Below are 60380 nucleotides of genomic sequence, written 5' to 3'. Positions count from 1 at the left end.
TAACCCAGCCCTACAAGAGATCCTAAGGGTGATCCTGTGAGTGAAATGTTGCAAGGACCACCAAGTACCAGAGACATCACTACAAGTATGAAAATTACAGACATCACAATGACTCTAAACCATGTCTTTCTATAACAACACGGATATTAAATGGACAAAATGCTCCAAACAAAAGACATAGGGTATCAGAATGGGTAAAAAACAAGACCCATCTATTTGCTGTCTACAAGAGATTCATTTTAGACCTGAGGCCACCTTCAGATTGAAAGTGAGGGGATGGAGAACTATCTATCATGCTACTGGAAGTCAAAAGAAAGCTGGAGTAGCCATACTTATATCAGACAAACTAGACTTTAAATTAAAGGCTGTAACAAGATATGAAGAAGGGCATTATGTAATAATTACAGGGTCTATCCATCAGGAAGAGCTAACAATTATAAATGTCTATGTGCCGAATATGGGAGCCCCCAAATATATAAAACAAGTGATCACAAATATAAGCAACCTTATTGATAAGAATGTGGTAATTGCAGGGGACTTTAATACTCCACTACAACAATGGATAGATCATCTAGACACAGGATCAATAAAGAAACAAGGGCCCTGATTGATACATTGGATCAGATGGAGTTGACAGATCTATTTAGAACTCTGCATTCCAAAGCAGCATAATATAGTTTCTTCTCGAGTATACATGGAACATTCTCCAAGATAGATCACATACTAGGTCATAAAACAGCCCTTCATAAGTATACAAGAATTGAGATCATACCATGCATACTTTCAGACCACAATGCTATGAAGCTTGAAATCAACCACAGGAAAAAGTCTGGAAAACCTCCAAAAGCATGGAGGTTAAAGAACACCCTACTAAAGAATGAATGGGTCAACCAGGCATTAGAGAAAAAATTAAGAAATATATGGAAACAAGTGAAAATGAAAAGACAACAATCCAAACGCTTTGGGGTGCAGCGAAGGCAGTCCTAAAGGAAAATACTTTGCAATTCAGGCCTATCTCAAGAAACAAGAAAAATCCCAAATACAAAATCTAACAGCACACCTAAAGGAAATAAAAGCAGGACAGCAAAGGCACCCCAAACCCAGCAGAAGAAGAGAAATAATAAAGATCAGAGCAGAAATAAACAATATAGAATCGAAAAAAACTGTAGAGCAGATCAACGAAACCAAGAGTTGGTTTTTTGAAAAAATAAACAAAATTGATAAACCTCTAGCCAGGCTTCTCAAAAAGAAAATGGAGATGACCCAAATAGATAAAATAATGAATGAAAATGGAATTATTACAGCCAATCCCTCAGAAATACAAGCAATTTTCAGGGAATACTATGAAAAAGTATATGCCAACAAACTGGACAACCTGGAAGAAATGGACAAATTCCTAACCACCCACGCACTTCCAAAACTCAAACAGGAAGAAATAGAAAACTTGAACAGACCCATAACCAGCGAAGAAATTGAATCAGTTATCAAAAATCTCCCAACAAATAAGAGTCCAGGACCACATGGCTTCCCAGGGGAATTCTACCATACATCTAAAGCAGAGATAATACCTATCTTTCTCAAGTTGTTCCAAAAAATAGAAAGGGAAGATAAACTTCCAGACTCATTCTATGAAGCCAGTAGTACTTTGATTCCTAAACCAGACAGAGACCCTGTAAAAAAAGAGAACTACAGGCCAATATCCCTGATGAATATGGATGCAAAAATTCTCAATAAGGTACTAGCAAGTCGAATTCAACAACATATAAAAAGAATTATTCACCATGATCAAGTGGGATTCATTCCTGGGCTGCAGGCTGGTTCCACATTCTCAAATCAATCAATGTGATACATCAGATTAATAAAAGAAAAGAACCATATGATCCCATTGATCGATGCAGAAAAAGCAATTGCAAAATTCAGCATCCTTTCTTCATAAAAACCCTCGAGAAAGTCGGGATAGAAGGAACATACTTAAACATCATAAAGGCCATTTATGAAAAGCCCACAGCTAATGTCATCTTCAATGGGGAAAAACTGAGAGCTTTCTCCCTGAGATCAGGAACACGACAGGGATGTCCACTCTCACCGCTGTTGTTTCACATAGTGTTGGAAGTTCTAGCATCAGCAATCAGACATCAAAATCAAAAGGCATCAAAATTGGCAAAGATGAAGTGAAGCTTTCACTTTTTGCAGATGACATGATATTATACATGGAAAATCCGATAGACTCCACCAAAAGTCTGCTAGAACTGATACAGGAATTCAGCAAAGTTGTAGGATACAAACCAATGTACAGAAATCAGTTGCATTCTTATACACTAATAATGAAGCAACAGAAAGACAAATAAAGAAATTGATCCCATTCACAATTGCACCAAGGAGCATAAAATATCTAGGAATAAACCTAACCAAGGATGTAAAAGATCTGTATGCTGAAAACTATAGAAAGTTTATGAAGGAAATTGAAGAAGATACAAACAAATGGAAAAACATTCTGTGCTCATGGATTGGAAGAATAAATATTGTTAAAATGTCAATACTACCCAAAGGTATCTACACATTCAATGCAATCCCAATTAAAATTGCACCAGCATTCTTCTCGAAGCTAGAACAAGCAAATCCTAAAATTTGTGTGGAACCACAAAAGGCCCTGAATAGCCAAAGTAATTTTGAAGAAGAAGACCAAAGCAGGAGGCATCACAATCCCAGACTTTAGCCTCTACTACAAAGCTGTAATCACCAAGACAGCATGGTATTGGCACAAAAACAGACACATAGACTAGTGCAATAGAATAGAAACCCCAGAACTAGACCCACAAATGTATGGCCAACTAATCTTTGACAAATCAGGAAAGAATATCCAATGGAAAAAAGACAGTCTCTTTAACAAATGGTGCTGGGAGAACTGGACAACAACATGCAGAAGATTGAAACTAGACCACTTTCTTACACCATTCACAAAAATAAACTCAACATGGATAAAGGACCTGAATGTCAGACAGGAAACCATCAAAATCCTAGAGGAGAAAGCAGGAAAAAACCTCTCTGACCTCAGCTGCAGCAATTTCTTACTTGACATATCCCCAAAGGTAAGGGAATTAAAAGCAAAAATAAACTATTGGGACCTCATGAAGATAAAAAGCTTCTGCACTGCCAAAGAAATAATCAACAAAAGTAAAAGGCAACAAATGGATTGGGAAAAGATATTTGCAAATGACATATCGGACAAAGGGCTAGTATCCAAAATCTATAAAGAGCTCACCAAACTCCACACCCGAAAAACAAATAATCCAGTGAAGAAATGGGTAGAAAACATGAATAGACACTTCTCTAAAGAAGACATCCGGATGGCCAACAGGCACATGAAAAGATGCTCAACGTCGCTCCTCATCAGGGAAAAACAAATCAAAACCACATTCAGATACCACCTCACGCCAGTCAGAGTGGCTAAAATGAATGAATCAGGAGACTATACACGCTGGTGAGGATGTGGAGAAATGGAAACCCTCTTGCACTGTTGGTGGGAACGCAAACTGGTGCAGCCTCTCTGGAAAATAGTGTCAAGGTTCCTCAAAAAATTAAAAATAGATCTACCCTATGACCCAGCAGTAGCACTGCTAGGAATTTACCCAAGGGATACAGGAGTGCTGATGCAGAGGGGCACTTGGACCCCCATGTTTCTAGCAGCACTTTCAACAATAGCCAAATTATGCAAAGAGGTTAAATGTCCATCAACTGATGAATGGATAAAGAAACTGTGGTTTGTATACACAATGCAATGCTATGTGGCAATTAGAAAGAATGAAATTGGTCTTTTGTAGCAATGTGGATGGAACTGGAGAGTGTTATGCTAAGTGAATTAAGTCATAGAGAGAAAGATACCATATGTTTTCACTCTTATGTGGATCCTGAGAAACTTAACAGAAGACCCTGGGGAAGGGGAAGGGAAAAAAAAGTTAGAGAGAGAGAGAGAGCCAAAGCATAAGAGACTCTTAAAAACTGAGAACAAACTGAGGGTTGATGGGGGGTGGGAGGGAGGAGAGGGTGGTGATGGGTATTGAGGAGGGCACCTGTTGGAATGAGCACTGGGTGTTGTATGGAAACCAATTTGACAATAAATTTCATATTTAAAGAAAATAAAAAAGGAAACAATAGGCCAGTATTCTTGATGAAAATGGATGCAAAAATTCTCAATAAAATCCTAGCAAATCAAATCCAACAGTATATTACAAGAATCACTTACCACAATCAAGTGGGATTTATTCCTGGGTTGAAAGGGTGGTTCAATATTCAATCAGTCAGTCAAAATGATGCACCATATTGGGGTCCCTCAATCGGTTAAGCACCTGACTTCAGCTCAGGTCGTGATCTCACAGCTTGTGAGTTCCAGCCCTGTGTCATGCTCTGTGCTGACAGCTCCGAGCCTGGAGCCTGCTTCAGATTCTGTGTCTCCCCCTCTCTCTGCTCCTCCCCAACTCACACTCTGTCTCTCCTTCAAAAATAAACATTAGGGGCGCCTGGGTGGCACAGTCGGTTAAGCGTCCGATTTCAGCCAGGTCACGATCTCGCGGTCCGTGAGTTCGAGCCCCGCGTCAGGCTCTGGGCTGATGGCTCAGAGCCTGGAGCCTGTTTCCGATTCTGTGTCTCCCTCTCTCTCTGCCCCTCCCCTGTTCATGCTCTGTCTCTCTCTGTCCCAAAAATAAATAAACGTTGAAAAAAAAATTAAAAAAAATAAACATTAAAAAAATTTAAAAAAATGATCCATCATATTAATAAAGAAAGCATAAGAACCATATGATCTTTTCAATAGGTGCATGGAAAGCATTTGACAAAGTACAACATCCATTCATGATAAAAACCCTCAACAAAGTAGGTTTAGAGGGAACATACCTCAACATAATAGAGGCCATTTGTGAAAAACTCAGGACTAATATCATCCTCATTTGGGAAAAACTGAGAGCATTTTCCTTTATCGTCAAGAACAAGACAGGGATGTCCATTGTTACCAGTGCTATTTAACATATTACAGGAAGCCCTAGCCACAGAAATCAGACAAAAATATAAGTAAAACTTCCAAATCAGCAAGGAAGAAGTCAAGCTTTCAGTATATGCATATAATATGATACTATATGTGGAAACCCTGAAAGAGTCCACCAAAAATCTCCTAGCACTGATAAATGAATTCAGTAATATTGCAGAATACAAAATCAATGCACAAAAATCTGTTGTATTTCTATACACCAATAACGGAGCAACAGAAACAGAAATTAAGGAATCAATTCCATTTAGAATTGCACCAAGAACAATAATATAATTAGGAATAAACCTATCCAAAAAGGTGAAAGACCTGTACTCTGAAAACTATTAAATGCTGATTAAAGAAATCAAAGAGGACATAAAGAAATAGACATTCCATGATCATGGATTGCAAGAACAAATATTGTTAAAATGTCTATATTACCTAAATCAATCTACACATTCAGTGTAATCCCTATCAAAATACAAACAGCATTTTTCAGAGTTAGTACAAACAATCCTAAAATTTGTATGCAATCACAAAAGACCATGAACAGCCAAACCAATCTTGAAAAAGAAACGCAAACCTGGAGGCATCACAATTCTGGACTTCAAGTTACATTACAAAGCTGTAATAAGCAAAAGAGTGTTGTACTGGCACAAAAATATACACATGGGTCAATAGAACAGAAGTCCCAGCAATGAGCCCACAATTATATGGTGAATTAATCTTCGAAAAAGCAGGAAAGAATATCTGATGGGAAAAAGACAGTCTTTTCAACAAATGACGTTGAGAAAACTAGACAGCTACATACAAAAGAATGAAACTATACCGCTTTCTTATACCATGCATAAAAACAAACTCAAAGTGGATTAAAGACTTAAATGTGAGACCCGAAACCATAAAAATCCTAGAAGAGAACACAGGCAGTAACCTCTTTGAAATTGGTCATAGCAATGTATTTCTAGATGTCTCCTTAGGGAAACAAATGGAAAAATAAACTTTTGGGACTAAATCAAAACAAAAAAATTCTGCACAGTCAAGGAAACAATCAATAAAACTCAAGGGAAACCTATGGAATGTGAGAACATATTTGCAAATGACATAACTGATAAAGGTTTAATATCCACAATATATATAAATTACTTTTAAAACTCAACACCCAAAAAAGGAATAATCCAATGAAAAATAGGCAGAAGACATGAATAGATATTTTTCTGAAGAAGATCCAGAAAGCCAACAAACACATGAAAAGATGCTCAACATTACTCATTATAAGGGAAATGCAAATCAAAAGCACAATGAGGTATCACCTCACACCTGTCAGAATGGCTAAAAGCAACAACACAAGAAACAGCAGGTGTTGGTGAGGATTTGGGGAAAGGGCAACCCTGTTGGTGGGAATGCAAACTGGTGCAGCCACTCTGGAGAATGGTATGGAGGTTCCTAAAGAAACTAAAAATAGAACTACCCTATGATCCAGCAATCACACTACTAGGTATTTACCCCAAGAATATAAAAATACTAACTGAAATGTGTACATGCACTTTGATGTTTATAGCAGCATTATCTACACTAGCCAAATAATAGAAACAGGTGTAATGTCTATCAACTGATAAGTGCATAAAGAACATGTGGTATATATAGAAAGAATGGAATATTGCACTGCTGTAAAAAGGAATGAAATCTTGCCATTTGCAGTTATGTGGATGGAAGTAGAGAGTATCATGCTAAGTGAAATAAGTCAGTCAGAGAAACAAATACCATATGATTTCATTCATATGTGGAATTAAGAAAGAAAGAAATGGGGAAAGAGAAGAAAATTGAGAGACAAATCAAGAAACAGACTGTTAATTATACAGGACAATGGGATGGTTTCTAGAGGGGAGAAGGGTGGGGGGATAGGTTAAATAGGTGATGGGGATTAAGGAGTTCACTTGTGATGAACATTGGGTGTTGTATGGAATTGTTGAATGAATATATTGTATACCTGGAAGTAATATTACACTGTATGTTACCTAACTGGAATTCAAATACTTTAAAAAAGAAGTGTTTCTGGACTTTTCATTCTGTTGCACTGTCCTATTTGTTTATTCCTATGTTGATAGACAACTATATGAATTACTACAGAATTATACTAATGCTTGATAACTGATAGTATAATATAAACAACATTGTTCTTCAAAATTTGGTTTAATATTCTTTGCATTTACATAAAATTTTAGCAGAAGTAAAGAAGATTGAATTAAATTTAGAAACTAGAGAGGAGACATTATAATGGATGACACAGAAATACAAAGGACCAAAAGAGAAACTATGAACATTTATATTCCAAGAAATTGGATAACCTAGAATGAATAAAAAAATTTCTCAAAACATACTATCTACCAAGATTGAATCATGAAGAATTAGAAATTATGAACACACCAATAAATGAATTAAGAGGTTGAATTAGAAATCAAAAACATTCCCCAAGGAAAGCCCACGACCAGATGCTTCACTGGTGAATTCTACCAAGTATTTATTTATTAATTTTTTAAAATGTTTATTTATTTTTGAGAGAGAGAGAGAGAGAGAGAGAGAGAGAGAGAGAGAGAGAGAGAAAGAAATAAAGTGCAAGTACGGTAGGGGCAGAGAAAGAGGGAGACACAGAATCCGAAGTAGGCTCCAGGCTCTGAGCTGTCAGCACAGAGCTCAATGTGGGGCTTGAACTCATGAACTGTGAGATCATGACCTGAGCTGAAGTTGGATGCTTAGCCGACCGAGCCACCCAGGTGCCCCTATTTTACCAAATATTTAAAGAAGAATTAATGCTAATCCTTCTCAAATTCTGCCAAATATTTGAAGAAGAGGGTCCACTTCCAAACTCATTTTTTCATGGCAGAATTATCCTGTACCAAAGCCAAATAAAGACACTACATGAGAAAAAAACCCCAAACTGTAGACCAATATTTCTGATGAATATAAATGTAAAATTTCTCAACAAAATATTATCCCTCTGAATTGAACACATTAAAAGGATTATATACCATGACCAATGGAATTTATTCCTGGCATCCCAGGATGGCTCAACACACACTAATCAATTTATGTATTATTAACCAATTTATATATATTAACCAATGTAATATTGGCATTAATAGAATGAAAAATAAAAATTATGTTATTATTGTAATAGATGCAGAAGAGAATTAGAAAAATTCAACATCCTTTCACAATAAAAAGCCTTTACCACACTGGGAATAGAAGGAATATAACTCAACAATCAATAACATCAATCCAGGCCATCTACAACAGACCCACACAGCTAATATTATCCTCAACAGAGACAAGTTGAAAACTTTTCTACTAAGATCAGCAACAAGTATGCCCACTCCTACCAATGTTATTCAGTGTATTACTGGAAATCCCTGTTAGGGCAATGAAGCAAGACAAAGTAATACAAGGTATCAACATCAGAAAGGAAGAAGTAAAACTGTTGCTATTTGGAGATGATATGATTTTATATAGAGAGAACCCCAAAGACTAAAACAAACCCTGTTGTAACTAATCAATGATTTCAGTAAAGTTGCGGGATGTAAAAAAACATATAGAAATCAGTTTTATTTCTACACACTAATAATGAAACATTTGATAGGGAATAAAAGTATACCATTCAAAGTAGCATCAAAAAGAATAAAATACTGTAAAAATAAAATAAAATAAATTTAACCAAGGAGGCAAAATACTATACAGTGAAAATCATAGCACTGGTTAAGGAATTAAAAAGACTAATGTGTTGGTCTTGAATAAGATCCTATCTTCTTTTATCTTCAGTTATATCCTTAATAAAAGGGAACTAACTGAATAGATAGATATATTTTTTAACAAAAATGAGCCATTATGATTACAGCTGACCCTTGACCAGCATGGATTTGAACTGTCTGGGTCCATTTATATAGCATTTTTTTTCAATAATACTGTATTTTTAAAAAATACAGTAAATGTATTTTTTCCTCCTTATGATTTCCTTAATAACATTTTTTCTGTAGAATATTTTATTCTAAGAATATTGTATATAGTACATAAGAAAACAAAATATGTATTGACTGTTTATGTTAAAGACTGTTGATAAAGATTCTGGTCAAAAGTAGTCTATTAATAGCTAAATTTTGGTAGAGTCAAAAGTTATATTCAGATTTTTGACTATGCATGGTGTCAGTACCCCTAATCTTTGCATGGTTCAAGGGTCAATTTTATTTTGTTTTTATGCTGAGGTCAATCTGGTTATTTTAGTTTTAAATGTGAAGAACAGATGTCACCCAGCTATAGTTATAGTTATTACTATAGTTATAACCTCATATCAGCAGGATCATGTATGTAAACCCAGAGACAAGTCGATGTGTTTTACCCTGACAATGACTCTCCTTTCCTGGTTTTCCTCTTGCTTCCTGGCCACCCCACTCGATGTTTTTTCTGGGTCCTTTCCCTGTTTCCATTTTGCATTTCAACCACTTTTCTATTTATGTGTCTTTCTGCCTCATTAGTGTGATATCCCCTATAATAAGTACTGCAGGTCATTAGTCCTTTCAGTTCTAGCATCCAAATATTTCCTGAAACATGCTGGGAATCAATGTATATGTATTGAATTAGTTAACCATTTGTAATGATCCTTACGGGAAAAGCATCTCCTCCATTTGGGAGTCAATATGATAGATATTATTTTTTAGGGACCATGCATATGGCCATTTGTCTTGTGCCAGACACTGCAGAGGACCAGCTCTGCCTTGGTGCTCTGGTGACTTTGCATGTCCCCACTTAGGCTGTGTAGGCAAAGCTACAGTGCAGGCTGGTCTGATCCTTGGCAGAGCACCCTGTGATTCCTCTTGGAGGTGTTAATAGGAAGCCTGATGAGGAGCTGCCACCAGGTAGTTTCTCACCTGCCTTCATATTTAGCTGGCAGCTGACAGAAGATCAATACTCATCCATTGCTGGTTTCATTTGAGTAAAGAATGCTCCTCCCAGCTATTGACTACAGAACTGCTCACTGTGTTAGGGTACTGCTCTTGACTTCTCACTGGAAGAGACCCACCACCTGTGGTGTGTGCCCTTCAGCATCTCCAATTCATATCAAACTGTGGATTACATACGCAAGGAACTGTCACCATACTCATCTTGTTTTTGCTGGCTTTAAGTTATAAACTATTTGAAACCATTTGATCTCATTGTCCCCTGACAGGCCAAATCTATGTTAAGTGTAATAAGCAAAAAGAACACCTTCTGTAGTTAATGATATGGTCCTACTATCATTTGCAGTGTTACTTAAGGCCTGCCTGACTGCTTGACAGACAGACTCTGGTGTCGAGTTGTGCGGATTGCATGACCAGGATATTGACTTGTTTTCTTTGACATCACACACAGCAAGAAATATTCAGCACATACCATGACTTAGATCAGCCTAGACAGACCTCAGTTATTAACAAACCCAATTTATAACAGGCACCATGAATGACACCAGCTACAGTGCTATTTCATCAACCTATTTATTTTAATCAGGTAAGTTTCTAAACTCAAATCATTAAAGTTAGCTTTACATTCATACTTGAGATTCAAGATCAGTATCACTTGTTAGAGTTAAAATTGTAATAGTAAATGAAATAAAAATTACTTGAAAGATGAAATTAAAAAAGGAAAAAGTCAAATCCATTTGTAATGTAATTCCTAATTTATACTGTTATTCTTCATAGCAATCATTTAGTGTAAATATTATAATTCCTATTTTAGAAATGCAGAGGCAGTCCCAAAGGATGCAAATACATTTTCCCACCATCAGAGTCAGTGTGGGTCACAGGCAGGATTGAAACCCATGGCTATTTCATGCAATTGTCTATAAGGAGACAAAGTAGGACCCAGCTCATTTTGCTTCAGTCAGCCCCCCTTGTTCCTTTCCTGTTTTTGTTTTTAATTTTTTTTTCATGTTTATTTTTGAGAGAGAGAGAGGGAGAGAGAGAGAGCAAGCATGAGCGAGGGAGGGACAGAGAGAGAGGGAGACACAGTATTCAAGGCAGTCTCCAGGCTCTGGGCTGTCAGCACAGAGCTGGATGTGGGGGTTGAACCCATGAACTGCAAGATCATGGCCCCAGCTGAAGTCAGACGCTCAACTGATTGAGCCACACAGGCGGCCCTTCTTTCCTGTTTTTTAAAAAAATGTTTATTTTGAGAGAGAGAGAGAGAGAGAGAGAGAGAGAGAGAGAGAGAGCGCGCACGCACACTGGCAACAGAGCAGGGGAGGAGCAAAGAGGTAGAGAGAGAATCCCAAGCAGGCTCCTTGCTCTCAGCAGAGTCTGATGTGGAGCATGATCTTACAGATAGTGAGATCATGACCTGAGCTGAAATCAAGAATCAGACACTTAACTGACTAAAGCCACCTAAGTGCCTGTTCTGTTTTTTTTTTTTTAAACCTAGACCCTAATATTTTCATCTGGCTGTACACCTAGGGACTGCTCACATATTTGTGACACCTCCCTTTAGTCTCACTCTTAATTTGAACCTTAGATTTTCAGTCTTTTTGACCAGGAAGTATTTTAAATTTCCTGTAAGGGAACAAACAGTTGTTGCTTGCAATCCTCTGCCATTCCCTAGGCAGGGTAAATTCTGAGTAGGGCCCTTCATTGCAGAAGTACTTTTTGGGGTGTGAGGATGCAGATGTGATCTTAAGAGATATAATTCTTGTATAGAGTAATAGGGGTATAAGGTTAGAGCCAGGCCTCTGGAGGCACATCTGAGATGTGGTGATTGTCAGGCTGATGGAAGTGTATGTAGAGGGAAAGAGATTTGTGGTTTTTCCCTCCCTGTTTTTAAGTACATTTTGAAGAAAGGCCAGCAGCTTTGCAGATGGTGTGGCCTTTTGCCATGGGGCGTGTGACATCAGTTTCTTTTTCTTTTCCCCTACAAATTATTCCAAATGGCTTCAACTAGTTATACTTATCTGTAGCACAGTAAAATAAATATATTATTTTAAAAATATAAATGTTTATTTCTGTACCAATTATTTCATCAGGGGCACTATGTGATGTCTGTGTCACAATTTGGGAAACCTCTCCTTAAAGACAAGAACAAAGTGTTTTAGGTCAAACATTGAAAAAAATTAGTTAAGTTTTTATGAAAACATCAGATTGCCGGAATAGTCATCATGTACACTATGTTTTCCTGGATTCAACATTTTCACAAGTATGTACTTTGAGAAAAAGCAAGGGCTTCTAACTTAGACCTTGTGTCCCCAAATCTGCTGCTCACTGGAGTTAGATGTAAGTTTTGGGTACACTCTGACCCACCTTTTTTGGTGAGGATTAAATGAGGTCATAAATGTGTAGATCCTAGGACAAAAAAGTAGCTAACAGTTAGTACACACCCTACAAATATGAATTTTTATAATAACTAATTATTATTAAAGAATTCAACAAATGGAACTATTGTCATAACTACAGAGCTCTGGAATGGTCAGCCATTGATGACCATACAGTACAGATCAAATTTATCTAGACAAATTAACAGAACCATAACTTTTAATTTTCCATGTAATGAAGATTAATATCAGCAAAGAAACATGAACTGGTAGCTCTGAGAATGACAGCATCATTAATGGGATCTCACAGGGAAGATTGGTGCCTTACAAAGTTTAAAGTGATGGGAACCTGGATCTGCCTTTCTGTTACTGCCCTTTAGGTACTATCCAAAGGTACTACCCTTTAGGTAGTCTTTGTAAAAAGAGATACAACCCCCAAACAGCTGAACATGGGAAAGTCTAGCCCTACATTACTCACAGCCTTTCAGGGACTTCAGTTCCAGAGAAAAGAAGTTTTACATAACAACTAATTTTATAAAGCTAGCATAACCTTGATACCCATATTGAATAAAGAGAGTACATGAAATAAAAAGTACAGGCTAATATGGAAAGAGCCTAAATGTCCAGCAACTGATGAATGGATAAAGAAATTGTGGTTTATATACACAATGGAATACTACGTGGCAATAAGAAAGAATGAAATCTGGCCTTTTGTAGCAATGTGGATGGAACTGGAGAGTGTTATGCTAAGTGAAATAAGTCATAAAGAGAAAGACAGATACCATATTTTTTCACTGTTATGTGGATCCTGAGAAACAACAGAACACCATGGGGGAGGGGAAGGAAAAAAAATTTAGAGAGGGAGGGAGCCAAAGCATAAGAGACTGTTAAAAACTGAGAACAAACTGAGGGTTGATGGGGGGTGGGAGGGAGGGGAGGGTGGGTGATTGGTATTGAGGAGGGCACCTGCTGGGATGAGCACTGGGTGTTGTATGGAAACCAATTTGACAATAAATTTCATATTAAAAATAAAAAAATAAGGACACATAAAAATCCTAAACAAATTATTAAGAGGTAGATTATTCAGAAGGATCATATATCATGACCATTTTTTGTCTCTAGTAATGCAATGTTGGTTTAGACATAGGAACTTAACTATGTAATTCACCACATTAACAGATTAACAGAGGAAAAATCCTATAATCATCTCAATAAATGCACTACAGGTATTTAATGAAACTCAATGTATATGGAAGATATAAACACTTAGCAAACTAGAATTAGAATGGAACTACTTTACTTCACATTCAACAATGGGAAATGTGAAATATTTTCTAATTCCTATCAGGAATTTCACAAAGATGTCCATTATTACACATTCTATTCAACATTGTCCTGGGTGGGTCTGTTCAATGATGTAAAATGAGAAAAAAAGGTATAATGTTTAAAATAGCAGAAATAAACTATTAGCATTCAATGATAATAAGATTGTGTATGCTGAAATCAAAAAACATGCAGACATAAACTTTTAGAATTAAGTTCCATTTAGCAAGGTTTCTGGAAAGAATGTGAATGCACAAATATATTTGTATATACCAGCTCAATCAGAATATGAAATTTCAGGGGCACCTGAGTGGCTGAGTTGGTTATGCATCTGACCTCGGCTCAAGTCATAATCTCATGGTTTGTGGGTTTGAGCCCCATGTCAGGCTCTGTGCTGACAGCTCAGAGCCTGAAGCCTGCTTTGGATTGTGTCTTCCTCTCTCTCTGCCCCTTCCCTGCTCATGCTTTGTCTCTTTCTCAAAAATAAACACATTTTTTTTAAATAAAAAAAGAATATAAAATTTCAAAAACAGAATACAAAAAAGTGATATAATTTTTAATAGCATCAAGCACTTATAATAAGTTTAACAAAAGAATTACAAGATTTTTTGATGATATTTTAAAACTTTATTAAGAGAATCTTAATAGTCAAGTAGCTAACATAAGAACATTTTGCAGAATTTCAGCTTGTCTTTGTTTAAAACCGGATTGCCCTTCACCTGTAAGATAAAATAATAGTTGGGAACATTATTTAGCAAAATTTTATTTAATGACATTCATGGTATACAAAGGACACCGCAGTTTTTTAGAAGATAGACTTCCAAACATATTTTACCAATGTATTTTAAACACACCACTCTTTCTATTGGTATAAGGAAACAAAAGTCTGTTCATGTTCAGAACATATTAAATGAAATGAACCTATTAAAAAGGTAGTTTTGGGGCGCCTGGGTGGATCAGCTGGCTAAGCGTCTGACTCTTGATTTAGGCTTGGGTCATGATTTCAGGGTCGTGAGATCAAGCTCCATGTTGGGCTTCACATTGGGTATGGAGCCTGCTTAGGATTCTTTCCCTCTCCCTCTGCCCCTCCCCGACTCTTGGGCAAGCATGAACATGCTCTCTCTCTCTCTCAGAAAAATAAATAAAAATAAAATTTAGTTTTAAACAAAAGCAAAAATTGTGTGTACTTTTATTAAAAATCCAAACAACATACAAAACAACCTAAGAAACAAAAGAAATTTACACATCAGTATTATTTAAATAAAATAATTTGAAAAAATATTCTGAATATAAGATATTAAAACAATGTCACATTTGTTACTGCTGAAGTAAATAGAAATTCCAGTACTACAATAGTTTTTTCTCTATCATGCAGAGGTGCAAAAATGTTTCTTTGGTTTAGTTTAGTGCTAATGTGATTTCTAAAGTAGGGTGACCATTTGTCCCCATTTCCACCTGTAGTCCTAGTGTGATTATGAATAATGCCTTTTTTCACACTTGACAGGGTTGAGTTTGTATAGTAAATTAGATGGTCACACTAGTTTTGAGTCATTACCTTCCTTTCTGACATCAAAATGTGAAGCTGACATATACCATGTTTTAGAAAATGGTATCAAGAAAAAAAAAAGGAAGAAATGAATGGAGACAGGGAGGGAGAAGAAACAGGGGGTAAGATACCCAGAAAAGTCACACATTTGTTTCTAAAAGTCAGTGCTTTTTAAAAATTTTAGTAAGGAATAACTCACAAATATAACTATATATTTAAAGTGTACAACATGATGTGCTCCATGTATACTGTAATTAACACATGCATCACACACACAGTTAACTCTTTTTGTGGTGAGAACGCTGAAGATGTACTCTCATAACCTTTCAAGTATACAATACCATCTTATTTACTAAAAGTAAATACTTTTGAGGGACAACTCTGACATGTTTCATTAAGTTTTCCTATGGTATCTGCAGATAATTAGGTGCTACCGGAATATATTCATTTCTGTTTTCCTAAAAAATCAACCATTTAATCTGTATTTTGACAATAGTAGAGTTCAAGATAGTATTCACTTTCAATTACATAAAAATACTCAATGTCCGTCAGTGTCTTGTTCATTTTCAATGTTGTGTATGCTTGGGTGTATGTATTTGGGCTTTTTTTATTTTCCTCAAGATTATGTAAACTAGTGGATACTCTTCATAAGTATTTTTAAAAAGCACAATCTTTCTGATTTATTAGTTGCATTACTTTTTGTTTTACTAATGATTCATACTTTTTATTAAGTACCTCTTTCTTTTTCCCTTAGGTTTATTCTGTTGCTCTTTTTTTTTCTTATCTTTTATATTGGATGGTCATGCAATGTACTACCTACTTAAAACCATGCATTTAAAGGCTGTGTACATTCCAGCCATGTAAAATAGGCTCCCGGAAGCAGTCTGAAAACCATCTCCTAATGTAAATAGTCTAAAGGAATGCTTCAGCAGTGTAGAGCAAAAAAGGTTAGTACACTAATGTAAGGTAATTTATACCCTAAGCATCAAGTGCTTCCTTTAAATTCGGAAGCTCTTGTAATTAATGGTCAACAATTTAGAATATGCATGTAGGGGGAAGATGGCGGCTTAGGAGGACACTGGGCTCACCGCGCACCCTGCTGATCACTTAGATTCCACCTACACCTGCCTAACCCAGAAAACCACCAGAAGACTAGCAGAACGGAGTCTCCGGAGCCAAGCGCAGATGAGAGGCCCATGGAAGAGGGTAGGAAGGGCGGAGAGACGGTGCGCGCTGCACGGACTGGTGGGAGGGAGCCGGGGCGGAGGGGCAGCCTGCCGGCCAAGCAGAGCCCCCGAGTCTGGCTTGCAAAAGCGGAGGGGCCGGATGGAGTGTGTTCTGACAGCAAGCGCGACTTAGCATCTGGGAGGTCATAAGTTAACAGCTCTGCTCGGAAAGCGGGAAGGCTGGAGGACAAAGGGAGGGAGAGTTGCTGAGCCCCCGGACGACAGAGCTCAGTTTGGCGGGGAACAAAGGCGCTCGCCAGAGCCATCTCCCTCGCCCATCCCCCAGCCAAAATCCCAAAGAGAACCAGTTCCTGCCAGGGAACTTGCTTGCTCCGCGCAAACACCCAAGGCTGTGCTTCTGCGGAGCCACCCCTCCGGCAGCGGGTCTGACTCCCTCCCTAGCGGGTCTGACTCCCTCCCTAGCGGGTCTGACTCCCTCCCACTGCCACAGGGCCCCTCCTGAAGTGGATCACCTAAGAAGCAAGCTAAGCCTGCCCCTCCTGCCCCCCGTGCACCTTGCCTACCCACCCCAGCTAATAGAATATGCATGTAAAACATACTTAAGATGATTAGTCAGGAATTATTAGGGTTCTAGTCTTTGGACTTCAAATCTTGTCCATTTATGTCTCAATGCGAAAATTTGTAATATGCCATGTTTGAGATGGTTAGAGGTGATTATATCATAGCATCCATAGCTCATGAATTCTGAACGTGGAGACAAGGAGTGTGCTTAGTTAGTATAAGTATCTTATAGCTGGCTTGAGCATTAGTGACTACATGCACTCTTTTATTAAAGTTTATTTATTTATTTTTGAGAGAGATATGGGGGAGAGGCAGAGAGAGGGAGAGAGAGAGAATGGTAAGCAGAGTCCACATTGTCAGTGCAGAACCTGGTGTGGGGCTTGAACTCACAAACTGTGAGATCATGACCTGAGCTGAAATCGAGGGTCAGATGCATAACTGAGACAGCCAGGTGCTCCTACATGCACTCTCTATACTTGATCAGCCCCAGAAACTAGAAACTTGACTATCTCTTGCCATTTTATTATTCAGTTATTGAGCCTTCTATGGGGACAGAACTTAAAAATGCAATAGTTTTTTTGAAGAGCCAGAATAATCCAGAATTTGACAGAACCTAAGAACGGGTATCTAGGTCTCCATATAGAAAAACAAACAACAAACATAGCATTTATTCATTATCTTAGTGGCAATGAAATCTCATTCAGATGTTAAAATATGACTCAAGATGTTATTTATAAGAAATTAGTAATATAAAATGGAGTACTTTGTGGAGCACCTGGGTAACTAGGTTAAGCGTCTGACTTCAGCTCAGGTCATGATCTCATGGTTCTTGAGTTTGAGAGTCCCATATCTGGCTCTCTACTGTCAGCGAGGAGCTGGCTTCGGATCCTCTCTCACCCTCTCTTTGCCCCACCTTGCTTGCTCCTTCTCTCTCTCAAAACTAAAAAAAAAATTAAAAAATGGAGTGTTTTGTTATTCTTTGAACAAAACCACAGAATGAAAAAAATCAGCATTAAAAGTGGCTGTAATATATCTGATTTGAATTCACTAATTATATAACATAAAGGATGGGATTTAGAATTAAGGGGTTTTCCCAGAATCACACAAATTATGTTAAAGCTAGTACTAGAACTTACTTCAGTGCCTTAGCATATTTCATACAAATTGATATTTATTCCAAATACATTTTGTATTGGTTAAAAGGCAGAAATTATTAAAAAAACCTCTGAAAATTATTACCTGTTGGTTAAAGTACTGATACTCAAAAATAAGAAAGTGTTTTCATCTTTATAATTCAATATGGCTTTGATGCAATTTGTTTCTGTATCTGACAGTCTATAAATCAGTCAGTCATGTATATAGGGTCTAAACTATTTGTCAAAATATCTTTGTGAATTCTGTTATTAAAGTAAGTAAAATTAAACCTATATTATCAAAGATATAATATTCAACAAAACAGAAACCATGTAATTTACATTCTTAATGGATAACATATCTGCTTCTGGCATTTTAACAGGCTCTAGATCTGAAAAATTCACCTGCCTCCTAACAGGACCACCTTCCTTTTTACCCGCAGGTTGTGGCTGAGCCAGTTCCTGGATATCAGTTTTAATTTCAGGATCTTAAAAAAGAGAGGTTATCAATTAAAGAGTGAACATAAAATATAAATAAAGAAGTGATAATATTCATAATTTCAGTTATATGAAATAAAAGCCTGTAGGTTCAGGGTTTTTATATAAAAAATAGTGATGGAAAGATGGACTTCACATCTTTTTCTGTATTATGAAACCTTATTTCAAATAATAATCCAAATAATACCACAGTGTACTAAGAGTAGAGATCATCAGCTAAGAAATCCATATACCATGGATAGCATTTTAATTAAAATTAAAATGTAATTTCCTGAAGGATTAGCTGAGTACATTTATGGGCCTACGACAAATTCTATACTAGTGAGATGCATCCCCTACTGGGACAGCCTGAAGGTTATTTTGTCAAAATTAACTAGTTAGATTTAGGTGCGATATCCCTCTATGTCACTTTTGATAAATAAGTCATGTAGAGAACAAAGTAACAAAAATAACAGCAAAACGTTAGTAACTGAAAGTCAAGCTTCTGTCTTACAGTGAGAATAAAGAGAATAGGGTGGAAAGAAATTAATGGACTTTGTTGTCAGTCATGTTAGAGAAACCTCTTAACAGTGAATTCCTAAAATAATCCATGACCTGAATGATGCCAATAATTCATTACAAGTATTTGATGAAAATACTGTATTTGGAAGCTGTTAATTTCCATTTCATGATCATTTTAAGATACTTTTGATTTTCCAAATCATAAAAGCATTTGGGGCACCTGTTTGGCTCAGTTGGTTAAGCGTCTGACTCTTGATTTTGGCTTAGGTCATGATCTCACGGTTGTGGGATTGAGCCCCAAGTCAGGCTCCGTGCTGACCATGGAACCTGCTTGGGATTCTCTCTCTCTCTGTCCCTCCCCCCATCTCTCTCTCTCTCAAAATAAACATTAAAAAAGTATTTAAACACCTTTAAAGCCACTTAAAAATCATACTAACATAGTTACCTATATGCCAGTTTCCTGAATTATCCAGCTTTCCCTAAATGTACCATATCAAATGATTAATCAATGGAAACAGTGGCTATCACTCATTGAACCGTTTTCTGGAGTCTCTCTCTTGTTCCATTGAACTTCAATTATTCCTATGCCAGTACTAAGCCTCTTTAAAGTACAAATTTGAGTATTAAGCAGTTTGTACAAGACCATTCACTTTTTTGTACAACACAGATGGTAGGAAGAACAAAACTCCTTTATATGAGAGAGCAAAACTCCTGAAATCTGAGTTATGTCTCCATGTGTCAAGCAGTCTTTGGCAAGCCACAATCCCAGAACCCTAGTTTTCTTATTTATAAAATGAGGCTACCATCCCTATGCAAATCGTCTTTATTCCAGATGTTATATGGTATGTTCACTTGGCACTCTGCATGTGCTGTTAAAAATTGTTTACACTTTGTAGGAGATGAATGAAAAGGCCACACAAGAAAATTCTAAGAAAAAATTAAACTAGTAAACAGTGCATACTTTTGTAGTTAACAGTTTCCTCTGATTTAAAAAAGACTGCGTGGGATGTGAGGGCGATCTGGCTGCGACATCTGTCACCCCATTGATCGCCAGGGTTGATTCGGCTGATCTGGCTGGCTAGGCGGGTGTCCCCTTCCTCCCTCACCGCTCCATGTGCGTCCCTCCCGAAGCTGCGCGCTTGGTCGAAGAGGACGACCTTCCCCGATAGAGGAGGACCGTTCTTCGGTCAAGGGTATACGAGTAGCTGCGCTCCCCTGCTAGAACCTCCAAAACAAGCTCTCAAGGTCCATTTGTAGGAGAACGTAGGGTAGTCAAGCTTCCAAGACTCCAGACACATCCAAATGAGGCGCTGCACCGTGGCAGTCTGTCTTTCTAAAAAAAAAATAAAAATAAAATAAAAAAAAAAATAAAAAAGACTGTGTGTTCAAGCACACAGATTAAATCTGGAAGAAAAAGGGGAAATTCATTAGAGTGAAGGAGCATATGAAGCTGCAACCTATGCTGTCTTCATATTTTCAACCAAATTTCAGGAATTGACTGAGATTCTCTTGTAATGTTTTGTTTCATCTTGTTATGGTATGTCAAAATGCACGATGCACACATATACCCTGGACCCCATAGACATTCCTTCCCCCTTTCCCTTCACCTTGATCCACAGGTGCTTCTTTAACTTCTTTCTTTTGATCAGGTATAATATTCTGACTTCCAGTTGGTGTCTCCTTTTGTTGAGGTTGCTTATCACTGGGCTGCTGGCCCTAGGGGTATGTGTGTGCGCGTGTGCAAATAAACAGTTGTATTGTTAATACATGCCAACAATATAAATATTACAGATTTTTATATCATATAATAAATAAGTATAAACACACACATAAAACATGATTCCATATATTTATACTTAAAAGTTACTCTTCTGGGGCGCCTGGATGGCTCAGATGGTTAAACATCTGACACTTGATTTCAGTTCAGGTCATAATCAAGGATTGTGAGACTGAATCCTGTTTCAGGGATTCTCTCTCTCTGCCTCTCTCTCTCCTCCTCCCTCTCTCAAAAATAAAATAAAAATATTTTTTTTTAAAGAAAAATGTCTTTAAACTTAAAAAAATTACTTTTCTCATATTGTGGCTACTCTAAGAGGTACCCACAAGCACTTGGGAGGCTATTTTAAACTATGCTGGGATAGATATGTATATCCTGTTGTTAACAAGCATAACAAAGGAGTCATAGGGTATATTTCCACAGGGAACACAAGTATGTAATCCTTCTGGTTCAATGTTTCCCACCCCTTATCAGCAAAGAAACTTTTATCGCTGTATCTGTATGTTTGTAGTTCAACAACATTTTCAGAGAAATAAACTGATGGTATAGAAAATATCAAATATCAAAGTACTCACAGCCATAGGTGCAGCTGGCTGGTTATACTCTCGATCACCTTTTCTTTGTTTAGACTTAGATCTTGATCTTACACATCCACTCATACTTCACCCTGGAAGTAGAATATCGGGATTTGGAAAACGTATTCTAATTAATTTTTTTAATGTTTTTATTTATTTTTGAGACAGAGAGAGACAGAGCATGAGCAGGGGAGGGGCAGAGAGTGAGGGAGACACAGAATCCGAAGCAGGCTCCAGGCTCCGAGCTGTCAGCACAGAGCCTGATGCGGGCTCGAACTCACGGAGTGTAAGATCGTGACCTGAGCCGAAGTCGGATGCTCAACTGACTGTGCCACCCAGACACCCTGGGAAAATGTATTCTAAAGGCTAGGTACACCACCTCCAAGGCATAACATTTTAATTTTTTTTTTTTACTTTGAAAATACTTTCAAAATCAACCTTGTGTAAGGATAGTGTACATGCTGTGGTCACACCAAATAAACGGGCTGCAAGATCATTCACATCGGCCAAACTGGCAGTCAAATCACCTTAAGGACAGGAGAAAACGCGAGGCTTAGTTTCACAGCTAGATTCCCCATCATAAAGGCATGTGAGAAAACAATGCTGGATATTTAAACCTGAGTCGCCATTGTTTTCACATTCCCAGTTACTGGTCCCATTTTACCCCGTTAAATAAGGTTTCCTTGGAACACAGAGAAATCTTAATCGTTTGCGTACTGCCTATGGCTGTCTTCCCACTACAAGGGCTGAAGGTGTCTAGTTTCGATATTGACCAGTGAGCCGGCTCCTCCCTTGACACCCTGCACAGTGCGATACAAATCTCCGGGACGCAGCTCCAACCCCACACCGTTCCCCGTTTCCAGCCCCACACACCGTTTTTTGTTTTTCGTTTTAAGTAGACTTCACGGCCATCCTGGAGCCCAGGTGGGGCTCGAACTCACCACCCTGAGATCTAGACCTGACCTGAGATCCAGCGTCAGCCAGCCACTTTGCCTACTGACCGCACCCCCTCCCCCACCCCCTCCCCCACCCCTACCCCCACCCCCGCCCACAGGCGCCCCTTCCAGACCTGTTCTGTACCGCCTGGCCCGCCTCCCACCCAGGGTCCCACTGAGGACTCACTCTGGCTTCAGTGCTCCGCTGGCAGTTCCAGGTGCTTGCAGGACTCAGATACCTCAAAGAACGCCCCCAAGACCCACCCTGTCTTCATCTCCCCCGTCCTCGGCCGCCAGCTGTCCTCACTTGTCCCCGTCCCACCACCACGAGGACGAGGGCCATGGCGGCCGCGACGCCTGTGAGGAGAAGAACGCTAACTCCTAGCAACTTCCTCCTCCGAGGCCACAGATCTACCGTCCCGACCCGCCCGAGGCCCACTGGCACTCTCCTCACAGTCACTCACACTTAAAGTCCTGGAAGGACTGATTGGTGGACCTACCGGTTGAGGGCAGGCAGCGAGAAGGATCAGAGAAGAAGGAACACCACCGCCTAGGCCTCAGCTCTGCTCAGGGAATGCGGGCACAAGGCACATGCCCAGTTGCGCTTGTCGGAAGCAGGCACAAGGTGAGCGCCCAGCAATGGTCTTTCATTGCAATGGGCATGCGCACAGGGTTGGGTGCCTGCAGTGCGGGGTGAGGTTTTCCGGCCTGTGCCTTGGAGGCGAGCTACCAAGTGATCTCCCGAGGAAAAGAAAAAGGCTTGAAGAGTTGGTTTTTAGACCACCCAATCCCCGTATGCATCCAGCATCTTTGGCGACAGACAGCCCCAGGTACCCTTAGTGAAGTTGGAGGATGTGTCTCAGAAAAAGCGCTGAGACAAATACATATTAAGTGTTTTAATCCTATTTTTATACCTGCCTTGATTAATCATTTCCTCCTTTGCTTTAGTTTTCTGTCATCCTTGAATCAATTTGCTCATTCTTATAGAATAAATATATTAACACATGTTTACTTTTTTTGTTCAACTAATATTTTTTTATATAGATTAATTTTTTTTTAATTCAAGGTGGTTAACATACAGTGTAGTATTGGTACCAGGAGTAGAACTCAGTGTTTCACCACTTATATACAACACTCAGTGCTCATCCAAACAAGTGCCCTCCTTAATGCCCGTCACCCATTTAGCCCATCCCACCACCCACCTCCCCTTTAGCAATCCCCAGTTTGTTCTCTGTATTTAAGAGTCTCTTATGCTTTGCCTCCCTCTCTGTTTTTATCTTAGTTTTCCTTTCTTTCCCCTATGTTCATCTGTTAACACCTGTTTAATTTTTTTGCTGGTGCTACTGAACATTTAAATCTCTGCACTGGTGGGGCACCTGTGTGTCTCAATCGGTTAAGCGATCAGTTTGGCTCAGGTCACGATCTCACCGTTTGTGGGTTTGAGCCCCACATCCGGCTCTGAGTAGACGGCTCAGTGCCTGGAGCCTGATTCTGATTCTGTGTCTATCTCTCTCTCTGCCCCTCCCCTGCTTGTGCTCTCTCTCTCTCAGCTCTCTTTCTCAAATATAAATAAACATGAAAAAATATAAATCTCTGAACTGGTAACTGATTTCTCTATATAACTGTGGTCATTTGTTCAGTGTGTATTTTAGAAATATCCATAGATATTGGTCCTAGGATTTAGGCTCAGTACATGGTCACATAGCATACAGCAGTGGTGACTATGCTCCTCAAATTCTGTACTCCTGAAATATCAGCCAAACAACTTATAAGCAAAGGTGACTTCAACACTTGAAGGGAGAGCAGTACCTGGAGAGAGCCTTAGTAGAGTCTTGGAGGTGGCAGGGCAGGAGAGAGATTTATTCAGATTTTGAAGTCTGGTATACAGCAGGTCATTCAAATTGGTGGAAGGTGCGATTAGGATTGGGTAAGAATTGTGATAGAATGATTTAGGTTTGGAAGACACAACAGAGCAGATGTTTTAAGACCAAAACTTCAAAGTTTCTTGTGGTTGAAAATTTCATTTGGCATTTTTATTGAAGGGTTAATGGGGTTTTCAGGTAATTCCCGGAATGAACAAGAAGGTATTTGTGACCTTTCTGTTCTTAGGCAAGACATTCCTAGATTAGTGAAGTTATGCTGATGAAACCAGTGGCATATAAACTCTTCTTAATGTAGACAGCTAGTGCAGTTTTCCATTTTTATTACTTTTATATGACCTATCAGTTTTGGGTGGTAGGTAGTATATGGAAGGGAAGGACAGGAAGGGGGCACTAATCAGAAAGTATCTTTTTCTAAATAAATTAGGATATATTGTTGAAATGACTCTTATATGTTCCCATCTAGTTGGGCTTTCATTTAAAGGAAGTACCTTGAGTGTGGCAAGAGAGGTTTCTCAGCCTCTCTGTCTCTGTTTCCCTAAAAAAGCAACTTGAATAGGAAATGTGTTTCTTCAAAAATATTTTAGAGTGAGAATAGTCATAATCCTCAATGTTTTATTGTATCTTTTATCTTTAAAATCTTCATCAGCAAGGCTATCATTGCCAGATTTTACCTGCTTTTTTTTCTTTTAAGTCACAAATGTGTGTGTGTGTGTGTGTGTGTGCATGTGTGCGTGTGTGCGTGTGCGTGTGTGTGTGTGTGTGTGTGTGTGTGTGTGTGTGTAGTGCACTGAAGTGGTGCTCAAAGGTTTGGACATAGTGATTTCTGGATTTAGACTTTCTGTGAGCACCTAAATAGCAAACATTCAAATTCCTGCCATCAGATGCCTAGGCAGTTTTGGCACCTGGGCTTTGATGATTCCTGAATTGTTCCAGTCCACTTCAAAGGGCAGACTTCAACCTGGTACAAATATTTAACTTTCTCCCACCATTACTGTTGGAGATAACTGCTGACCAGTTTGTTATAAGGCCCTAATTTGATTCAGAAGAAAGCAAGTTGTGAAGAAGCCCTGGTGACACACGGGAAGCAGCAGCAAGGAGAAAAGACACTGTAGAGGCAGGAAGAATTGTGTAGTACGTGCCTCCAGGAGTTCTGTCTGAGCTGCTAAGCAAGGAGTTAGAGCTGAGAGTGCCAGCAATTCCTCTACCTGTGGGAATGCTTCAGTTGTCTGTGCGACCAGAGCTTCTCTTATTTCAAGCAGCAGAGCCTAGGAAGAAATTCAAATTTTCACAGGAACAAGGATGAGTGGGGATGGGACAAGTTCTACAGAATCTGGGCAGCTGCCATTTTCCAGTGTACTGTAAACTGCTAGTAACTAAGCTCAGATTGCCTGCTAGTTGAGGTCAAAATGGTTATTACTAATCATGTGAAATGCAACTCTCAAGTTGCCTCATAAGATGGGAGCACTGTAGGAGATGGGTACTTTGCTATAGCACAGAGTGCATGACATTCGGCTATCTTCTCATGTCTTCAGACATCAACATTTTGGTTCCAAAGCTTCGATTGCAGAGTGGGACATACGATCCCAATTCATCAGATCTTTAGACTTGGACTGAACTACACTACTGACTTTTCTTGTTTTCTAGTTTGTAGAGAGCAAATCATGGGACTTCTCTCACCCTCATGATCATATAATCCAACTCCTATAATAAATTTCCTCTTCTGAATATCTGTATGTAATCCTGTTGGTTCTGTTTCTCTGGAGAATGGTGACTAATGAAGATTTTGGTGCTGAGAGTGTTTTTAGAGGAACTGAATTTTAAGGATGAGTTTTCTGAATTGATTTTTGGTTTTCTGATAGTGAATGTCTAAGATGATTACATTTAAAAAGTCAATGGCTCAATTTCTAGTAGCACTGATAGTCTGTGAACTCTCTATAGCAATACACAAAATATGTGTTTTTGATACTCATAATCAACCACTTATAAGAAGCAAGGATCTGTGTGACTCTATATATGATGCTTTTGAACGTGTTTGGAAAACTAAGTAATATAATGATATTAGTTGGTTTCTCCTAATGTCCCTGGAAAAAGGAGCAAAATGAAAAGATGAACTGAAGCATTTGAATTCTGAGTGATAAATGACTTAAGATTTTCTGGTTGTGTCCTGAAGGAGAGCTTTATCTCCTGTAGCTACATGGTTTAAATTGCTGAAAATCAAATGGAGAATTTCATCTCACCCTTGGCTGAATTACAGTACAGTGAAGTCCTAGGCTTTCAGGGCATCACGTGTTAAAAAGAGGGTAACTGGGAGAGAAGAAGGTCCTATAAGTGGAATGGGAACATATGGGAAAGTCCTGCTGAAGCTAGGCACATCGCTCCCCTAAATTCTGATGAGTCTTTCTGGCCAGTGGGAGAGGCTTACCCACCCGCATTGAAATTGGCCTTCCCATCCCCATTGGTAGCGACCCCACTTGCAATAGTATGGCTTTTTCGCCTGTGTCTGAGCCTATGAACCCTGCATTGACTGAGCAAATGGTAAGGGCCTCTCGTGAGGCAGTGACCATGCATTATAATGCTGAGTCTCCTCAGGACTTACTTGCATCACTCTTCTTTGCTTTGGACCTGTACCTAAACTCACATCCCAGGAGGCCCCTAAAGGCGAGATACAAAATGTGACCCATAAGAACTTGTTCAACCCTCCAAAACAATCTGTCAGCTCCCAATCTGTCAGGAGTGGATGGAGGGTCTCACATACAGTGATGTGTCCTCCCCCATCTTGTAGCTTTTGGCAGGAATAAAAAATTAGGAATGCAACTAACGTCTGCCTCAGAAATATAGGGCTTATATAAAGTTTGATTTTAGATGCTTCCATCAGAAAACGAACCCTTTTCCTTGTGCGGTGACTTGGACAGTTCAGGAAGTTCTGTGATGTTTCCCTAGCTTTTGGGCTCATGGATGGGTGTCTTAAATCTGCAACAGTCCTAGAGTCTCAGTCATGTTCACTCAGCCTGTGCCTGCTTTCTTGGGCAGCACAGCTCTTGCTCAGGCTGAAAGAGCCCACAACAGGTGCATCAGGTTTCAGGATACAGTCAGGTCAGGGAATGAGGATCTGTGACTTCAGGGTTCCAAAGAAGCCAGAAGCTTTTCTTTGGTAACAGCACCAAGGCAAAAAACTTCAAGACTAGACAGCCTTACTTCAAATCCAAGTAACAAGCAAGGCTATCCTGATCCCCATTTATGTTGTTACTCACAGAATCCTGTTGACCCACTCAAAGCTATGCACATCTGGCTGACAAATCATGACTCTATGTGGACAAGATATCTCATCTTACAAGAGTTTGTTAAAAACTGAAGACTGCTTTTAAACCCCAAATTTTATCTCCATCTGTATATTGCCTCCCTTTTATGTTGTTTCCCTTTTTTTCGCAGGCAACAATCTGAGTAAAAATCATCAGTTATAGGAACATTGTTTTTATTTTTAATATTCACAGACTTAAAATTTTTTTCTTCAACGTTTATTTTATTTTTGGGACAGAGAGAGACAGAGCATGAACGGGGGAGGGGCAGAGAGAGAGGGAGACACAGAATCGGAAACAGGCTCCAGGCTCTGAGCCATCAGCCCAGAGCCTGACGCGGGGCTCGAACTCACGGACTGAGAGATCGTGACCTGGCTGAAGTCGGACGCTTAACCGACTGCGCCACCCAGGCGCCCCAATATTCACAGACTTAAAATTCCAGTCTGCTCACCTGAGTCAAAACGCAAAGGAGTTGTATCCCATTATTATCTTTTTATTTTAACTTTCCCTGATAGGGATGGTTCTTTTAGCATCTAAGATATTGCAAGTAGATAACATTTTATATCAATTTTGTAATACATCCAGATGCAATAGCCATAAAACAAAAAGTTTAGGAAAAGATAAGGATGTCCCTCTCACTACTCATTTTCAACACCATACTTGAAGTCCTAGCTAACAAGAAGGGAAATTCTAGGTGCTCAGAGTGAGAAGGAAGAAATAAACTGTCTGTGTTTGTAGATATAATACAGTCTTCATAAAAAGTTAAAAGAATAAAAAAACTGGTGGAGCTGATTAGCCATTATACCAAGGTTGAGGATACAAGGTTAGTATATCAAAAATCCCATTGCTTTCTTATAGTTCCGCGATGAGGAAGTGGAATTTGGAATTAAAACCCCAATATCATTTATATTAGCACCCCAAAGAACGAAACATTAGGTGTAAGTCTAACAAAATGCATACAACATATTTATGAGGAAAATTACTGTACTCTGATGAAAGAAATCAAAGAAGAACTAAATCAATGGAGGGATATTTCATGTCCACGGACAGGAGACTTAATATTGTTGACCTATCAGTTCTTCCCATTTTGCTCCATAGATTCAATCCATCGTAATCAAAATCCAGCAGGTTATTTTGTGGATATTGACAAAATGCTTATAAAGCTCATATGGAGAGGCAAAAGACACAGAACAGCCAACACGAAATTGAAGGAGGAGAACAAAGCTGATTGACACTACCTTACTTCAAGACTTTGTAGAAACTTAAAATAACCAAGGCAGTATGATATTAGTGAAAGAATAGACCAACAGATCAATGGAACAAAAGAGAAAGCCTAGAAATAGACCTTCATAAATATAGCCAACAGATTTATGCAATAGACCAAAAACAATACAATGGAACCAAGATAGTCTTTTCAACAAGACTGGTGCTGGAATATCTGGACATCCATGTGGAAAAAAATGAATTTAAACACAGACCTTATGCCCTTCACAAAAATTAACTCAAAAAGATCGTAGACTTAAATGTAAAATACAAAACTATAAAACTGACAGAAGATAACATAGGAGAAAATCTAAATGATTTTGGAAATGGATACCACTTTTTTTGATACAAAGTAAAGGCATGATCCATGAAAGAAATAATTGATAAAGTGGACTTTATTAAAATTAAAAACCTCTGCTCTTTTTGAGACGCTGGAAAGACAAGCCTCAGACTGGGAGAAAATATTTGCAGAGACATATCTGATAAAAGATTGTTAATCAACCTTTAGAAAGAATTCTTAAAACCCAAAATATGAAAATGAACAATATGATTTAAAGATAGGCAAATGCATCTGGGTGGCTCAGTCGGTTAAGTGTCCAACTTTGGCTGAGGTCATGATCTCACAGTTCATGAGTTCACACCCCACATCAGGCTCTCTGCTGTCAGCGCTGAGCCCACTTGGGATCCTCTGTCTCCCTCTCTCTGCCCCTCTTCTGCTCGTGTGTGTACATGTGCGCTCTCTCTCTCTCTCTCTCTCTCTCTCAAAAATAAATAAACATTTAAAAAATAGGCAAAGGCACGAACAGTCACCTCACCAAAGAAGATACGTGGATGAGAAATACACATATGAAAAGATGCTCAGCATCATATGTCACTATGAAAATACAAATTAAACAACGAGATGTCACTACACACTGAGAGCATCAAATGCTTGTGAGGTTGTGCAGCACCTGGAGCTCCCATCATTGCTGGTAGAAATGCAAAATCACATAACCACTTGGAATACAGAATAGTAGTTTCTCACAATGCCAAACATGCGTTTACCATACAATCCAGTAATCACACTCCTTAGTATTTACTCAAATTAGTTGAAAATTTATGTCTACACAAGAACCTACACACAACTGTTTATAGTAGTTTTATTTATAATTGTTCAAACTTGGAAGCAACCAATGTAGGGTTGTTTTTTTTTTTTTTTTTGTAGATAAATGTATAAATAAACTGTGGTACATCTAGAGAATGGAGTATTTTTCAGGGCTAAAATAAATGAGCTATCAAACCATGAAAAGATACGAGGAACCTTAAACGCATCTTAGTAAGTGAAAAAGTCCATCTGAAAAGACTGGATACCGTATGATTCCTACTATGTGACCTTCTGGAAAAGGCGAAACTATGGAGATAGTAAAACATTAGGGGTTTCATGAATTAGAAGAGAGAAGGAAGCATAGGCAGGGTGCAGACCATCTTTTGGACAGTGAAAGAATTCTGTAAGACACTATAATTGCACCCTTGGTATTTAGCCAAAGTAGTTGAAAAGTTATCTCCACTCAATCAGAGACTTCACTGATGGTACAACAGGCTACAGAATAAACTATGGGTGCTAACTCCATTCTTTTATGACATATTATTTTACCTTCATGTAAACAACTCCCCTAAGGATAAAATGAAAAGTGTGCGTGTCTTGGATGGGCAAACAAAAACAAAGCATAGAAATGGCTCCAACTCTATCCACCCCAGCACACTGGTAGCACACTGCTCAATGGGCTCTGGTGGTGGCGAGGGGGGATGGCAGTAGTCTATAGCATATTTGGCTAATTTCTGTGGTGTAAACACTCCTGTCTTTGCTGATTTCAAGCTGCTGACTGTCTAACAACTGGTTTGCAAAATCCCTAGATGTTCGTGTATCAGCTCTTGTGAATCCGGATGATGTGACTACTGCAACCACTGAGTGCTGTGAAACTAAACCAGATTGTCAGGAATCCTGGCATCTTGACCCTCCTCACTGATGTGTGACTTTCCCAAGCCTGGCGTTAATGACATCTTTCAGACCATGACTAGGCTGTTTGCATCCTCACATGTTCCCCACTGGGCAAAGCAGAAGGAGAAGGATTGGGTCTCAGGGCCTCATCCTCACAGGTGGATGGAATCCCAGGTGCTATGCTCAAGTCTCTGACCAGGGCTCAAAATTTGTCTCAGCTTCTCACACTTCCTCCCCCTCAATTATGTACCAGCAACTGAGGCACCCAGAGCTGCAGCAGCTTGCCTAAGGTCACAGACACTGTTAGTAAGTGGTGGAGCTGGGGTTTTACTTCAGATGTGCCTTTCTTCAAAGTCAGAATCAGTGCAGACCCATCTGTGTCGCGAGGTCTTTCCCGGGGAAACAGGTACAATAAATCCAAACATTTTACTGAGTGGTGGTGGAATCCACAACAAAGGCACATTTGATTCAAGACATACTCCCTCCCTAAAGTCTGAAGTACAGGAAAGCTTCAGTTACAGTTCCTTTCTTTAACAAGGGAGACGTTATTATCCATAGAACAAGTTTTTTTTTAATGAACTTTGAGACTTGCTTTATTTTTCTTTTAATCCCATCCCTTGGAACATAATACTAAGCATAGGTAAGTACGTAAATAAATAACGTTGGAGAAGGTGAGAGATAACAATTACCTTCATGCACTCCTGGTAAGATTGGGAGGCAGGCTAGGGATATGCATCGACATTTAAATGTAAACTCTGTAAGATCCATACATTTTCATTTTAAAATGCCTTCTAGCCAGGGGCGCCTGGGTGGCTCAGTCGGGTAAGCGGCTGACTTCGGCCCAGGTCATGATCTCACAGTTCGTGAGTTCGAGCCCCGCGTCGGGCTCTGTGCTGACAGCTTGGAGCCTGGAGCCTGCTTCGGATTCTGTGTCTCTCTCTCTCTCTCTCTCTCTCTCTGCCCCTCCCCAGCTCATGCTCACACTCTGTCTCTGTCGAAAATAAACTTAAACAAAATTTAAAAAACAAAATAAATGCCTTCTAATCAAATGATTGCACCGGTGTACAAAGCTTTCTGAACAAAGATATTTACCCTAGCTGTATTTGAAAAGGTGCAAATTGGAAATAACTTCAATACACATCCCTAAATGTTTGATTGAAAGAAATAGACTAATTCTATGCATGGAATAATATACATTTAAAACTTCATACGTGTCTTCATACGTGTGACCTTCAGGCCACACTCAGTAAACTAAGCTTGGCCTCGGTGGAGAAAAGTATTAACCTTACAAATAACATAAAACTTTCTGTGTTGTTTTTGGGTCAGGTTATCTTACACATGCCTTTTGTGTTAGTCCAGAGCCTTCAATGAGCTGATGCTAAAACAGAATTCAAAGTGTAAGAACTTTATTAGGGGAAACAACTGTGAGAGAACGTGGGCATTCAGGGGAAGCTGGGAGAGCCTTCAGAACAGGATTCTGATCTGAACTCCAGTGAAGAAGAGACAAGGAATAAAGGCTGGGTGGAAGCCTCTTTGACTGCACAGCAGTTCTAAGTAGAGTTTGCAAGGTCACCAGGGGGTCTTTGAGCCAATGATGGCCATTCATTTCTGTTTCTAGCCAAAACAATGTAGTTAGCTTTAACCTCCCACTTGCAAGAATAAAAAAAAAATAGACCAAATATATAAAACAATGGCTGGGAAACCCTCGTAATCAGGCAATGTGAAGAATTGAGATCCCTGAGAGAGAACAAACCAAAGGGGTGTGAACAATGACTGCCTCTGCTGACTGCCTCTGCTTACTGCCTAGAGAGTGTTTTCAAGCTGTAGCACATTGGATCCAGATGGATCCAATGAACTCCATAGTTGGAAGATAGAACTTAGTTTCTGAGGAAATCAAGGCCAGGGGAGTTCAAATGATACCAGAGAGGAGAAAGCTGCAATGAGAGAGAACCCCAAGGTTTCAAATGGTCTCCCTCATATATTCAGTGTATGCATGTGACCCCAGGGAAAGTACCATCTGAAAGGATTGGAGGGAACAGTGCCTAGTGCTTATGATGAAGTTTTTGGGGTGATAGTGGGGTTCATGGGGTGCGGAGCCGACGGCCAAGAAAGAATTCTTGAAGATGTCTTCGGTGCAAAAAGGTGATTTTGTTAAAGCATGGGGACAGAACAGGTGGGCAGAAAGAGCTGCACTGGGGTTGTGAAGAGTGGCTCCTTATATACTGTGAAGTTGGGGGAGGTAAAGTCAAAAGGGAGACCTCCAGAGGGACTTTGACATGCCTAAGATACTTGAGGGCTTGCTATTGTCAAGCTAAGGTTGTTTTCCCTCTAGTAAGGCATTAGCATTATGATGACAGGGGGTTCCTGAAGAAATGTTATACTCTGTATTTGCCTCAAGTATTTGTCAACGGGCTGCAGGTTATAAAGACATTTAATTTTACCTGCCATTTCCTTCTTGCCTTTGTTCCCCACATCACTATGGAGGGGTGATATTGGGTTTCCAGGAAACTGAGTCTATAGATTTCTGGAGGTTACGCTATTGATAAGAATGCCTTTTTCTTGTAATTTACTAAGATATTGTAAACTGATGGAGACTCATGTCCTGTATGACTGTGATCTCTGTCAGTTGGCCATTTGTTTTCTTTCCTTTCCTTTGTCCTTGGGCAGCCAGAAGTGCCTGAGCAATATCACACACACACACCACCTGGGGAGGGGGCTGGTTTGTATTTTGCCCTCAGCCTGCCTTATGCTCCCTCATCACTTAGACTTGGGTGGTAATAGTGCCCGTTGAAATCAGTCACACTGAAAAACCTAGGGATTCATGGGTCCTTGGTTAATACTCAAAAGAGTCTTTTGTCAGTAATGGGGAGTAAGTAGCTCTAGACTTAGTGTTGCTCCAGCTCACCAAGCAAATCATAAATGGGACATCCTAAGTGGTCAAGTTGTTTCCAAGTTATTTAATGTGTACTGAAAAGGTTACTGAATATTTATAGACATACAAAATATCCCATCCCACATTAAACAAGGTAAAACTTGCAGTCAGATGTCCAATCAAAATTTAGCAGGCATGTAAATAAGGAGGACTATATATGACCTGTAATAAGAATTAAATGAATCCATTGAAATTGATCCAGAACTGACACAAATGTTAGAAATAGCACACAAGGACATGACATAGTTATACATAAAGGTATTTCAAATGTTCAAAAAGTTATGCAAGGACATGGAAAATATTTTAGAAAACATAAATTGAACTAGAGATGAAACTACAATGTGAAATATATAAAAATACATTGGATGGGATTAATAGCAGATTGGGAATTGCAGTAAATAATTACTGAACTACAGGCCCTAGCAATAGAACTTATCCCAAATGAAACGCAGAGAGAAAAGATAGTAATTTAAACCATTAAGAGAGCATCAGTGAGTCCTTGGGACAATTTTATGCTGCCTTATAAATGTGTAAGTGGAGTTCTAGGAGGGTGGAGCAAGAGGAGGGGACAGATAAAATGTTTGAAGGAACAGTGTCCAAATGTTTTTCCAAATTTGAGTACATTATAATGTCACATATCCAAGAAGGTTAAAAAAGCCCTAAAAGCCCTAAGCACAAGTAATAAAAAAGGAAATTACACCAAGGCACATTATAATCAAATTGTTCAAAACCAGTGATAAATAGAAAATCTTAAAAGTAGCCCCAGAAGGGGCGCCTGGGCGGCTTAGTCAGTTGGGCATCCGACTTCGGCTCAAGTCATGCATGATCTCACGGTTCATGGCTTTGAGCACCACATTGGGCTCTGTGCTGACAGCTCAGAGCCTGGAGCCTGCTTCTGATCCTGTGTCTCCCTCTCTCTCTCTCTGCCCCTCCCCCACTCATACTCTGTCTCTCTTGCTTTCAAAAATAAACAAAAATGTTAAAAAAAAATAACCACAGGAACAAGATTTGTCAATTACAGAGAAGAGTTTTTTTTTTTTCTTTGTGATGAGGGAGCATAAGGCAGGCTGAGGGCAAAATATATGATGAAATTTTGGCGTGATGGGGGGGGTTCATGGGATCTGGAGCCGACGGCCAAGAAAGAATTCTTGAAGCCATCTTTGGTGCAAAAAGGTGATTTTAGTAAAGCATGGGGACAGGACCCATGGGCAGGAAGAGCTGCACTGGGGTCCTGATGCATAGCTCATTACATACCTTCAGGTTGGGAGGGGGTCAGGGATAAAGTCTAAGGAATTTTGGAAGCAAGGTTTCCAGGACCTTGAGGGGTAGCTGTTGCTAGGGAAATGCCATTTATGACTGTTTCATAAAACCTCAGTCATGAGACCCTTCAGATGTATATCAGGGGCCATAAGCTGGGAGTATGATTGCCAGCATACACCTTGGGGCAGTTGAGATGGAAGGAAGTTGATTTACAGGATCCTTGAAGTTGGGATAATGTTAAGCTAAGGTTCTCTTTTGCCCCCAGCAAAGTGTCATCCTTGAGGCAGTGGAGCTCCTAGAGGGAGGTCACTCAGTCCTGTTTCAAGGACGCGTCAATGGGCCGTAGGCAGTAAGGGAATGTAATTTTTCATTTGCCTTAGTTTCCCACATTACCATGGCAAGCACTTAAACCCCTCTCCTTTGTTCTTGGGTAGCCAAGGCCAGGAGTGTCCGAGGGATATCACACACGTTCTACCTGGGTGGGGAGGGTGGTGCTGGTGCCAGCCTGTATTTTGCCCTCAGCCTGCCTTATGTGCCCTCATCACTTGGAAACAATGCAAGTGATGACAGTGTAGCAGCATCTTTAATGTGCTCAGATAAAATATCTTTCAGCCTAGAATTCTATATACTTAATGAAAATATCTTTCAAAATCAATGCAACATGACACTTTTGCAGAATACAAAAGGAAACAGAATTCAACATCAGCAGACTGCATTGAGAGAAAATTTAATGCATGTCCTTCAGGCATAGGGAAGTGATACAAAATGGAAATATGAGTTTATATAAAAGAAGAAAGGGAAACGGAAAGAATAGCTACATGGGCAAAGGTGTAAAATTTTTCATATTGTTTAAATATTTAAAAAATATAAGTTTATACAAAAATAATAACAACACAGAGTTGAGTTTTTGATATATGTAAAAGTAAGATGTTTTTAAAAAATAATGCATGTAGGACGTGTGCATGCTCTCTCTCTCTTGCAATACTAAACGGTAAACTGAAACAGTGCTGACCTGTGAAGGCTGGGGTGCTGCCACATCACTCTCTCTTCCTTTCTTCTCACTGGAGATTTGGGGCTGAGTCATCATCCTTGCACATTAGGGGTCAGTGGTGGTAAGATGCAGAAGTAGTCAAAGAGATTCTGCTTCATTCTTGAGTCCAAGCCTGTGCTTCAACCCAACTCCACCAGAAGGCTCTAAATTGAGGGGTGCTGGGAACTAGCCCAGTGAACAATGTTCAACGCCCTCATGTCTGTGCCTCATTTAGAGATAGCTCCCAGGAGAGGGCAGAGTGGCAGTGTAGGGTAAGGGGAAGATGTTGTTTTGCCCTGTGGACAAACACTAGTCCCATACCGTCAGATTCCTGCCAACAACTCCACATGCTCACATGCCCCTCACCCTACTCCATTTTAGAGGTTTGATATAGGGAATTCCCAATACCAGCCGCAGGACAACTTCCATCCGGAATTCCTTGTTTTGTCCCTGAGAGGACTCAGTTCTTTTCCAGTGCCCCACAATGGGGAATTCTCCATGGCATATTACATGAAAGACTTGATAAAATATTTCCTTTTTTTTTTTCCTTTCTACAAATACAATGCAGAGATCAGTCTATTACCTTCGCGGTGTGTGCTTCCCACATAGCCACCTGAATGCAGCTGCTTCAGAATGAGGAGTGTGCTCTTCGTGTTTCCTGCCTGTAGCCTTATCACTGGTGAGAGCGCAGCCACCAGCTTTTCACCAAAAGCAATGAGTGAGGTGGGACCTTTGTTGTCTTGATTTTTACAGACAGCTCTAAATTTTCATGGCCAATGTTAAGAGATGACAGTGAAAGAAAGAAAAGGGGGAACTTGTGGAATTCATTATTTTGATCACCACCCAGTAAGGTGTGCCTCTGGGGAGAGGCGCTCCTTAACTTTCCTCCTGCCCCTGGCTTTCTGCTTGTCACCTTGCAGTCCTACTTCCTGTCCCTCTCCCCCCACCTCTCCCTCGTCTCTGCTGAGTCCTCCCTCGCTCTTTGCCGCCACTTCTCTCTCTCTCCTTCCTAGATCGTTTCAGTCCTCCAGCTGGTTCTTCTGCTGAGTTTCTCTTTCTCCCTTCCACCCCGTTCCACATATTCCATATCTGGGTATCTTTCATCCCTTTGCTCTCCCTCACATATCCCTGTCTGTGTCCCCACTGTCAGGGCCCCAGGGAACCACATCTGCGGGAGAGCATGAATATATACATTCACATACCAATCCCTCTACTGATTCTTATTCTTCCTTCCTTTCCATTCAGTTTCAATTATTCCTCCCACAAACATCCTGGAGAGTCTATTATGTAACAGGCATTGGAATAGGCCCTCAGAATATACAGTGGAGAACCAAACAGACAATGGCAACTTTCACCATGGGGCTGGGGCTGGAACAGGGAGACAGATGTTTCAGCAAGGTTCTCTCTAACCACTATATCCCCTTAGGACAAATACTGAAATGGAGAAAGTTTTCAGGGTGCTCAGAGAAAGGAAAAGAGGATGAGTAATTTAAATTGGGGATAAAGCGGTTTGTGGCCAGAAAAGGCCTTCATGAAAAACTGATGTGAAAGTTGAGACCTCAAAAGTAAGCCTGAGGTAGACAGTTGAGCACGAGAGGAAAATGGGTTACCACAGCAGGGACCCCAGGAGCAGCACTATAAAGCCCCTAAGGCAGTCACAAGTGTGACTCTCACGGGCCTAAGAGAAGGTCAGAATAGTTTAAGCAAAGGGACAGTGGGGATATTTAGGGTCAGAGGTTGACAAAATCTTCTTTCCAGCTCATATCACTATTCTCATGATTCTTTCAGGCCAGACCCCTCACTTGTCATTCATTCGTTTGATCCTTTTTGTTGGCATTTTCCACTCCCACGCTATGCCTCTCACAGAGACAACAAATTCTATTGTGTTTAATGCATATCATTTTCTTTATGCAACTGAAAAATGCATACTGTGAGGCATCTGTTCTTAGTTTACATAATATTTGAGATTTATATTTTATAAAAGTTATAAAGTTTGTAATATATATCTCCCCCATCCTCTTTTTTTTAATTTATGTATTAATTTTTACAGAGAGAGAGAGAGAGAGCAAGGGCGAAAGCACACGTGCACACGAGAGTGGGGGAGTGGCAGAGAGAGAGGAAGAGAGAAAGAATCCCAAGCAGGCTCTGCACTGTCAGCACAGAGCCCGACACAGGGCTCAAACCCACAAACCTCGAGATCATGACCTGAGCTGCAGTCAAGAGTTGGATGCTTAACTGACTGAGCCACCCAGGTGCCCTGAGTTCTGTTTCTAATTTTTGTGGAAACTCCACACTTTTTTTTCCATAGTGATCACACCATTCTTTATTCCCATCTTAAGTGTAAAAGTGTTCCAATTTCTCCAAATATTCACCAACACTTATCTTTTTGTTATCTTCTGGAAATAGCCATCAAAATAGTTGTGAAGGGATATGCCACTGTGGATTTGATCTGCATTACCCTGATAGCTAGTGATGTTGGGCACCCTTTCCTATACCTGAAGGCCATTTGCACATGTTCTTTGGAAAAAATGTCTATTCAGATACTTTACACATTTTACAATTGGGTTATTGTGTTTTTATTTGTTATTGAGTTGTAGGTGATTCTTACATATTTTGGTTTTTAACACCGTTGTCAGATAGAAGGCCTGCAAGTCTTTTGTTCCATGCTGTAGGATGCCATTCTGTTGACTGTATCTTTTGCTGTGCAGAAGCTCCTTAGTTTGATGTAGTTCTACTTGCCTTTTTTGCTTCAGTTGCCTGTGTGTTGTCAAATTCAAGAAAAAATTGCCGAGATCAACGTCAAGAAGTTTTCTCCCTGTGTTTTCTTTGAGGAGTTCTGAAGTTCTAGCTATCGCCTTTAAGTCTCAAACGCATTTTGAGTTCAATTTTTATGTTTGGTGTAGAGTAGGGGCCCACTTTTACTCTTTTCATGTGTATATACAGTTTTCCCACTACTGTTTGCTGAAGAGACTATCTTTTTCCCAACTGAGTGCTGACACCCTTGTTGAAGATTAGTTGCTCACATATATGCGGATTATTTCTGTTCCATTGGTCTATGTGTGTTTTTATTCCAATCGCATACTGTTTTAATTACCGTAGCCTTGTAATTTATTTTGTAATCTGTTTAGTAACATACTATAATGCCTTTAGCATTGTTCTTCTTTCACAAGATTACTTTGGCTCTTTGAGGTCTTTTGTAGTTCCATACGCATTTAGGACTTCTTTTTATTTCTGTGAGAAATGCCATTGGTATTTTTTATTTCCAGTATAGATAGTGTGCAGTGGTACATTAGTATCAGGTGTACAATATAGTGATTCAACTATTCTATACAATACTCAGTGTTCATTATAAGTGTCCTCTTAATCTCTCTCACCTTTTTCACCCATCCTCACACCATCCTCCCCTCTGCAAACCACCAGTTTGTTCTCCCCATTTAACAGTCAATTTTTTTGTCTCTTTTTTTCTTTGTTCCTTTGTTTTGTTTCTTAAATTCCACATATGAGCAAAATCATATGGTATTTGTTTTTCTTTGACTGACTTATTTAACATACTATCATACATTTTAGATCCATTCATTTTGTTGCAAATGGCAAGATTTCACTCATTTTTATGGCTGAGTAATATATCGCTGTCTTTATCCATTCATCTATCAATGGACACTTGGGTTGCTTCCATAGTCTGGCTATTGTGATAATGCTGCTATAAATATAGTATGCATATACATTTTCAAAATAGTATTTTTATATTCTTTGGGAAATACCCAGTAGTGGAATTACTGGATCCTATGGTAATTCTATTTTTAACTTTTTGAGGAAATGCCATACTGTTTTGCACAGTGGCTGCACCGGTTTGCATTCCTACCAACAGTGCACAAGGGTTCCTTTTTCTCCACATCCTTGCCAACATCTGTTGTTTCCTGGGTTGTTCATTTTATCCATTCTGACCGGTGTGAGTTGGTATCTCATTGTGGTTTTGATTTGCATTCCCCTGATTTGTGATGATGAGCATCTAATCTCTTCATGGATTTGTTGGCCATCTGTATGGTTTCTTTGAAAAAAAAAAGTCTATTGATGTCTTCTGCCCATTTCTTAACTGGATTATTTGTTTTTTGGGTGTTAAGTTCGATAAGTTCATTATGGATTTTGGATACTAACCCTTAATCAGATACGCCATTTGTAAATATCTTCTCCCATTCTGTAGGTTGCCTTTTAGTTTTGTTGATTGTTTCCTTTGCTGTGCAGGAGCCTTTTGTCTTGAGGAGGTTGCAAAAGTTCATTTTTCCTTTCGTTTGCCTTGCCTCTGGAGACGTATCTAGTAAGAAGTTGCTTTGGCTGATGTCCAAGAGGTTGCTGCCTTTGCTCTCTTCTAGGATTTTGATGTTTTCCCGTCTCATATTTAGATCTTTCAGCCATTTTGAATTTATTTATGTGTATGGTGCAAGAAAGTCGTCCATTTTCATTCTTCAGGATGTAGCTATCTAGTTTTCCCAACGCCATTTGTTGAAGAGACTGTCTTTTCCTCCATTGGATATTCTTTCCTGGTTTGTTGAAGATTAGTTGACCATATAGTTGTGGGTCTATTTCCGGGTTTTCTAGTTTGTTCCATTGGTCTACATGTCTGTGTTTGGGCCAGTACCATACTGTCTTGAACACTGCAACTTTGTAATATAACTTGAAGTCCTGAATTATGATGCCTCCAGCTCTGCTTTTCTTTTTTAAGATTGCTTTAACTGTTTGGGATCTTTCATGGTTCCATCCCAGTTTTAGGATGGTTTGTTCTAGCTCTGTGAAAAATGCTGGTGGTATTTTGATAGAGATTGCATTAAGTGGGTAGATTGCTTTGGATAGTATAAACATTTTAACAATATTTGTTCTTCCAATCCATGAGCATGGAATGTCTTTCCATTTCTTTGTGTCATCTTCAATTTCTTTCATCAGCGTTTTATAGTTTTCAGTGTACAGATCTTTTACCTCTTTGGTTAGGTTTATTCCTAGGTACTTTATGGTTTGCTGCAATTGTAAATGGGATTGATTCCTTGAGTTCTCTTTCTGCAGCTTCATTATTGGTGTATAGAAATGCAACAGATTTCTGTATGCTGATTTTGTATCCTGTGATTTTACTGAATTCATGTATCTGTTCTAGAACATTTTTGGTGGAATCTTTTGGGTTTTCTACGTAGAGTATCATGTCATCTGCAAATACTGAATGTTTGACTTATTCCTTGCCAATTTGAATGGGATCGAACCCACGAGCTGTGAGATCCTGACCTGAGCCAAAGTTGGACACTTAACCTACTGAGACACCCAGTACCCCTATACTACATCTTTATCCATTCATCATCAGTTGATGGACACTTGGGCTGTTGCCATTGCTTGGGTATTGCAAATAATGCTGCTATACACATCGGGGTGCATGTATCCCTTTGAATTGGTATTTTTGTATTCTTTCGGTAAATACCTAGTAGTACAATTGCTGGACAATAGGGTAGTTCTACTTTTCACTTTTTGAGGGGCCTTTGTAGTGTTCTCCAGAGTAGCTGCACCAGTTTACATTCCTACCAAGAGTGTAAGAGGGTTTCCCTTTCTCCACATCCTTGCCAACACCTGTTGCTTCTTCTGCAGCAGTAGACATGATACTCTTGTTTAAACCCCACCCCCCTCAAGCGACTTCACCAAAAGATTGCTACAACTGATACATGAATTTAATAAAGTCACAGGATGCAAAAATCAACATACAGAAATCTGTTGCATTTCTATGCAGCAATAGGGAAGCAGCAGAATGGGAAATTAAGGAATCAATCCCATTTACAATTGCACTAAAAACAATCAGATATCTAGGAATAAATCTAACCAGAGAGGTGAAATCCTTGTAGCACTCTGAAGACTAAAACACTGATGAAAGACATTGAAGATGACACAAAGAAATGGAAAGACATTCCATGCTCGTGGATTGGAAGAACAAATATTGATAAACTGTCAAAACTACGCAAAGCGATCTACACATTTAATGCAATCCCTATCAACATACTGCCAGCATTTGTCACAGACCTAAAACTGGTAGGGAGCCACAAAAGACCCAGAATAGCCAAAGCAACCTTGAAAAAGCAAAGCAAACCTGGAGGCATCACTATTTGGGACATAAAATTGCATTACAAAGCTGTAGTGATCAAAACAGTATGGTACTGCCACCAAAATAGACACATAGATCAATGGAATGGAATAAAATACCCACGAATATATGGTCACAAAGGAACCCACAAATATATGGTCAATTCATTTTTGATAAGGCAGGAAAGAATATCCACGAGGAAAAAGACAGGTTCCTTAACAAATGGTTAGGAAAGCTGGACAACAGCATGCAGAAGAATGAAACTGGACCAGTTTCTTACACCATACACAAAAATGAAATACAAACAGAGAGGGAGGCAAACCATAGGGACTCTTAAATACAGAGAATAAACAGGGTTGCTGGAGGGGTGGGTGGGTGGGAGGATGGGTTAAATGGGTGATGGGCATTAAGGAGGGCACTTCTCAGGATGAGCACTGGCTGTCACATGGGGGAGATGAATCACTGGGTTCTACTCCTGAAGCCAAGACTATACTGTATGTTATCTAGCTTGTATTTAAATAAATTTAAAAAAAAATTAATTCAAAATGGATCAAGGGCTTAAATGTGAGACCCAAAACCATCAACATCCTAGAGGAGAACACAGGCAGTAACCTCTTTGACATCTGATGTAGCAACTTCTTTCTAGATTATGTCTCCTGAGGCAAGGGAAACAAAAGCAAAAATAAACCACTGGGACTTCATCAAAATAAACACCTTCTGCACAGGGAAGGAAACCATTAACAAAACTAAAAGGCAACCTACAGAATGGGAGAAGATATTTGCAAATGACATTTCTGATAATGGGTTAGTATCCAAAATATAGAAAGAATTTATAAAACTCAACACCCCAAAAAACATATAACCCAATTTAAAACATGGGCAGAAGACATGAATAGACACTTTTGTAAAGAAGACCTCCAAATTGCCAACAGACACACGAAAAGACGCTCAACATCACTCGTCAAATAGAAGTCTATACAAATACAAAATACAAAACTATAATGAGATATCACCTCACACCTGTAAGAATGGCTAATATCCCTGCCATTAAATAACTTTTGAAGAAAGAAGTTTTGCAGGAGATCTGTGTTTTTTTTTGCTATGGGGCCTGTGACATCATTCTTTCACTTTGGATAAACTGTTCCAAATAGCTTTGGTGTTGTAATTATTATATTACAGCACAGTAAAATAAGTATGCTCTTATTTTAAAAATTTAAATGTTTTTTTTGTATCAATTAAATCATCTGGAAAACCATGTGAAGTCTGTGTGCCACATTTTGTGAAACCTTTCCTTCAAAAGGACAAAGCCCTTCATGTCAAACATTATAAAATTACTATAAATTTTTATGAAAACGTCAGATTGCCAGTATCATCATCATGTACACCATCAGTTTTCCTGGCCAACATTTCCAGATGTATTTACTTTGAGGATGACCAAGGGCTTCTTAGAACTGAATCCTGAAATCTACTGCTTATTAGAGTCAAAAGTAAGTTGTGGGTACACTCTGACACACCTTTTTGTGAAGATTAAATGAAGTTATACATGTATGGAACCTAGGAGAAAGAAGACACTGACATATAGTATACATGCTATCAATAGAGGAGTTTTTATAGTAACTCATTCTTTAAAAACTCAATAAATGTATCTATTGTCCTAAGTGCACACAATCAGTGGATGGCCAGCTATTCACAATTATAGAGCACAGATCAAAATTATCTAGTTAACAGAGCCATGACTTTTAACTTTCTGGGAATAGAAGATTAATAATAGCGTAGAAACTGGAGGAGGTAGCTTTCGGAGTGATGGCATCATTAGAGACATCTTGCAAGGAAGATGGGCACCTCACCAAATTTGAAATGATGCGGATCTGGAGGTTCCCCGCCATTTAGGTAGGGTCCAATTTCCAAGAAAGATGCAATCCAGAGACAGCTGAACATGGGAAACTCTAGTCCAACATTACTCACAGCCTTTCAGGGTCTTCAGATCCAGAGGATAGAAAAAGAGGTCTTACATACCAATAAATTTTATGAAGCCAGTATATCCTTGATACTAAAATCCAAGAGTGTATATGAAATAAAAGTAGATGCTAATGTCACTCATGAAGATATTAATACAAATTCTAACCTAATTAATATGATGTAGGTTATTCAGAAAGATCATAGATCATGAACATTCCCTCCCAGTAGCGTATGGTTGATTTAAACATAGGAAAATATTAGGGCGCCTAAGTGGTTCAGTCGGTTAAGCGCCAGACTTCAACTCAGGTCACGATCTCACAGTTTGTGGGTTTGAACCCCACATCAGACTCTGTGCTGACAGCTCAGAGCCTGGAGCCTGCTTCAGATTCTGTGTCTCACTGTGTCCCTGCAACTTCTCGGCTGACGCTCTCTCTCTCTCAAAACTAAATAAACATTAAAAAAAATTAAACTTAGGAAAATATGTATGAAACTCATTATGTTAACAGATTCATGGAAGGAAACTGCTACAATCATCTCAATAAACGTTCTACAAGTGTTTATGAAAGTCAACATATATTCAATAGAAATGCTGTTAGGAAACTAACCTAAGAATGGAACTTCTTTTATGTCACAGTAAATATAGTCAAATGCTAAAAATTTTCTAATTCCTATCAGAAGTAAGACAAGGATGTCCATTATTTACCAATACTTTCCAACACTGTACTGGGTGGGTCTGTCCAATATTGTGAAATAAGAAAGCAAAGAGGGGGGATAATGTTTAAAACAGCAGGAACAAACTGTTAGTATTCAAAGATGATAGAATTGTGTACGTTGAAGCTCATAATGGATGTTGACATACACCTCTGGAATTAAATCCTATGTAGCAAGGCTTCTGGAGAGAGTATCGATGTACAGATATATCTGCACTTACCACCTCAATCAGATATAAATTTCAAAAAATGACACAATTTTCAATAGCATCTAATACTTAGAGTAAGTTTAACAAAGGTTTGAAAGAGTCTTTGGAGAAAGTTGTAAGATTTTATTGAGGGATTTTTAACAGTGAAGTGTCCTTCCTACATGAGAGCAGTTTGCATGGTTTCAGCTTCTTCTTGCTTACACTTTCGGTTGTCCTTCACCTGTAAGACAGACACAGAGTTGGAAACATTACTCAGCAGAATTTATTTACATTAAATTAATGATATACAGAGGACACTATAGTTTTTATTTTATAAGATAGAATTCCAAGCATATGCTTTACCAACATTTTTGGAACACACCACACTTTCTACAGGTACAAGAAAAGAAAAAAACACTTCAGGTTCAGAACAGATAAAATGAAATGAACCTATTGAAAGGTAGTTTCATTTTTTTATCTTTATGTTTAGATTCAAGTTAGTTAACATCTAGTGTCATACTGGTTTCAGGAGTAGAATTTAGGGATTCATTGCTTACATGTAACACCCATGCACTCTCCCTACTTGATGTGCCACAGAAACTAGAAACTAAACTATCTCTTGCCATTTTATCACTCATTTGAGCCTTCATTGGGGAAAGGTTTCAAAAGGCACGTGTTTCGTAAGAGCCACAATAATTTAGAGTCTGACAAAATTTAAGAACAGGTATCCAGGTCTCCATAGAGAAAAACCAACATCAAGCAGTGTGTTTTCTTGTTCTCAGTAGCAATGAAATCTCAACTCAGATGTTAAAATTTGACCAAAGATGTTATCTGATGACAAATAAATCATACAAAATGGAAGATTTTTGTATTCCATGTATATTATCCAATAGAACCACAGAATACAAAAATCAGCAATAAAAACTGACTGCAATATATCTGGTTTGAAATCACTAAATATATGAGCCAAGATGCATTCAGAAGTGAAGGGATTCTCCCAGAATCACACAACTTATGTTAGAGCTGGTATTAGAACCTACTTCAGTGCCTCAGCATATTTCATACAAACTGGTATTTACTCCAAATGCATTTTGTGGTTTTTAAGAGGAAATTATAGAAGATTCTGAATTTAAGTAGCCATCGGTTAAAGTATTTACAGTGTATTTTATTTATTTTTTAAAGTTTATTTCCTTATTTTGAGAGAGTGAGAGAGAGAGACAGCACAAATGGGAGAGGGACAGAGAGAGAGGAAGAGAGAGAGTCCCAAGCAGGCTCCATGCTGTCCGCACAGAGCCCAACGTGGGGCTCAATCTCACAAACTGTGAGTCCGTGACCTGAGCCAAATCAAGAGTCAGATGCTTAACTGACTGAGCCACCCAGGCGCCCCAGTATTTACACTTTATAAAAAAGGAAATGGTTTCATTTTTTATTATTTAAGAAGGCTCTGACCCAATTTAAGTCTACATCTGATAGGGTATAAGTCAGGCAGTCAGGAAATTAGGGTCTGAACTACTTATGAAAGTTACCTTTATGTGTAAACTCTGTCATTAAAGTATCAATAAAGTCATATCTACATAAGTAAAGATATAATATTCAGGAAAATATCTGCATACTTTGCATTCTCAATGGATAACATATCTGCTTCAGGCATCTTCACGGGCTCCAGTGTTGGGACATCCGCCCCCTTCACATCACTGTCATCTTCACTTTTGCCCCCAGTCTTTGGCACAGGCAGTTCCTGGATACCAGATTCCAGGTCAGGGCCTTACCAAAAAAAAAAAAAAAAAAGATAATCAATTTAAGGAGTAAACATAAAATATAAACAAAGAAGTGATAATATGTATTCTTGCCATTATATGAAATACAAGCCTGTAGACTTAGGGTAACAAAAAAAGCGATGGAAAGATGGACTTCCCATCTTTGTTTTTCTGTAACATGAAACCTTACTTCAAATAACAATCTAAAGAGAAACCACACTAAATCTACATTTGCATTATATTACCACAGTGTACTAAGAATAGAGAGCATCAGCTAAGAAATCTTAAATGTACACCATGCACAGGATTTTTTTTAAGTTTATTTATTTAGAGAGAGAATGATCAGGGGAGGGGCACACAGAGGGAGATAGAAGAGTATCACAAACAGGCTCTGCACTCCTAGTGCACAGCTGGATGCGGGGCTTAAGCTCACGAACCCCGATATCATGACCTGAGGCAAAATCTAGAGTGACACCTGACTGAGTGAACCACCCAGGCACCCTGCACCATGGACAGGATTTTAATGAAAATTAAAATTTAATTTCCTGAACAATTAGCTGAGTGCATTTGTGGGCCTATGACAAATCCTACACTAGTGACATACATCTCCTATTGGAGCAACCTGAAAGCTATTTTGTGAAATTTAACTAGTTAGATTTAGGGGCAAAGTCTCTCTAACTTATGATAAATGAATCATGCAGAGAACCAAGTATCAAAAATAACAGCAAAATATTAGTGACTTATAGTCAAACTTTTGTCTTACAGTGAGAATAAAGGGAGCAGGGTGGAAAGAAATTAATGGACTTTGTCAGAAGTCCTATTGTAGAAACCTCTTACCAGCGAATTCCTAAAATAATCCATGGCCTGAATGATGTCAATAATTCCATACAAGTATCTGATGAAAAAAGTTTCTTTGGAAGCTGGTAATTTCCGTTTCATGATCATTTTAAGATACTTTTGATTTTCCTAATCATAAGTTGTTAAACACCTCCTAAAGCCACTTAAAAATCACACTAATATAGTTTACCTATATGCCAGTCTCCCAAATTATACAGCGTTTCCCAAATGTACCATATCAAATGATTAAGCAAAGGAAATGGTGGCTCTCATTCCTTGAGCCTTTTTCTGGAGTCTATCTCTTGCTCCACTGAACTTCATTTATTCCTGTGCCTGTACTACGCTATTTTACAGTACAGACACATTTGAGTATTAAGCATTTTATACAAAAGCATTCACATTTTGGTATAACAACACAGATGGTAGGAAGTACAAAAACCGTGTAATGAAATATGAGTTATGTCTCCATGTGTCAAGCAGTCTTTGGCAAGCCACAATCCCTGAACCTTAGTTTTCTTATTTATAAAATGAGGCTACCATCCCTATGCAAATCTTCTTTATTTCTGATGTTATAAGATATGCTGTCTCAGCACTCTGCACACACTGTTAAAACCAGCTTACACTTTTGATGCAGGGAAGGAAAAGGCCACGCAAAAATGTTCTAAGAAGAACAAATTCAACTAGTGAAAAAATGTATACTTTTGTAGTAAACAGTTTCCTCTGATTTAGAACAAACTGCATGTTCAAGCAGATTAAATCTTGAAGAAAAAGGGGAAATTGGTTAGAGTGAATACAGCTGAAAACTCTATTCACATTTTGAAACAATTTTCAGGAAATGGCTGAAATTCTCTTCTAAGGTTTTGTTTTGTCCTGTTACGTCATAATCCGTGATGCAAAAATATACCCTGTGCCCCCATAAGCATTCTTTTTCCCTTTCCCTTCACCTTCATCCAGAGGTGCTTCTTCAACTGCTTTCTCTCGCTCCGGCATAATATCCTGACACTCAGTGGGTGCCTCCTTTTGTTGAGGTTGCTCATCACTGGGCTGCTGGGCCTAGGGTGTGCGTGTGTGTGTAAACAAAACGTTGCATTAATGCATGCCAATAATATAAACCTATGTTACGCATTTTATGTCAAATAATAAATAAGCATAAAAACACTTATAAAATATAATTCTATATTGTATTCCTAAAAGTTATATGGCCATTTATATACACATACATATAATGGAATATTAGTCATCAAAAGGTATTAAAATCTTGCCATTTGCAACAATGTGGATGGGGCTAGAACGTATTATGCTAAGTGAAAGAAGTCAATCAGAGGAAAGCAAGTACCCTATGATTTCACTCATATGTGGAATTTAATAATAAAACAGAGAAACATATGGGAAGGGAAGTAAAAATAAAGGAGAGGGGGAAACAAATCACAAGAGACTGTTAAGGATAGAGAACAAAGTGAGGCTTGATGGAGGTAGGTGGGTGGAGGATGGCACAGATGGGTGACAGGTGATAAGGAGGGCACTTGTGATGAGCGCTGGGTGTTGTATGTAAGTGATGAATCACTGAAGTCTACTCCTGAAGCCAATATTGCACTGTACGTTAAGTAAAATTTAAATTAAAAAAGAGTTACTCTTCCCACAGAGTGGCTACCCAGAAGAGGTACCCACAAGCACTTTGGAGGCTATTTTAAACTATGCTGGGATGGATACGTACAACTCGTTGTTAGTAAGCATGACAAAGGAGTCATAGGGTATATTTACCCAGAGAACACAAGTATGGAATCCTTCTGCTTCAATGTTTTCTGCCCCTTCCCAGCAAAGAAACTTTTATCACTGTATCTGTACGTTTGTAGTTCAACAACATTTTCAGAGAAATAAACTGATGGTATAGAACATCAATTGCTGAAGTACTCACAGCCACAGGTGCAGCTGGCTGGTTAGCCTTGCCATCATCCTTTCTTTGTTTAGATTTAGATCTTGTTCTCACACGCCCACTCATTTTTCACCCTGAAAGTAGAATATCAGTATTTGGAAAATGTATTCTAAAGGCTAGGTACACCACCTCCAAGGCATAACATTTTAATTTTTTTTTTTTACTTTGAAAATACTTTCAAAATCAACCTTGTGTAAGGATAGTGTACATGCTGTGGTCACACCAAATAAACGGGCTGCAAGATCATTCACATCGGCCAAACTGGCAGTCAAATCACCTTAAGGACAGGAGAAAACGCGAGGCTTAGTTTCACAGCTAGATTCCCCATCATAAAGGCATGTGAGAAAACAATGCTGGATATTTAAACCTGAGTCGCCATTGTTTTCACATTCCCAGTTACTGGTCCCATTTTACCCCGTTAAATAAGGTTTCCTTGGAACACAGAGAAATCTTAATCGTTTGCGTACTGCCTATGGCTGTCTTCCCACTACAAGGGCTGAAGGTGTCTAGTTTCGATATTGACCAGTGAGCCGGCTCCTCCCTTGACACCCTGCACAGTGCGATACAAATCTCCGGGACGCAGCTCCAACCCCACACCGTTCCCCGTTTCCAGCCCCACACACCGTTTTTTGTTTTTCGTTTTAAGTAGACTTCACGGCCATCCTGGAGCCCAGGTGGGGCTCGAACTCACCACCCTGAGATCTAGACCTGACCTGAGATCCAGCGTCAGCCAGCCACTTTGCCTACTGACCGCACCCCCTCCCCCACCCCCTCCCCCACCCCTACCCCCACCCCCGCCCACAGGCGCCCCTTCCAGACCTGTTCTGTACCGCCTGGCCCGCCTCCCACCCAGGGTCCCACTGAGGACTCACTCTGGCTTCAGTGCTCCGCTGGCAGTTCCAGGTGCTTGCAGGACTCAGATACCTCAAAGAACGCCCCCAAGACCCACCCTGTCTTCATCTCCCCCGTCCTCGGCCGCCAGCTGTCCTCACTTGTCCCCGTCCCACCACCACGAGGACGAGGGCCATGGCGGCCGCGACGCCTGTGAGGAGAAGAACGCTAACTCCTAGCAACTTCCTCCTCCGAGGCCACAGATCTACCGTCCCGACCCGCCCGAGGCCCACTGGCACTCTCCTCACAGTCACTCACACTTAAAGTCCTGGAAGGACTGATTGGTGGACCTACCGGTTGAGGGCAGGCAGCCAGAAAGATCACGACACCGTCCACACCACCGCTTCTTCCTCGGCTCTGCTCACAGGACGCGTGGGCAGCAGGGCGCATGCTCAGCAACCGTCTTTCTTAACAATGGGCATGCGCAGGAAAGGCCTGGTACAATGTGTGTGCGTACTGACGTGGATATGTGTGTACTGACTGGGTGTATGCAATGTTGGTGGACTTCTTCCCACGCCTGCAGCCAAGGCGTGGGAAGGCAGTGTCCGCAGAGTTCCCGACAAGGTGCTTGAAGAGTGGCCTTTTTCCTCCTGCCCGAGCTCTCTTTTGCAACCAGATACTTTGGGGCCAGACAGTTACAAGTCACCGTTAGTGCTGAATGTTTCTCAGAAAGATATCTGTAACAAAAATAGATACTAAGTACTTTAATACTATTTTTATACATGCTTTGATCAATCATTCTCTTCCATGCTTCTGGATTTGCTGTCATACTTGAGTGAATTTGCTCTCCTCTGTATAATAAATACATTAACAACTGTTTTCTTTACCTTTTTTGCTTGTGTTACTGCACATTGAAACCTGTGGTTTGGTAACTGATTTCTCTAAGTACCTGTGGTCCTTCAATCAGTGCACATTTCAGAAGTTTCTATCGATATTGGTCCTGGGGTTTAAGCTCAGTCCACTGGTTCATTATGTTCAGTAATGGTGACTATGCTCGACTTGATAAGTAAAGCTGACTTTACTGGATAACTCTGTCAGGGAAAACACTACCTGGACAGGGTCTTAGCAGAGTCTTTGAGGTGGCCAGACAGGAGAGATACGTACTCAAATTGTGAAGTCGGAGTAGAACAATTCTTTCAACGTTGGGGGAGGTTGTGATGAAGACTGAGTAACAATAGGGCTAAAATGGTGTAGGTTTGGTGGACACAGCAAGGCAAGAATATTAAGTCGAAAGTTTCAAATTCCTTATGGTTGAAAAATGTCATTTGGCACTTTTTACTGAAGAGTTGATGGATCTTTCAGTTAGTTCCTGGAATGGACAATAGAGTTGTTTTCAACTTTTATTTTCCTAGGCAAGAGATTTTTGTGACAGCAACGTTATGTTGATGTAGCTCATGGTGAGAAGGAAATCTGGGAAGGGCAGATAAAAAAAGGGGGCCAGCTAGATGTCCGAGACCAGATTTTCCCTTGCATGCTTTTGTCTTCTGTCATCTTGCTTACTTCCTGCATCTGTAAAGTTCCTGTGTAGCACAATCAATAAGTGCACCCCCCTTTTTCCCTCTTAAACCCCTACAATCCCACACATAAAAGAAGGCCAGACCTAGGGTTCAGGGCTAAGCCTTCTGACCTGATTCCACTGGGCCAGCACTGGTGCAGAATAAATAGTCTTTTCCAATCCCCCGAGTGCGTGTCACTTGTCTCTTCCTGGCCACCAAGTATCTGCTGTAACATTTTTGGTGCATTGGTCAGGAAGCCCACAGCCGCGCTTGCCCCTTGAGTCACCATTGTCGGAGGCCAGCAAAAAGGCCACTCTTCTTGGGCCCCTGTGACAGAAAGGAAGGCATGCCACCGGTGATTTCACTGGATCCCCCCACCCCCACCCCTCGCAGGGCCCGACAATATTTGGCCACCACTTCGCTGAACAGACTCCAGGGGGAATAGGAAAATTCTGCCAGGATGGGACATCAGATTGGGTAAATGTCCCCGGGGACCTAGGATGGAATTCAGGCCTGCCCTAGAGGCGGAAGGGGAGCTTGATCACCTCCCTGGTGATATAGTCTCCACATAGGACAGGGAAATCCTGGGTGGAAATCTGTAATCTGTCTAAATATGTGTGTGAGTGCCTGTGCTCCACGTTTTCGGCTATGGAGCCTGGGTGGGTCCTACCCTGAGATTCCGTGAAGACCTCATATGGCTCAAGGCAGAATCAGGTCTGCAGAGGCCTGATACAAGTCTGGGGTTTATACTGACCTGCCAATGCTAAGAGGTGTCTAAATCCCCATGAGAGGAGAGGCCAAGTGGACAAAATGACCTCTTCCCTCATGCTTGTCCTGCAACAGTGTTCATTGGGTGGGACCCATGTAGGATACCAGGATGGGGAGAATTCCTCAAAACCAACTGTTAGAGCCAACGGTCTCTGGTCAGTCTACCTCAGAACGGGGACCTTAAGAAATATTCCCCAGCAGCTGCCCAAACTCACTTTGTTTCAGGGAAATTCCCTGTCTGTTCCAGACTGACATGGACTGCCTAATTCCACTAGTGGAAAACAAAACAAAACTTTTATTCTATCTAGATTTGCTGAAGGTCAGATAAGCTCATGTTATCTCTGTTCCAGTTTGTTAGCAAAAGAATAACTTAAATAATGGTTAATGTTGTCTGTCTCATAGTTTTCATGGGTAATTATTAAAATAGCTTTCAAAGTCTTTGGTGACCTAAAACGTTAAAGTTTTACTTGCATGATTAATTAAGATTAAATTCATTGTATGTCTAATGAGATAAAAGGCAAAAGCACTAATTACTAGATGTGGGTTTGTGCTTTTGACTTGTTGCAGAAAAACTAAGGATATTTGGGTCTGTTAAAAAAAACATGTTTTGTGCTTAATTGATTCATAAGTTTGACATCTAAGGAATCCTGATGTAACAGACAGTTCACAATTGATTACTACTGAGTTTTCCCTGGAGACTAAGGTTTCTAAGAGTTAAAATTCTGCTAAATGTAATTAAGACTGATGGAAATAAAAAAACAATTGCGTATGTAAAAAAAGATGGGTATGTAAGAAAAATATAAGGAATGGAAATACATTTTTGTGAAAGGTAAAAGAAAGTAATTTTGTCCTCAATGAGACTGGCTATTTGGAGACAAATGGCTTGGGACAAAATCTGAATACAAAGGAAAGTTTAGAAGGTTCATGAGGGAAATCTTTAAAAGGAAATTTTATATTAAATGGATTTTAAATATACACTGGTTTAAGATTTTTAAAAAATCGAGATACATGTAAGTACTGTAAGGTGGGTCCTGATTTAATGGCAACCCTTTCTGGAGGGGAAACAATTAAGGGCCCCTTACCTGTATCCAAAGCAGACCTAGAGAAGGAGGAAAGGAAGTCTTCCACCTCCACCTCCTTGGGTTCTCAATCTATATAAAAAGTGCAGTTCTGCTCCCTACTGCCCACCTCATCTGGGCCTGCCCTGTAATATAACATAAATGTTTCCCTTATGAGAAGCTAGAATGCCAGAAGGAGAAACCTTTTACATTACAAAGTTTAAGACAGATAAAAGGAGAAGTAGATAAATTTTCTCATCGGATAAGTATATAGAGGTTTTTCAGAATATTACATATGTTTTTGAGTTGACCTGGGAAGATATAATGCGTTTGTTAAATCAGACTCTTAATGAGACAGAAAATTGTGGGGTTCAGGCAGCAGCTAAGAGATATGGGGATGGGCAACTCATTAATTACCATGGGACTGGAGGTCCTATAGGGAACTTGCAACTCCCTAACTAGAACTCAGGCAGTTCCACCTCAAAATCCTAATTGGGAATATGACCATCTGATTGGGGAATGGTATTGCTGCCACTTCCAAGCTTGTATTTAAAAAAACATTAAAATATCTAAGACTCAGCCCCTAAATTATACAAAATTATACAAACACAGAATGAGAGCCCAATAGCCTTCCTACAGAGGTTGAAGGAGACCCTCATTAAATATATGGCTATCTCCCTTGACACCCCTGAGGCTGAGATTATTTTATTATGTTTTATTTATTTTATTTCTTTAAATATGAAATTTACTGTCCAATTGGTTTCCATACAACACCAGTGTTCATCCCAACATGTGCCCTCCTCAATGCCCATCACCCACTTTCCCCTCCCTCCCACCCCCCATCAACCCTCAGTTTGTTCTCAGTTTTTAAGAGTCTCTTATGGTTTGCCTCCCTCCCTCTCTACCTTTTTTTTACCCTTCCCCTCCCCCATGGTCTTCTGTTAAGTTTCTCGGGATCCACATAAGAATGAAAACATATGGTATCTGTCTTTCTCTGTATGGCTTATTTCACTTAGCATCACACTCTCCAGTTCCATCCACGTTGCTACAAAAGGCCATATTTCATTCTTTCTCATTGCCAAGTAGTATTCCATTGTGTATATAAACCACAACTTCTTTATCCATTCATCAATCAATGGACATTTAGGCTCTTTCCATAATTTGGCTATTGTTGAAAGTGCTGCTATAAACACTGGGGTACAAGAGCCACTATGCGTCAGCACTCCTGTATCCCATGGATAAATTCCTAGCAGTGCTATTACTGGGCCATAGGGTAGATCTATTTTAATTTTTTGAGGAACCTCCACACTATTTTCCAGAGTGGCTGCACCAGTTTGCATTCCCACCAAAAGTGTAAGAGGGTTCCCATTTCTCCAGATCGTCTCCAGCATCTATAGTCTCCTGATTTGTTCATTTTAGCTACTCTGACTGGCAAGCGGTGATATCTCAGTGTATTTTTTTTTTAATTTTTTTTTCAACGTTTATTTATTTTTGGGACAGAGAGAGACAAAGCATGAACGGGGGAGGGGCAGAGACAGAGGGAGACACAGAATCGGAAACAGGCTCCAGGCTCTGAGCCATCAGCCCAGAGACCGACGCAGGGCTCGAACTCATGGACCGCGAGATCGTGACCTGGCTGAAGTTGGACGCTTAACCGACTGCGCCACCCAGGCGCCCCATCAGTGTATTTTTAAAAATATGTATCAAAACCAGATAAACCAGGTTTTGATTTGTATTTCCCTGATGAGGAGTGACATTGAGCATCTCTTCATGTGCCTGTTGGCCATCTGGATGTCTTCTTTAGAGAAGTGTCTATTCATGTCTTCTGCCCATTTCTTCACTGGATTATTTGTTTTTCAGGTGTGGAGTTTGGTGAGTACTTTATAGATTTTGGATACTAGCCCTTTGTCCGATATTTGCAAATATCTTTTTCCCATTCCGTTGGTTGCCTTTTCGTTTTGTTGATTGTTTCCTTTGCAGTGCAGAAGCTTTTTATCTTCATGAGGTCCCAATAGTTCATTTTTGCTTTTAATTAATTCCCTTGCCTTTGGAGATGTGTCAAGTAAGAAATTGCTGCGGCTGAGGTCAGAGAGATTTTGTCCTGCTTTCTCCTCTAGGGTTTTGATGGCTTCCTGTCTCACATTCAGGTCCTTCATTCATTTTGAGTTTATTTGTGTGAATGGTGTAAGAAAGTGGTCTAGTTTCATTCTTCTGCATGTTGCTGTCCAGTTCTCCCAGCATCATTTTTTAAAGAGACTGTCTTTTTTCCATTGGATATTCATTCCTGCTTCGTCAAAGATTACTTGGCCATACTTTTGTGGGTCTAGTTCTGGGGTTTCTATTCTATTCCATTGGTCTATGTGTCTGCTTTTGTGCCATTACCATGCTGTCTTGATGATTACAGCTTTGTAGTAGAGGCTAAAGTCTGGGATTGTGATGCCTCCCGCTTTGGTCTTCTTCTTCAAAATTACTTTGGCTATTCGGGGCCTTTTGTGGTTCCATATGAATTTTAGGATTGCTTGTTCTAGCTTCGAGAAGAATGCTGGTGTAATTTTGATTGGGATTGCATTGAATGTGTAGATAGCTTTGGGTAGTATTGACATTTTAACAATATTTATTCTTCCAATCCATGAGCACAGAATATTTTTCCATTTGTTTTTATCTTCCTCAATTTCCTTCATAAGCTTTCTATAGTTTTCAGGATACAGATCTTGTACATCTTTGGTTAGATTTATTCCTAGGTATTTATGCTTCGTGGTGCATTTGTGAATGGGATCAGTTTCTTTATTTGTCTTTCTGTTCCTTCATTGTTAGTGTATAAGAATGCAACTGATTTCTGTACATTGATTTTGCATCCTGCGACTTTGCTGAATTCCTGTATCAGTTCTAGCAGACTTTTGGTGGAGTCTATTGGGTTTTCCATGTATAATATCATGTCATCTGCAAAAAGTGAAAGCTTGACTTCATCTTTGCCAATTTTGATGCCTTTGATTTCCTTTTGTTGTCTGATTACTGATGCTAGAACTTCCAACACTATGTTACACAACAGCGGTGAGATTGGACATCCCTGTCGTGTTCCTGATCTCAGGGAGAAAGGTCTCAGTTTTTCCCTATTGAGGATGATGTTAGCTGTGGGCTTTTCGTAAATGGCTTTTATGATGTTTAAGTACGTTCCTTCTATCCCGACTTTCTCGAGGGTTTTTATGAAGAAAGGATGCTGAATTTTGCAATTGCTTTTTCTGCATCGATCAATAGGATCATATGGTTCTTTTCTTTTCTTTTATTAATGTGATGTATCACATTGATTGATTTGAGAATGTGGAACCAGCCTGCAGCCCAGGAATGAATCCCACTTGATCATGGTGAATAATTCTTTTTATATGTTGTTGAATTCGATTTGCTAGTACCTTATTGAGAATTTTTGCATCCATATTCATCAGTGATATTGGCCTGTAGTTCTCTTTTTTTGCTGGGTCTCTGTCTGGTTTAGGAATCAAAGTAATACTGGCTTCATAGAATGAGTCTGGAAGTTTTTCTTCCCTTTCTATTTTTTGGAACAGCTTGAGAAGGATAGGTATTACCTCTGCTTTAGATGTTTGGTAGAATTCCCCTGGGAAGCCATGTGGTCCTGGACTCTTATTTGTTGGGAGATTTTTGATAACTGATTCAATTTCTTCTCTGGTTATGGGTCTGTTCACATTTTCTATTTCTTCCTGTTTGAGTTTTGGAAGTGTGTGAGTGCTTAGGAATTTGTCCATTTCTTCCAGGATGTCCAGTTTGTTGGCATATAATTTTTCATCGTATTCCCTGATAATTGCTTGTATTTCTGAGGGATTGATTGGAATAATTCCATTTTCATTCATGATTTTATCTATTTGGATCATTTCCCTTTTCTTTTTGAGAAGCCTGGCTAGAGGTTTGTCAATTTTGTTTATTTTTTTGAAAAAACAACTCTTGGTTTCATTGTTCTGCTCTACAGTTTTTTTAGATTCTATATTTTTTATTTCTGCCCTGATCTTTATTATTTCTCTTCTTCTGCTGGGTTTAGGCTGCCTTTGCTGTTCTGCTTCTATTTCCCTTAGGTGTGCTGTTAGATTTTGTATTTGGGATTTTTCTTGTTTCTTGAGATAGGCCTGGGCTGCAATGTATTCTCTTCTCACGACTGCCTTTGCTGCTTCCCAAAGCGTTTGGATTGTTGTCTTTTCATTTTCATTTGTTTCCATATATTTTTTAATTTCTTCTCTAATTGCCTGGTTGACCCACTCATTCTTTAGTAGGGTGTTCTTTAACCTCCATGCTTTTGGAGGTTTTTCAGACTTTTTCCTTTGGTTGATTTCAAGTTTCATAGCATTGTGGTCTGAAAGTGTGCATGGTATGATCTCAATTCATGTATACTTATGAAGGGCCTTTTTGTGACCCAGTATGTGATCTATCTTGGAGAGTGTCCCATGTGCGCTGGAGAGGAAAGTATGTTCTCTTGCTTTGGGATGCAGAGTTCTAAATATATGTGTCAAGTCCATGTGATCCAATGTATCATTCAGGGCCCTTGTTTCTTTATTGATCCTGCATCTAGATGATCTATCCATTGTTGTTAGTGGGGTATTAAAATCCCCTGAGATTACTACATTCTTATCAATAAGGTTGCTTACATTTGTGATGAATTCTTTTATATATTTGAGGGCTCCCATATTTGGCGCATAAACACTTTTAATTGTTAGCTCTTTCTGATGGATAGACCCTGTAATTATTATATAATGCCCTTCTTTTTTTTTAAACATTTTTTTTCAACGTTTATTTATTTTTGGGACAGAGACAGAGCATGAACGGGGGAGGGGCAGAGAGAGAGCGAGACACAGAATCGGAAACAGGCTCCAGGCTCTGAGCCATCAGCCCAGAGCCTGACGCGGGGCTCGAACTCCCGGACTGCGAGATCATGACCTGGCTGAAGTCGGACGCTTAACCGACTGCGCCACCCAGGCGCCCCTATAATGCCCTTCTTTATCTCTTGTTACAGCCTTTAATTTAAAGTCTAGTTTGGATGAATGGATAAATAAATTGTGGTTTATATACACAATGGAGTACTACGTGGCAATGAGAAAGAATGAAATATGGCCCTTTGTAGCAACATGGATGGAACTGGAGAGTGTTATGCTAAGTGAAATAAGCCATACAGAGAAAGACAGATACCATATGGTTTCACTCTTATGTGGATCCTGAGAAACTTAACAGAAACCCATGGGGGAGGGGAAGGGAAAAAAAAAGAGGTTAGATTGGGAGAGAGCCAAAGCATAAGAGACTCTAAGAGACTCTTAAAAACTGAGAACAAACTGAGGGTTGTTGGGGGGTGGGAGGGAGGGTAGGGTGGGTGATGGGTATTGAGGAGGGCAGCTTTTGGGATGAGCACTGGGTGTTGTATGGAAACCAATTTGACAATAAACTTCAGATATTGAAAAAATAAATAAATAAATAAATAAATAAATAAATAAATAAAGTCTAGTTTGTCTGACATAAGTATAGCTATTCCAGCTTTCTTTTGACTTCCAGTAGCATGATAGATAGTTCTCCATCCCTTCACTTTCAATCTGAAGGTGTCCTCAGGTCTAAAATGAGTCTCTTGTAGACAGCAAATAGATGGGTCTTGGTTTTTTTTTTTTTTTATCCATTCTGATACCCTATGTCTTTTGGTTGGAGCATTTAGTCCATTTACATTCAGTGTTATTATTGAAAGATATGGGTTTAGAGTTATTGTGATATCTGTAGGTTTCATGCCTGTAGTGATGTCTCTGGTACTTGGTGGTCCTTGCAACATTTCACTTACAGAATCCCCCTTAGGATCTCTTGTAGGACTGGTTTAGTGGTGATGAATTCCTTCAGTTTTTGTTTGTTTGGGAAAACCTTTATCTCTCCTTCTATTCTGAATGACAGACTTGCCAGATAAAGGATTCTTGGCTGCATATTTTTTCTGTTCATCACATTGAAGATTTCCTGCCATTCCTTTCTGTCCTGCCAAGTTTCAGTAGATAGATCTGCTACTACCTTTATGTGTCTACCTTTGTATGTTAGGGCCCATTTATCCCTAGCTGCTTTCAGAATTCTCTCTTTATCCTTGTAATTTGCCAGTTTCACTATGATATGTCGTGCAGAAGATAGATTCAGGTGACGTCTGAAGGGAGTTCTCTGTGCCTCTTGGATTTCAATGTCTGTTTCCTTCCCCAGATCAGGGAAGTTCTCAGCTATGATTTGTTCATGTACTCCTTCAGCCCCTTTCTCTCTCTCTTCCTTTTCTGGAATTCCTATGATACAGATATTGTTCCATTTGATTGCATCACTTAGTTCTCTAATTGTCTCCTCATACTCCTGGATTTTTTATCTCTCTTTTTCTCAGCTTCCTCTTTTTCCATAATTTTATCTTCTAATTCACCTATTCTCTCCTCTGCCTTTTCAATCCATGCTATGGCCACCTCCTCCTTTTTATTTTGCACCTCATTTATAGCATTTTTCAGCTCCTCATGACTATTTCTTAGCCCCTTGATCTCTGTAGCAATAGATTCTCTGCTGTCCTCTATGCTTTTTTCAAGCCCAGAGATTAATTTTATGATGATTATTCTAAATTCTTGTTCCGTTATATTGCTTAAATCAGGTTTGATCACTTCGT

General features: G+C 39.5%; 1 protein-coding gene across 4 annotated transcripts; it reads right to left on the bottom strand.

Annotated features, from left to right (window-relative positions):
* Nucleotides 1–45114: 45114 nt before the first annotated feature.
* LOC102899730 (P antigen family member 3-like) lies at nucleotides 45115–50851 on the bottom strand. Of its 4 annotated transcripts, XM_023249292.2 has the most exons (7): nucleotides 50698–50810; nucleotides 50385–50554; nucleotides 49701–49789; nucleotides 49495–49586; nucleotides 48524–48632; nucleotides 46599–46749; nucleotides 45115–45226 (listed from the first exon to the last, which is right to left on the bottom strand). In XM_023249292.2, exons 4-7 carry the CDS (start codon nucleotides 49576–49578, stop codon nucleotides 45223–45225), a joined length of 348 nt encoding a protein of 115 aa, XP_023105060.1. In that variant the 5' UTR covers nucleotides 49579–49586; nucleotides 49701–49789; nucleotides 50385–50554; nucleotides 50698–50810; the 3' UTR covers nucleotides 45115–45222. The 4 variants fall into 4 exon arrangements, with proteins under 4 accessions (XP_023105060.1, XP_023105061.1, XP_044907006.1 ...); XM_023249293.2 differs by lacking the exon at nucleotides 49701–49789; XM_045051071.1 differs by lacking the exon at nucleotides 50385–50554 and having other exon boundaries at nucleotides 50698–50751.
* Nucleotides 50852–60380: the final 9529 nt, after the last annotated feature.

This window comes from Felis catus, chromosome X (assembly GCF_018350175.1).
Source record: "Felis catus isolate Fca126 chromosome X, F.catus_Fca126_mat1.0, whole genome shotgun sequence".
Classification (NCBI taxonomy): domain Eukaryota; kingdom Metazoa; phylum Chordata; class Mammalia; order Carnivora; family Felidae; genus Felis; species Felis catus.
Note: the sequence above shows the minus strand (reverse complement) of the source record. Positions and strands in the feature narration are given on the sequence as shown.

Bases quoted from the DNA above. Each gene is read 5' to 3' on its own strand.
- LOC102899730 (XM_006930890.5), bottom strand. From the start codon at position 49,578: ATGAGTGGGCGTGTGAGAACAAGATCTAAATCTAAACAAAGAAAGGAT. The intron at 48,633-49,494 runs GTGAGTACTTCA...CGCACACCCTAG, and splicing joins AGCCAGCTGCACCTGTGGCT to GCCCAGCAGCCCAGTGATGA. The intron at 46,750-48,523 runs GTGAAGGGAAAG...TTTTTTGGTAAG, and splicing joins AGAAGCACCTCTGGATGAAG to GCCCTGACCTGGAATCTGGT.